This window comes from Schistocerca serialis, chromosome 10 (genome assembly GCF_023864345.2).
Source record: "Schistocerca serialis cubense isolate TAMUIC-IGC-003099 chromosome 10, iqSchSeri2.2, whole genome shotgun sequence".
Classification (NCBI taxonomy): domain Eukaryota; kingdom Metazoa; phylum Arthropoda; class Insecta; order Orthoptera; family Acrididae; genus Schistocerca; species Schistocerca serialis.
The window spans coordinates 184576305-184648393 of record NC_064647.1 but is presented as its reverse complement, the minus strand read 5'-3'; the positions used below and the strand labels follow the sequence as shown (position 1 = coordinate 184648393).

General features: G+C 42.9%; 1 protein-coding gene across 1 annotated transcript; it reads left to right on the top strand.

The window, feature by feature from the left end:
* The first annotated feature begins 19518 nt into the window (after positions 1 to 19518).
* LOC126425003 (1,5-anhydro-D-fructose reductase-like) lies at positions 19519 to 69951 on the top strand. Its single transcript, XM_050087902.1, has 7 exons — positions 19519 to 19612; positions 33997 to 34164; positions 42353 to 42556; positions 48690 to 48946; positions 61285 to 61444; positions 67821 to 67918; positions 69844 to 69951. Exons 1-7 carry the CDS (start codon positions 19538 to 19540, stop codon positions 69884 to 69886), a joined length of 1005 nt encoding a protein of 334 aa, XP_049943859.1. The 5' UTR covers positions 19519 to 19537; the 3' UTR covers positions 69887 to 69951.
* The last annotated feature ends 2138 nt before the right edge of the window (positions 69952 to 72089 follow it).

Sequence of the window (72089 nt, the reverse complement as noted above, 5' to 3'; positions counted from 1 at the left end):
CACCAACGTGAATAGTCGTTTTGTTGCCACTTCCCCCAATGATTTTAGAAATTCTGATGGAATGTTATCTACCCCTTCTGCCTTATTTGACCGTAAGTCCTCCAAAGCTCTTTTAAATTCCGATTCTAATACTGGAATGGCTCTGAGCACTATGGGACTCAACTCCTGTGATCATGTGTGTTCTAGAACTTAGAACTACTTAAACATAACTAACCTAAGGACATCACACACATCCATGCCCGAGGCAGGATTCGAACCTGCGACCGTATCGGTCGTGCGGTTCCAGACTGAAGCGCCTGTAACCGCTCGGCCACTCCGGCCGGCTCTAATACTGGATCCCCTATCTCTTCTAAATCGACTCCTGTTTCTTCTTCTATCACATCAGACCCTCATAGAGGCTTTCAATGTATTCTTTCCACCTATCTGCTCTCCTCTGCATTTAACAGTGGAATTCCCTTTGCACTCTTAATGTTAACACCATTGCTTTTAATGTCACCAAAGGTTGTTTTGACTTTCCTGTATGCTGAGTCTGTCCTTCCGACGATCATATCTTTTTCGATATCTTCACATTTTTCCTGCAGCAATTTCGTCTTGGCTTCCCTGGAATTCCTATTTATTTCATTCTTCAGCGACTTGTATTTCTGTATTCCTGATTTTCCCGAAACATGTTTGTACTTCCTCCTTCCATCAATCATCTGAAGAATTTCTTCTGTTACCCATGGATTCCTCGGAGCTACCTTCTTTGTGCCTATGTTTTCCTTCCCAACTTCTGTGACGGCCCTTTTCAGAGATGTTCATTCCTCTTCAACTGTACTGCCTACTTCGCTATTCCTTATTGCTGTATCTATAGCGTTAGAGAACTGCAAACGTATCTCGTAATTCCTTAGTACTTCCGTATCCCACTTCTTTGCGTATTGATTCTTCCTGACTAATGTCTTGAACTTCAGCCTACTCTTCATCACTATTATATTGTGATCTGAGTCTATATCTGCTCCTGGGTACGCCTTACAATCCAGTATCTGATTTCGGAATCTCTGTCTGACCATGATGTAATCTAATTGTAATCTTCCCGTAACTCCCGGCCTTTTCCAAGTATACCTCCTCCTCTTGTGATTCTTGAACAGGGTATTCGCTATTACTAGCTGAAACTTGTTACAGAACTCAATTAGTCTTTCTCCTCTTTCATTCCTTGTCCCAAGCCCATATTCTCCTGTAACCTTTTCTTCTACTCCTTCCCCTACAACTGCATTCCAGTCGCCCATGACTATTAATTTTCGTCTCCCTTTACATACTGCATTACCCTTTCAATATCCTCATACACTTTCTCTATCTGTTCATCTTCAGCTTGCGACGTCGGCATGTATACCTGAACTATCGTTGTCGGTGTTGGTCTGCTGTCGATTCTGATTAGAACAACCCGGTCACTGAACTGTTCACAGTTACACACCCTCTGCCCTATCTTCCTATTCATAACGAATCCTACACCTGTTATACCATTTTCTGCTGCTGTTGATATTACCCGATACTCATCTGACCAGAAATCCTTGTCTTCCTTCCACTTCACTTCACTGACCGATACTATATCTAGATTGAGCCTTTGCATTTCCCTTTACAGATTTTCTAGTTTCCCTACCACGTTCAAGCTTCTGACATTCCACGCCCCGACTCGTAGGACGTTATCCTTTCGTTGATTATTGAATCTTTTTCTCATGGTAACCTCCCCCTTGGCAGTCCCCTCCCGGAGATCCGAATGGGGTACTATTCCGGAATCTTTTGCCAATGGAGAGATCATCATGACACTTCTTCAATTACAGGCCACGTGTCCTGTGGATATTCGTTACGTATCTTTAATGCAGTGGTTTCCATTGCCTTTTGCATCCTCATGTCGTTGATCATTGCTGATTCTTCCGCCTTTAGGGGCAATTTCCCACCCCTAGGAAAAGAGAGTGCCCTGAACCTCTATACGCTCCTCCGCCCTCTTTGACAAGGCCGTTGGCAGAATGAGGCTGACTTCTTATGCCGGAAGTCTTCGGCCGCCAATGCTGATTATTTATAAAAAATTTAGGCAGTGGCGGGGATCGAACCCGGGATCAAAGACGCTACCCCTAGACCACGGAGCATCCCTAAAATTTCATAATGTGAATCAAAAAACTTTGCAGTCTATAATAGCTTTTTAAGTTTCTATATGTGCAACGCCCTTGCACTTCCTGTGGCTCAGTTCCACGACCATAACCTACATGTTTTTGTGTGTGAGCAACATCTTTACACCTGCTACATCTAAGATCTTTGACCACAGCCGACATGTTTGTATGTAAACACAGTGTATTCCACAATTGCACAACGTAATAGTGAAATATACAGCTAAACTTTATAAAACTGAAATATGGACTTGAAAATGATATTAAGTGTATAACTAAGTGTAATTGTCCCACTTGTATCTGTTTAGTCACCAGCAAATAATTTTTTGTATTTATACGGTGATCTCCAGCAATATAAAATATGTATGTATATGTGTAATCACTTGATGGGCGCAAGCCTGAAATCTGTCGTGTGACAATAAATAACCTTTTATTGTGACTGGTAGCAGAAATTTTTCTACAACCTATAAAGGAACAGTCACGGAGTTCAGCAGCATCCACTATGGATAAAATTAATTTAATTTATTCCTTTTAATTGAAGTTGACCAGTGGTAACTTCTGCATTGTGGCCATTGACGTTCCGGTTACCTGCCGTGGTCGCTGAGGTAATTTTCGGCAGTGTATTTTCCTCGTCGTGTTGTTGCTGTCCAGTGCGGCGTGTAATTCGACAGCTGAGGTGTTGTTGATCGCTGTGGGCGCCAATATTCTGTGTGTCATTGTATTGAAATCTTGTGGTCGCTTTGCTGATTGTGTGGAGCGGAACTAATTAGGTTGATTGGTCGGTCGGCTGTCTGTCGGTTGGGTTGCCTTCAGTGCTGCCTGTCTAACCTAAACGGGCGTTAGTGTTACAATCCCAGACCGACCCTTGGAAACTTCTGAACGCCGCTCCTTGTGTGTTACATAGTAATTTCTCTGTTCAGGTTTTCGTTGTTTGGTTGATGTGTGACCATCAGCTAAGTATTAAGACCTCTTAATTTAATGTTCTTGTCTTGCCCTTAAGGCATGAGATTGTTATTCTTTTATGTGGGGCCTCCAGCCGAGTTTTACATGATCTTTTAAGGTAAGGCCTTCTGCCTCTTAAATTGAAACTCTTTTTCTAGGCCTTACGCCGTTAAACATATTTTGTTGATATGTGGCCTTCAGCCGAGTATTAATATCTCTTAAATTAATGTTCTTGTCTTGCTCTTAAGGCATGAGATTGATATTCCTGATAGGGGCATTCAAGCGGCATTCAGCCGAATTTTATATGAAATGTTTTAAGATATGGTCTTCTGGCTTTTAAAATTGAAACTCTTCTTTCTAGGGCTTAAGTCGTTAAATTATTTGTTGATGTGCGGCCTTCAACCGAGTTTTAATATCTCTTAAATTAATGTTCTTGTCTTGCCCTTAATGTATAAGATTGTTATGCTTTTTTATGGGGCCTTCAGCCGAATTTTGCATGAAATGTTTTAAGACAAGGTCTTCTGCCTTTTGATTGAAACTCTTCTTATTGCTTAATATGTGGCTTCCAGCCAAGTTCCATTAAAATTAAATTGATAAGGCCTTTAGCCTGTTTATATCGAAGATTTAGAAAATATTCTTGGGTGAAACCTCCAGAAGAACCTTGTATTTCAGTTTCTTGCTTAGGCCTTGTATCTTGGATTTTGAGTGTGGCCTTCAGCCAAACTAAAGTTAATCAAAGGAGGTCGATTAAAGTTTTAAGTGTTTGGCATCTTTGTTGTAATATTGTGTGTTAATGTATAAAGTTTGTATGTTGAGTGCAACTGACAGCAACTTATTTTGGGGGCTTTCCACAACCTAATCCGCTCTGTACTGCTAGCCCAGGCATTTCACATCTCAAACAGCTTATAAAAAACAGAGGTATATGATAGTGCCGATGTATTGAAAGGCAAACACGAGAGCTGGTATATGCCATGACATACCTGACCTGAAAGACTAGTCACGTTTATCAATTGCAAAATAGGAAGACGTGTTGCCATTTTTCCTCAACAGCAAGGGAAGTTCTATAGTAAACTTTTCAACATCTGATCCCAATAATGGAGTGATGTAAGTAATTCACAACACCAGAAAATAATTAATTTAGATTAACGAAGTTTTGGAGGGGCACATTTGGGTAGGTAACACATTTAAGTGATGAAAACCGCGAAATCACAGTTTAATGCAAGCGCAAATATGAAATTCTGGTAGAGTAATAGCTCTGCCAGGGAGGCCGAGCAGTTCTAGGCGCTATAGTCTGGAACCGCGCGACCGCTACGGTCGCAGGTTCAAATCCTGCCTCGGGCATGGATGTGTGTGATGTCCTTAGGTTAGTTAGGTTTAAGTAGTTCTAAGTTCTAGGAGACTGATGACCTCATAAGTTAAGTCCCATAGTGCTCAGAGACATTTGAACCATTTGGTAGAGTAATAACCGGGTAACAGCCATAATATTGAATACAACCATGCAAAGGTGAGAGCATTGTGTCTTACTGGTTCCGGATGTCAGTTTGTGGCCTGAAGTTCCTTGCCTGTTGCACTTGGTACGTCGATACAGGGATGGTTAACGCTGTTTCTGGATGATGCTGGGGTTCTCGTCCGATGATTTCCGGTATGTGCTCGAATAGAGACAGATCTGGTGATGAAGCAGGCCAAGACAACATGTCGATACTCTGTAGAGCATGTTGGGGAGTGTTATCCTGTTGGAAAACACCCCTGGAATGTTGTGCATGAATGCCAGCACTAGAGATCGAATCACCAGACTGATGTACAAATTTGCAGTCCGGGTGCGTAGGATAACGACGAGAGCGCTCCGTCTGTCATACGAAATCGCACACCAGCCCATAACTCCAGGTGTTGGTCCAGTGTGTCCAGCACGCAGCCAGGATGGTTTCAGGCCCTCAACTGACATTCTTCTAATCAACACACGGCCATCACTGGCATCGAGGCAGAACCACCTTTCATCACAAAACACAACAGATTTACATCCTGCCCTCCAATGGGTTCTCGCTTGACACCACTGAAGTCGCATATATATCATTGGTTGGGGGTCAGTGGAATGAACGCTACATGGTATCAGGTTCGGAACTGTCCTTGAAGTAACCGGTTTATAACAGTTCGTTGTGTCACGTGGTACCAACTGCTGCTCAAACAGCTGCTGCAGGTGCATTACGATTCGTCAGAACCGTACGCCGAACACGATGGTCTTCCCTCTCGGTAGTGCCACGTGGCCGTCTGGAGTTCGGTTTCCTTGCGAACGTACATTCTAGTGACCGCCGTTGCCGGCAAAAACGTACAGCAGCTACATTCCTTCCAAGTGCTTCTGCGGTATCGCAGAAGGAACAGCCACCTTCCTGTAGCCCTATTACACGACGTCATTCTAACTCAGTGAAGTGTTGATAATGCAGTCTTTGTAGCTTGGAAGGTATTTTTGTCTATCTAATACGACGGTTACAGCGTGTATTTAAAGCAAACCTGATTTGCATCCACATAGCTTTCAGGTATGGGAACATGCGTACCATCTTTCGTTTATGTCAACAACTCCTACCTGGTGTTCCGATTTCTCTCCGTGATTGTAGAAGCCAGCGCTGAGACACTTTTTCCTGGGAATTAATTTTGTTGCTCTCTTAAAGAAAATTTACAGTGTATTAGTAGTATGTCCATCAACTACATGGATCACTTTGTTTACATTTGTGGCTCTCGCACACAGAGGCTACTGTCTTAGTGATACTGTAAGTAGGCTGTTTAGGTTTTTTTTATTGGTAACGCCACCTCTGTATGAAAATCACTGGCTGTGCTGTGTGCAGTCTGTGTCTAGTTTGCATTGTTGTCTACCATTGTAGCGTTGGGCAGTTGGCTGTTAACAGCGCGTAGCATTGCGCAGTTGGAGGTGAGCCGCCAGCAGTGGTGGATGTGGGGAGAGAGATGGCGGAGTTCTGAAATTTGTCATGAACTGCTATATATATTATGACTATTAAGGTAAATACATTGTTTGTTCTCTATTAAAATCTTTCATTTGCTAACTATGCCTATCAGTAGTTAGTGCCTTCCGTAGTTTTAATCTTTTATTTAGCTGGCAGTAGTGGCGCTCGCTGTATTGCAGTAGCTTGAGTAGCGAAGATTTTTGTGAGGTATGTGATTTGTGAAAGGTATAGTTTAATGTTAGTCAGGGCCATTCTTTTGTAGGGATTATTGAAAGTCAGATTGCGTTGCGCTAAAAAAACATTGTGTATCAGTTTAAGGACATTCGTGTACAATTGTTCTAAGGGGACGTTTCAACACACAGTTTTAACAGTTAAGTCATCATCCTTATTAGTGCAAAAGCACAACCCCTTTTCCACCTCCACTCCATATCTCCAGCCAACCATAAGGCAGTATAAAAAGCCAGGATCATGAAAGAAACCAACTGTGCCTTATAGCCGACGTCTCCACCTCCGCATCCCCAAGCAGTCAGAGTGCAATTTTTAAATTATTTGTGAAAATGCTGTGAAATTACATTATTTCCCACGCTCACACCCTCTTTCTCTCATCCTCTTTCCAACTAGTACTGTTCAAATGAGGTGTTTAATGGTATCATATTATGCTATTTCCGACCCAGTCAGAATTTAGTATTTAAATGATGTGAGAGATATTCAACAAAAGAAAAAAAATTACGTGACGTCCACTTGTAAGTTAAAGTTATTTCCCTTGAAACACGTTCATTACTTCCGAAAGATATTTACATACCTCTGGTGTCTTATTATTATTATGATTAATATAAAAGGGGTCAAATTAAATATTTCCTGGGAAAGTCAAACACCTTAGTGCACACACAGATACCTCTGACGTAATATTAACAATTATTCCAAGGTTCAAATGGTCCAAATGGCTCCAAGCATTATGGGACTTAACATCTGAGGTCATCAGTCCCCTAGACTTAGAACTACTTAAACCTAACTAACCTAAGGACATCACACACTTCCATGCCCGAGGCAGGATTCGAACCTGCGACCGTAGCAGCAGCGCGGTTTCGGAATGAAGCGCCTAGAACCACTCGGCCAGAGCGTCCGGCTATTCCAAGGTCAAAGGTGTGCATTATATACGTAAAATGTCGCGTCTGTGATCGTTACAAACATGTAATTATTTCCTTATTTCTTACGTCAAATGCCATACTACTGTTAAAGAACTCTTTCCGCCGAAGCTATCTATTGTGCCTGTATGTTGCATGTCAAAAGTACGATACACACTAGTTACCCCTCTCATGGAAACTAATCATTTTCTCTCTCTCTCTCTCTCTCTCTCTCTCTCTCTCTCTCTCTCTCTCTTTCTCTCTTTCTCTCTCCTTCTCTCCTTCTCTCTCCTTCTCTCTCCCCCCCCCCCCCCCTCTCTCTCTCTCTCTCTCTCTCTCTCTCTCTCTCTCTCTCTCTCTCTCTCTCTCTCTCTCTCTCTCTCTCTCTCCCCCCCCCCTCTCTCTCTCTCTCTCTCACATACACCCCCCCCCACCAACCCCCCCCCCCCACAAACACACATACATACACACATAGCTCTGCGTTTCATACGTCACATACTCTTTGCAATCATGTGATTTCTAGTAATCATTGCTTGTCTCATGCACACTCGTAAAACTGTGTCAGAATACCTTATCTTTATGATATATTACTGAGGGAATGAAAGGAGAAACAAACTATCCTATGAATTCCTGCTGCATCATAAAAATGTGGGCCGATAGAGCAAGCAAAATCTGTGAACCAAAGGTAGTACACGTAGAATCATAACCTCTCACCATCGCGTTGCTCTGGAATGGTTGATCGTTCTCCGAAGTGGAAAGAGCGTTAAGACCACCGCGTAGAGATCATAGCGATGGTCAAGCACCGGTGGAATCGGAAGTTTTTCAACGTTTCATTAACGACGTTACAGACCGCATAGTGAAGATCTTGAAAATGCGGAACGTCGCGGTAATCTACAAACCCACTCGGCAGATACAAGAACACCTAAAATCGGCCAAGGATGCCCGCCATCCGCTGGGAAAAGCAGGAATTTATAGGTTTCCGTGTCGTTGTGGGGAGGTGTACGTGGGCCCAAAAACGACCAGAAGAGCATGCGGGCAATTGCAGTCGAGGGGAGTCTGACAGATCAGCTGTTGCGGAACATCCTTTGCAATCAGAACACGACTACATTCATTTTCATAGGACTCAGTTACTTGCAGCCACAAGCGGATACCACGAAAGGCTATACAGAGAGGCCACAGAGATTGTAAAAATCCCAGAAATTTCTATAGGAAGGAGGAGGGGGCGAAATTGAATCACACCTGGATTCCGGTGCTGAAGAACACGAGTAACACTCTTCTACCGTCGGGTGACAGCAACGGCCAATTGCACCCTTGCATTCAAAATATGTGACGTCACGCCACTGCGCGGAAGCACGTGGAAGCGGAATTTTTCTGTAGTCAGTACCGAGCCAGGATGTGCATCTGACATTCGAAGAAGCTACGATCCCCCTTGAAAACGGCGTCTACGGATGTGGACGAAACGCTGGGTTTTAAGGTGAAATCCGTTCGACGGCGGCGTAACAGACCCGAACAACTTATTAACTGTGATGAGAGGCGTCTATTAGTTGACACAGATTGGTCTATATGATCCGGTGTTTTGAGCCAACTGTATGGGTCTAGATGTACAGTGTATTCCAGCCATGTCAACGTCGTGACAGCCATACTGTCTCATTCTGGTACTGTAGTATTTGTACATTATTGCATACAGCCCCCTCTCTCTCTCTCTCTCTCTCTCTCTCTCTCTCTCTCTCTCTCTCTCTCTCTCTCTCTCTCTCTCTCACACACACACACACACACACACACACACACACACACACACACACACACATATATATATATATATATATATATATAAAATACACACACACGTATGTGCTCGAAGACTGTCTCCCACGTTTATCTTTGATCCTGGTTCCACAGTTACTATGAGTACCTTGAATGATACTTGAAACTATTGTTTCTTCTATTTTCGTACTATTGCATAATTACAGCCATTGGCCATTTTCATGTACCTCAGATTTATTAGGATTTTGATCATAAAATATTTATAGTGGCAAACATTTCCAGTTCCGTTGAACAGTATTTGCGTTCATATCAGATGATATGCTTCAACTAAAACAATAAATAATTGATTAAGGTACAGGTATTTGATTTCGAGTTGTCTCCAGAAGAAATGGAGGCCATGGAGGCGTTGCAAAAGGGAAGGAAAGGCAGACTGGGAGACGAAAACTCTCTCCCTGGGTAACTACATCGAAGTATTTTATTTAAAATGCAATTTAATTCAGTTTTCCGAAAAACATTTATCGATTAACTATGATATTTTCAAACTTGATTGTTACAGATTCCAAGTTTATTTTATAGAACGAACGTCGCAATCTCCAATATAAAAAAATACTAGTGATTATTTCAGGTAGATGAAACCAAACGTTAAAGAGAAATTCAGTTTGTGATTAACAATAATGAAAATAATAACACAGGAACGTGATAACAATAGTAACGGCACAGGAACATCAGAAATTACGCCATCAAAGCAAGAGTCGAAGAATAAGAAGAAAACACAGAGGGCAGACTCTGAGGGCAAGCTGAGAAAACAATCGACCACACGTTGGGCTGTTGCAAATAAGATATCTCGGACTTAGTCCAAACAGAGACACAATGCTGTTGCATGAATCATCCACCGGAACGTATATCAAAATTGACGTCTCCCGGAGGAAAAGAACTGGTAGAACTACATGCCAGATAAACTGTCGAAAGCAAACGTGCCAAACTTCTGTGGGTGTTCCGACTCCAGAGAGGTTGAATGCTGGAACACGACATGCAGGACATCACAACTGTGAAGAAAAACGAAGTGTAGATCACTGACATTGCCATCCCAGATAACAGCGGCATCAACTGTAAAGGACTTGAAAAACTTACTGGATACGAGAATTTGAAACTCGAATTACAGCGACTCTGGCGAATGACAGTGGTTCAGGTGGTTCATGTCGTACTGATGGCATTGCCAAGCGGTACTAGTGTGCACTTTTATGTCATTGGCTTAGATAAAATAGCCATCTCCCAACTACAAAAAGCCACTTCACGCCGAGGTGACAAAAGTCATGGGGCACCTCCTAATATCGGGTCGCAGCTCCTTTCGCCCGGTGTAATGCACTAACTCGACGTGACGTGGACTCAACAGGCCTCTATAGACGTCCATAAATGTCTAAGCGTTACCGGTGCAGGATTTTGCGCACGAACTGACCTCTCGATTGAGTCCCATGTCGGGCGATGTGGATGACCACGTCATTCACTCGAACTGTTCAGAATGTTTTTCAAGCAAATCGCGAACAGTTTTGCAGCCCGTTGATATGGCCCATTGTCATCTATAAAAATTCCATCCTGGTTTGGGAATATGTAGTGCTATTTTCCAGTCGTCGAGGGTCCAACCGCTACAGTGACAAATCCAGGAGAGGCGCTGCAGTCTATGTCGTGCTGTCAGCAAAGTCACATGCGTTGGTCCTGTGACGGTACGTCACATAAATGGACATTTGGAGAAAGGGAAAAGAAGTTTTTGTCATGGGACGTGTGAACCATTATTATCTAAAGACTAAGTATGTCTGCGCGATGTATAACAAATATAGATGTAATTAACAAAGAATACTTTTTTGGTATAATCTTTGTGTAACATTGGCCATGAAGATCAGAGACAATGCTATGATTGAACTCTCCTGCTTTTGTTTCGTCTAGCGGTAGGCCGCCATTGTAGCGCTGTCTGATAGTTAACGTAAGTTTTTTTCTGTATTTTAGCAAAATATAATATAAATTATTAGAAAGTTTGTATTATAGGCTTCGTTGTCACCTCTCATGTTATCATTAACCAAGTTCTTTCGGAAGATCGAGTTGCAGGGAGCTGTTCTTCTCTAGCAGCATCTGGTCGGCCATTACGCTGACAATCTTTTATAATTAATAATCCATATTATAATATTAAATGAAAATGCGAGAGACTTCTCAATTTTGATCTTTCATTGATTTCAAAGTTAAAGAGTAGCGATAGATTTCATTTACTAAAATTCACAGCACTGAATGAGTTCAGTATGTTTCATTTTGGCCGCTTAACGGCAGATGAGATTCTGTCCAGTTTTGCCTTGCAAATAATGAATAAGAAATATTGCAAATCATTCCATTGATTAAGCTCCGCTATATCTCAGTTAATCTTTGTGAAATTTGGTACATAAATACGCAGTAGCCCCTGAGACCCATATTAATAATTACAGTTTGCGTAAGAATAGGAATACTTTCTTTTCTATATAGCAGCGCCCACAAAAACTATTTATTAGAAGGCGGTGAGTCGCCCGATGTGTTTCAAATGGTTCAAATGGCTGAGAGCACTATGGGACTAAACTTCTGGTGTCATCAGTCCCCTAGAACTTAGAACTACACTACTGGCCATTAAAATTGCTACACCACGAAGATGACGTGCCACAGACGCGATATTTAACCGACAGGAAGAAGATGCTGTGATATGCAAATGCTTAGCTTTGCAGAGAACTCACACAAGGTTGGCGCCGGTGGCGACACCTACAACGTGCTGACGTGAGGAAAGTTACCAACCGATTTCTCATACACAAACAGTAGTTGACCGACGCTGCCTGCTGAAACGTTGTTGTGATGCCTCGTGTAAGGAGGAGAAATGCGTACCATCACGTTTCCGACTTTGAAAAGGTCGGATTGCAGCCTATCGCGATCGCGGTTTTACGTATCGCGACATTGATGCTCGCGTTGGTCGAGATCCAATGACTGTTAGCAGAATACGGAATCGGTGGGTTCAGGAGGGTAATACAGAACGACGTGCTGGATCCCAACGGCCTCGTATCACTAGCAATCGAGATGACAGGTATCTTATCCGCGTGGCTAACGGATCGTGCAGCCACGTCTCGATCCCTGAGTCAACAGATGGGGACGTTTGCAAGACAACAACCATCTGCACAAACAGTTCGACGACGTTTGCAGCAGCACGTACTATCAGCTCGGAGACCATGGCTGCAGTTACCCTTGACGCTGCATCACAGACAGGAGCGCCTGCGATGGTGTACTCGACCGCGAACCTGGGTGCACGAATGGTAAAACGTAATTTTTTCGGATGAATCCAGGTTCTGTTTACAGCATCATGATGGTCCCATCAGTGTTTGGCGACATGGCGGTAAACGCACATTGGAAGGCGTGTATTCGTGATCGCCATACTGGCGTATCACCCGGCGTGATGGTATGGGGTGCCATTGGTTACACGTCTCGGTCACCTCTTGTTCGCATTGACGGCACTTTGAACAGTGGACGTTACATTTAAGATGTGTTACGACCAGTGGCTCTACCCTTCATTCGATCCCTGCGAAACCCTACATTTCAGCAGGATAATGCACGACCGCATGTCGCAGGTCCTGTACGGGCCTTTCTGGATACAGAAAATGTTCGACTGCTGCCCTGACCAGCACATTCTCCAGATCTCTCCCCAATTGAAAACGTATGCTCGATGGTGGCCGAGCAACTGGTTCGTCACAATACGCCAGTCACTACTCTTGAAGAACTGTGGTATCGTGTTGAAGCTGCATGGGCAGCTGTCTCTGTACACGCCATTCAAGCTCTGTTTGACTCAATGCCCAGGCGTATCAAGGCCGTTATTACGGCCAGAGGTGGTCGTTCTGGGTACTGATTTCCCAGGATCTATGCACCCAAATTGCGTGAAAATGTAATCATATGTCAGTTCTAGTATGATATATTTGTCCAATGAATACCCGTTTATCATCTGCATTTCTTCTTGGTGTAGCTATTTTAATGGCCAGTAGTGTACTTACATAGACATCCTAGAGCTGGTTAAGTAATTTACCTTCATCACAGGTAGTGGCGTAACCTGACGCTGCCACCTGTCCAGTGTCAAATGCCGTAGCTCTCCACTCTGCCTTCTTAAGTGAGGGCACGTGTCCCTCTTGATTATGCAGACTGTGCGCCAGATGCCGACATTAATGCTGAAGGGCACTCCATGCCGAGGGTGAGCTGTATTGCGGCTAACTCCTGTCAGAGTACAGTCACTGCCTTCGCGTACAAAAGAGCCAGCACTCACGCACGAAGCCGGGCACACCACCAACGCACAGTATTCTAAAACATGCACTGACTCGCTCACTGTTTGTCACAAAATAATAGGCAGGAAAGTGACGCTTAAATTATTGTTAAGACAATCTGTATACAAATGATATGTTTTTGGGGTTCCGTGCCTTGATCGGTAAAAACGGAACCGTTATAAGATCGTTTTCTTGACAGTGTGTCTGTCTGCCTGTCTATTTGTCCGACTGTTGAAAACCCTTTTTATCACGAATGGGTTGGTGTATCAAGTTGAAATTTATGTCGTATACTTAGACCTATGGTCCCTTGACCGTGTTCAAAATTGAAGCCTCTAAGTCAAAAAAATGGCTCTGAGCACTATGGGACTCAACATCTGAGGTCATCAGTCCCCTAGAACTTAGAACTACTTAAACCTAACTAACCTAAGGACATCACAAACATCCATGCCCGAGGCAGGATTCGAACCTGCGACCGTAGCAGTCACGCGGTTCCGGACTGAAGTGCCTACAACCGCACGGCCACCACGGCCGGCACCCTCTAAGTCAATGCAGTCAAAAATATGACCATTTATGTCACACATTTTGAGACTCGCGAACTCACTCTTCAAAACCTATATGGCACTTCCCAATAACCTAGAAACATGAAGTTTGGCAAGGAGCAGGGTTTAACATTACAACTAAGAGAAAAAGTTCAAAACTGTAAATCTGTTAGTACACTCATGCTCATAAATTAATGATAATGCTGATACATGGTGAAACAACGCTCTGGTGGGCGGTTTGCTGGTTTAATTCACCTCGGGGTATGACCATACGGTGCATTTAACCTTCGGTCGTCGCACGGTGGCGCTGGCAGCTGTCCACATACGCAGAGGTGTTTTGGCGCATGTCGGAGTACGGTGCAGGGAGTAAGTGTGCAGACTTTTTCAGACGTGCTAATGATGACTGTGTGTTGAAAATGGCTCAAACAATACTGATAACGTTATGAGGGATAGAATACTAGGGCGACTGGAGGCTGGTCAAACACAGCAGGTCAAACACAGCAGGTCGTAGCACGGGCCTTCCGTGTGCCACAAAGTGTGATCTCATGATTATGGCAACGATTCCAGCAGACAGGAAACGTGTACAGGCGCTACAGTACGGGACGTCCACAGTGTACAACATCACAAGAAGACCGATATCTTACCATCAGTGCCCGCAGACGTCCACGGAGTGCCTTGCTCGGGACCTTACCGCAACCACTGGAACAGTTGTTTCCAGACACACAGTCTACAGAGGACTGAACAGACATGCTTTATTCTCCTGGAGCACTGCAAGGTGCATTCCACTGACCCCTGGTCACAGGAGAGCCTGTAAAGCCTGATGTCAGGAACACAGTACATGGTCATTGAAACAGTGGTCCTAGGTTATGTTCATGGACAAGTCCAGGTATAGACTGAACAGTGATTCTCGCCGGGTTTTCATCTGGCGTGAACCAGGAAGCAGATACCAACCTCTTAATGCCCTTGAAAGGGACCTGTATGGGGGTCGTGGTTTGATAGTGTGGGGTGGTATTATGATTGGTGCATGTACACTGCTGCATTTACTTCTGCCCGACTGTTTGGGATCCTCACAAAAAAAAATTCAAGTAATTTACAATTCAATGGTGCGCTGTCTGTATTCTGGCATACTTTTAACTCTTCTAATTCATCAGTAAGAGAATCGTTCATGGATGCTAAAAAAATCTACATGCCAATAGTATTATTATTGGTGCACGTACACCCCGTATTCCCTCATAAATCTTATAGGGTACTTCTCATTGGCTAGAATCATGACGTTTGCCAGGAAGAAAGCGGAAGTAAAAGTGGAAAAGCTCATAGGAAAACAGGTTTTTCTCATTTATTATTCGACTTTCTCTGTCTGTCCTTCGGTTAACACACATTTTTCTCAGGAAGGGGTAGTCGTATAAAGATGAAATTTGTCACATACTAAGGCCTATTATCCCTCGGTGGTGTATAAACGTTAAGATTCTAAGTCAATGTAATCAAAAGATACGGTCATTTATGTCACATACTTCGATAATAGCAAACTTACTCGTCAAAATCTATAGGGTGCTCCCTGCTGATCAAGAATAATGAAATTCGGCAGGCAACAAGGTTCCACAGTCCAAGTAAAGGAAAAAGAAATCAGAAAATTGCTTATTGTTAATGAAACCAAACGAAAAAATTCTGTTTTGTCATTTGTTATCCTACATCAAACTGAAAATTAAAATATTCCCGCGACCGATATCCTGCCAGTGTCAATGTCAATAGTAAAAATCGTCGAGGTTTTCGACTCTCGGTATGGATGAACTGTCTGTATACGTAGTTAAGTATGTACTGAACACTGTGTGTGACCTATTCTTTTTAATGCTAGTGCGCATTGTGTCAGACTAAGTGTTGTAAAAAATAACTGCAGTCTGAAGGCCGCTAAAAACATATTTGTAGAAATGAAGCAATTATACATGCTTTGATAAGAAATTAAGGGGAAGTTTTCAGTTTTGTAGGATGTATAGACCATTTCAATTCACATTTGAAAGTGGCTGTGAGGTTTTTTTTTCTTTCTTTATTGTAATTTTAGGACCTCATACAGGCGGGCTGTCAGCAGCATAGTACGCCGCTCTTCAGCCTTAAGGGGTACAATCATATGACAAAGAGGTGACATAGACAATACAATGAAAATGGCGGGCAAAAAAAGGTAGAGACAAAAAACAATAAACATGAAGCCGTTCACGCTGGACGATAAAAACACTAACACTTGTTGACACGGCGCACAGAACACGGAGGACGAGCTGTGAGGAATTAGCCACAGTAGATACTTAATCTCTTGTCAGCTGTCAAACAGAGTAGATGTGTTTTGTTACTATCGGTGACGAAGCAGATAATTTGTATAAAATTTTGCTGTAGGAGGATCCACACCATACCTAGTACCAAAGTCACGCTGAACAGTTATTACTGACCCGCACTACGCAAAACGTAGAACAAAAAACTGTTTTTGTTTTCCGGACAGCATTTTTACTAGAACTGAAGTGGGCGCACACTGCTGCCACCTAGCGGGGACCATGTAAAACTCGAGAGTTCGCTCTTTCCAACAGTATGTTATTGACGTACATATCTCATATAACATAATAGTTACGATTTTTTTAAAAAAATGGGGTGGTTCTTTTTGATACAGCCGTTATTTTGATCACAACCAATTTACTTTTCTATTGAACTTTTAACAAGAAACGCCAAAAAATGTGTTTTCTACTCACAGTTTTGATAATCTTATTTTTGATATCGGGCAACCACAGCCAAAATTCCACATGCTGAATACAGTTTTTCACACTCGCTGTTAAAATACTTCCTTGCCGCGCCATAACTTTTTAAAAAACTGTCACCTGAAGATGCATCCCTGCTGATGCGGAAAAGGCTGTGAATTTTTATTAAAAGCGTTTTAACAGCCAGTGCGGAAGATTTTTAACAGCTTTCAGTCAGTCTTTTCTTTAAAACCCTCTCAATACAAAAGAGGGTGGCGGGGGGTACTTTGTGCCCACTTTTTGAAAATATTGTAATCTAGGTAGTTTCTTTATATTTTAAAATTAAAAAAAATATTTTTGATGAATCTTTCGACCAGATGTGTTTAGACTTTTTAGTTAAATTTAACCTAAAAGTTTAAGTTTCGGTAGTTTTCACATTTTGCGGTGAAGATCGTATTCAATATTTCCTGGATCAGGGCCTTAGTTACACATTAGAATCCCTTTAAATTTATGTTTGGGGGGGGAGAGGGGAAATCTACAATAAAAAATGAATATTGAATGTTTGAAATTTTTTTAAGTTAATGATAAAGTCGGTGATACACGTTATTGTTAGGGCATTCTTATTGCAGAGAACGTGGTAAAGGATATTTCAGACTCTGCATCCGGAATACACATTTTTAAAAATTATTTCAGGCTGCGCAGAAGGTACCCTCCCTTCCCCCACCCTTGGTAATGCTCGTTATGAAAATTGCTTTGGTGTTTCTAGCGTTAAAGTAGACTTGTTCGTCACAAGCGCAGCGGCAACCTTTCCCTTGTTTGCTCTATTTTCGATCTATTGCCTGGCCTTAGTGACAAGGGAACCTCGCCATCGCACCCCCCTCAGATTACTTATAAGTTGACACAGTGGATAGGCCTTGAAAAACTGAATACAGATCAATCGAGAAAACAGGAAGAAGTTGTGTGGAACTATGAAAAAAATAAAATATATAAACTGAGTAGTCTATGAGCGAGATAGGCAACATCAAGGACAATGTGAGCTCAGGAGCACCGTGGTTCCGTTTTTAGCATGAGCAGCTACGGAACGAGAGGTCCTAGGTTGAAGTCTTCCCTCGATTGAAAGGTTTAAATTTTTATTTGCAGACAATTATTATCTGACGTGTTTTCCTGTGGAGGAATCGGTTGACCTATGACCTTGCGATCAAATGTTTTCGCTTCCCATTGGAGAGGCACGTCTTTCCGTCTACTAATCGCATGGTTTTGCGGTGCGGTCGCAAAACACAGACACTAAACTTATTACAGTGAACAGAGACGTCAATGAACGAACGGACAGATCATAACTCTGCGAAATTAAAGAAAGTAAACTTTTCACTCGAGGGAAGACTTTAACCAAGGACCTCTCGTTCCGCAGCTGCTCACGCTAACCACGGGACCACGGCGCTCCTGAGCTCAGATTCTCCTAGATGTTGCGTATCTTGCGCATGGACTACTCAGTTTGTATATTTTGTTTATTTTTTTCATAGTTCCACACAACTTCTTCCTGTTTTTTCGATTGATCTGTGTTCAGTTTTTCAAGGCCTATCCACTGTGCCAACTTATAACTAAATCTGAGGGGGTTGCGATGGGGAGGTTCCCTCGTGAGCAACTCTTTAGTAAAGATTAGCTCCACGTCCGGTTTTCGTAATTTGAAGTCATTCTAAATCGAAACGTACCCTCGAGACACCAAAAAACACGCTATACGGTACAAATTCGCAGTTGCTCCCTATGGAGAGATGATCAGTTCAGCCAACTCCCGGGAACGGAGACTGAACTCTCTTTGGGACGGCGCAGTCTTTGGTATATTTACCCCACATCTGAAATTGTCATTATATATGCGTAATATTTACTTAGATCCATTTTTTTAAAAAAAGAAGAAAAAGTACACAAATTTCTACATAAATTGTGCTAAAATTATTATTGCGCCTGCGAAATCTCCATCGCACTGAAGCATCGAACTGTTGTCTTAAGTAGTTCGTCAGCACCAAGTCCACCTTTCGATGAACTCGTAATTTTTTCCAGTTCTTTCTGCAATGAATTTAACCTCTTTAACAACTAAAGCTTATCGACAGCAACTGATCGTACTTCTCCGTTTTCTTTTGGCGATTCCTACATTCGTTTCATTTAACACACCACTAGACTGGCAAACTTCCAAATATTTCCAATAATTCTCAAACGAAAAGCCCGTTCAGCTGTTTTCGAACCCATTCCTACTCCACAACACAGCAAATTGCGCAAAATAAACACTTTAGCGGGCGAGCCAGACGTGACCAAGATATGCGATATTAGTCAGAGACTATGAAATCCAAGGACTTTGCACACTAAAATCTAATTTCAGTTGTTGTTGTGGTCTTCAGTCCAGAGACTGGTCTGATGCAGCTCTCCATGCTACTCTATCCTGTGCGTAGGTTCGTCAAATTGCGCAACCTTCAATATTATCTACAGACGGCCAGTAATGTTGCACAATATGAAATACTACGCAATATTATTGACAGTTAGGATTCACAGGAACAAATATTTTCAGTTTTACTCAGATAAACGTTTTAGCATCTTAACTGGCCGTTGTGCGGTCACTGCTGATTTGTTTTAGACCCCTGCTGCTGGAGACAGCATCTGGACTGAAATTAATATTCTTTGAGCTTCCAGGATTGGGAAGTCTAGAAATTAGACGGACGGTACAATACATCATTCAGTAATCGTCCCCCGATGCGCCGACCACCACAATATGTGTTTCGTATTGTTGTGCCTAGTTGTGCAAGCTCCTAATGTGCAAGATGTGCGTTTCCTGGTAGACCTACCACGGTTGTATCACGTGAATGTTCACTGGCGTCTCAGTTACCTTAGCACAGATTTTACTTCACTGTTATCTAATCTCATGCCTCGTATAATAATGATAACAGCAATAGACTACAGATTCCGGTGCTGCGACAGATATAAATACTGGATCCGAAGTACAGACAACACAGCCCAAGTGCATTCTCCTTTAGTCACTGGCCTAGCACGAACTCAAGGCAAGGAAGTCATGGCCAGTAAACTGCAGTACATCACTTTCTACAATGGTCAGAAGATGCCCATTGTAGGCCTGGGTACTTGGCAGGTATGTTAATCTACAGCGTCACGCACACAGGGTAGCAAAGTGTCTGAGGGGTATTCTAACGGATTACGGGAATCTATCGGTTAAAAAAAATTATCCCGTATCGAACAAATACGGGACGCCAAAAACAGTATTTAGTATTTTTCCGATACTTTCTCTTTTCCGTGTGTCGAAATTATATCAATGTTAGGCCCATATATCCGAACTCAACACAGTAAAATATGAATTTTTCTTACAACACTTATGTCACACTAAAGATGCAATACATCACGTTACTTATTTGTTATTAGATCATACATTTGCCTTATTTAACTGTAGCCTAATTTAATTAATTCAGTCTATTTATTCCTGGAAAACATGCTCTAAGAAGAAGCAAGAAAAACGACGCAACACGATTTATACGAATGGGACGGAAATCAATAGACGTGATTTACATGTACACATAAAACAAATTATAATTTCAGAAAAAAATTGGATGGTTTATACAACAGAAAGGGCTTCACAAATTGAGAAAGTCGATAACGCACTAGTTATGGAAGCCGTTTTCCGGCTTGGTATTGATTGATGGAGTTTTTGCATGTCATCCTGAGCGATATCGTGCCAAATTCTGTCCAACTGGTACGTCAGATTGTCAGATCCAAACTGGTTGCAGGACACGGCCCATAATGCTCAAAACGTTGTCACCTGGGCAGAGACCCGGTGACCTTGCTGACCAAGGTACGGTTTGGCAAGCAATAGAAACTCTTGCCGTGTGCGTACGTGCGTTATCTTGCTGAAATGTAAGCGCAGGATGGACTGCCACAAAGGGTAACAGAACGGCGCGAAGAACATCGTCGACGTAACGCTGTAGTGTCAAGCAAAACGGAGTAACTGCTTACACAAGGTCCAGATGTGGACGAACGCATTATTGACTTACTCAATTTGTAGAAAAGTTTTTCTTGAATAGATCATGCAGTTTTTCTGAAGTTTTAACCTTTTGTTTGTCTGTACATGTAAATCACTTCTATCGCTTTTGTCCGGTTCAGATAATTCCTTTATAGTGCGTCGTTGTTTTTGTCATACAGTGTACGCCGGAAATCTGATACATTGCTTCATTTATACAAGCGAATGATGCGGACCCGAATGGATGCCAACCACATGCAGACCAAAGACGTCAGTCATCGACCGTCTAAGCTTGAATGTCTAGCGAATACGATTAACATCGAATAATAATGTCTAATTTACCTCCGAAGCGGGTTATGTGACTACATAGTTATTTGAAAGATGGAGAAATTAATACTGTTTTTTAGACTACGTTGATTAGCATTGACGTTTGAAATGAAGTTACTTTTTCATTTCGTCGCTTATTAGTTAATTTCATTCGCTTGTGAAATATCAAGCCGTCTGGTAGCAAGAATAACAACAAACGTTTTTTGCAGCTTCGTGCAGAAAAGAAATAGTACTGGAAAGAGCTTATATTCTTGCTAAATATTTCCCCAATTATTTACTTTTGCGATCTGGGTTTAGGGTTCTTTGACCCATTGCTTAGTATTTCGTCAAGCAAATATAAAAAAGTGTTCTTTCTTTCTCGAAATAATGTTCCGCCAGCTACTGTCAGTAAAATCAACAGAAAAAGTAAATATAAAAATGCATAGAATTTAGTTAAACATTCTTTAAAGTGGCACTTTTATGTGATCTAACAAACTGAGCCATGTAATTTTCTAAGTTTTTATTGTTTCTTGTGCAGCTGAAATTGTGCATAACTTTCTCTGTTATATTATGCAGAACATTAAGAAGTGTTTCCTATTTAATATTATTTTTATCATTATTCATCCCACTAGGCCTCTTTCATTATTTAAGAACGGGGCGTGACTTGCTTGTAGCAAAAACAAGATATAAATATTGTATTTAAAAAGAAAAACAATATCACGCAGGAAATTGGCTTGTTTCAAAGTCTCCCCAATTTCCTCCACCAACAAAATATGCAGACCACAAGACGACACCGATGTGATCTGCACTGCTCCAGGTGTAAATAAGTGTTCTATAAAACATTTTATGTGAGAAAACTAAATACATTAGATTTCAAAAATTTCCACCTCATGTAACATGTATCTAGTTATCGTTTCCTATTGTTGAGCAAAGCTGATTATTAGACGGCCCTGTGTTGCACAAGTTAACAGTGCCGTGATTTATAACTTTAAACATAATGAAAAACAAAGGCATCAGATTAACATTGGTCATGTAACTTATTAGTTGTCTTCAGTTAATGGCTTTGAAAAGCAAACATTTCATTCTTGTGTCTGTCTTCATTAACTTTAAAATTCCTTAAAAATCTTCCCCGTCGATATGAAAAACGAGTCAGTTTTTTAAATGAGTTTTCATCTTCATGATTAGGTGCTCCGGATATTTTCTCCCAAGCCGGCCGGAGTGACAGAGCGGTTCTAGGCGCAACAGTCCGGAACCGCTCTGTTGCTACGGTCGGAGGTTCGAATCCTGCCTCGGGCATGGATGTGTGAGATGTCCTTAGGTTAGTTAGCTTGAAGTAGTTCTAAGTTCTAGGGGACTGATGACATCAGATGTTAAGTCCCATAGTGCTTAGAGCCATTTGAACCATTTGAAAGAAATATTTCACTGAAATATCAGCACCAACTAGTTACTAATGACATTCTTCCAGATAAAATTCTAAGCCCGAAACTGAAAGTGTAGGGGAGGGGAAGGCTCAAGTTTTTCCTACAATCATTAGTATTTGCTGCCACTCAGTTATGAGGTTACAGTGATGGATTTTAATAGGAAACTGATCATCCAAAATAATACTTAAATGATTAAATTCATATATAGAAGACCGACTGCTCCAGGAGCTAACAGAACAATCTTTTATTTTACTACACAAGAATAATTTCGCTATATCTACACTATGTGATTTAAAGTATCCAGACAGCCCCAGAAACATACGTTTTTCATATTAGGTGCATTGTGCTGCCACCTACTGCCAGGTACTCCATATCAGCGACCTCAGTAGTCATTAGACATCGTGAGAGAGCAGAATGGGGCGCTCTGCGGAACTCAAGGACTTCAAATGTGGTCAGGTGATTGGGTGTCACTTGTGTCATACGTCAGTACGCTCGATATCGACACTCGTAAACATCCCTAGGTCCACTGTTTCCGATGTGATAGTGAGGTGGAAACGTGACGGGACACGTACAGTACAAAAGCGTACAGGCCGACCTCGTCTGTTGACTGACAGAGACCGCCGACAGTTGAAGAGGGTCGTAATGTGTAATAGGCAGACATACATCCAGACCATCACACAGGAATTCCAAACTGCATCAGGATCCACTGCAAGTACTAAGACAGATAGGTGGGAGGTGAGAAAACGTGGATTTCATGGTTGAGCGGCTGCTCATAAGCCGCACATCATGCCGGTTAATGCCAAACGACGCCTCTCTTGGTGTAAGGAGCGTAAACATTGGACGATTGACCAGTGGAAAAATGTTGTGCGGAGTGACGAATCACGGTACACAAAGTGGCGATCCGATGGCAGGGTGTGGGTATGGCGAATGCCCGGTGAACGTCATCTGCCAGCGTGTGTAGTGCCAATAGTAAAATTCGGAGGCGGTGGTGTTGTGGTGTGGTCGTGTTTTTCGTGGAGAGGCTTTGCATCCCTTGTTGTTTTGCGTGGCGCTATCACAGCACATGCCTACATAGATGTTTTAAGCACCTTCTTGCTTTCTGTTGTTGAAGAGCAACTCGGGGATGGCGATTGCATCTTTCAACACGATCGAGAACCTGTTCATAATGCCCGGCTTGTGGCGGAGTGGTTACTCGATAATATCACTGTAATAGACTGGCCTGCACAGAGTCCTGACTTGAATCCTATAGGACACCTTTGGGATGTTTTGGAACGCCGAGTTCGTGCCAGGCCTCACCGACCGACATGGACACCTCTCCTCAGTGCAGCACTCCGTGAAGAATGGGCTGCCATTCCCAAGAAACCTTCCAGCACGTTATTGAACGTATGCCTGCGAGAGTGGAAGCTGTAGTGAAGCGTTAAGTGTAGGCCAACACCAGACTGAATACCAGTATTACCGATGGAAGGCGCCACCAACTTGGTAAGTCATTTTCAGCCAGGTGTCCGGATACTTTTGCTCACATGGTGTATTTTCTCTTATAATGATTGTGTTACAGAATTCATAACTTGTATACAGGGTCTCCAGAAACAGTCTGGAAAGCGTTTCACAGGGGGTTATGCTGAGAAACAATTGTTAATAAAAAAATTCGATACGTTGCACCGTTTCCGAACTAATTAGCCTAGAAGTTAGCCAGTCAGGCGTGCGAATTCAATCGATTTTTACATTTTTGTCAGCTTTCTTGTTTGATTTTAGGCGAGACCGTCTCTGACGGGCTGCTTGAATTTGCGAACATTACTGTCTGACAGTCTCACTTCAGTGCTAATTAACTCTGAAACTGTTCGAAGTATGAAGTTTTTTCTTAACAATTTTTTCTCATCACACAATACACTACAATACCTTCACAGCCTTTTCAGACCGGCTCTGACCACCCCGTATACCACTCAAATAATCAGGCAGAAACAATAAAGAGACTTCAGTGCTAATTAACTCTGAAACGGTTCGAAGTATAAAGTTTTTTCTTAACAATTTTTTCTCATCACACAATACACTGCAATACCTTCACAGCCTTTTCAGACCGGCTCTGACCACCCCATATACCACTCAAATAATCAGGCAGAAACAATAAAGAGACCTGGGTTCGAATCCCCAACTTGACACAAATTTCCATTTGTCTCTTCAGACTGCATATACAGAGTGTTTCCGCAAGAGCGTGTAAAAATTTAATATGGTATAGGTGAAGCTCCACTGAAAAATTTGAGGTAGGGAACCTGGAGAAGCCAGCTTAAGGAGATAATAGGAATAAAATCACATTACTTTGTACTTTTTTGTTTTCGTTAGTTAACTGCTGATACCATCATTGACCATTTCTACGGTATCTTACAAAATGTGCTGAAACTGATGACTGTCAGCCTCAATGTAAGCATGACATCGACGAACAGGATTCTGACGCACCCTGAAAAACATCCCTGGCGTGTTTCGAATCACATCACAGACAGCTACATTTCTGGCAACTAATTACATTTCGGTATCCACTGAAATAAATAGGAAGTGCAGGGAAGCTAAGACGAAATGGCTGCAGGAAAAATGTGAAGACATCGAAAAAGATATGATTGTCGGTTCAAATGGCTCTGAGCACTATGGGACTCAACTGCTGTGGTCATAAGTCCCCTAGAACTTAGAACTACTTAAACCTAACTAACCTAAGGACATCACACACATCCATGCCCGAGGCAGGATTCGAACCTGCGACCGTAACGGCCGTGCGGTTCCACACTGTAGCGCCTTTAACCGCTCGGCCACTCCGGCCGGCTTATGATTGTCGGAAGGACAGACTCAGCATACAGGAAAGTCAAAACAACCTTTGGTGACATTAAAAGCAACGGTGGTAACATTAAGAGTGCAACGGGAATTCCACTGTTAAATGCAGAGGAGATAGCAGACAGGTGGAAAGAATACATTGAAAGCCTCTATGAGGGTGAAGATTTGTCTGATGTGATAGAAGAAGAAACAGGAGTCGATTTAGAAGAGATAGGGGATCCAGTATTAGAATCGGAATTTAAAAGAGCTTTGGAGGACTTACGGTCAAATAAGGCAGAAGGGATGGATAACATTCCATCGGAATTTCTAAAATCATTGGGGGAAGTGGCAACAAAACGACTATTCACGTTCGTGTGTAGAATATATGAGTCTGGCGACATACCATCTGACTTTCGGAAAAGCATCATCCACACAATTCCGAAGACGACAAGAGCTGACAAGTGCGAGAATTATCGCACAATCAGCTTAAAAGCTCACGCATCGAAGCTGCTTACAAGAATAATATACAGAAGAATGGAAAAGAAAATTCAGAATGCGCTAGGTGACGATCAGTTTGGCTTTAGGAAAAGTAAAGGGACGAGAGAGGCAATTCTGACGTTACGGCTAATAATGGAAGCAAGGCTACAGAAAAATCAAGACACTTTCATAGGATTTGTCGACCTGGAAAAAGCGTTCGACAATATAAAATGGTGCAAGCTGTTCGAGATTCTGAAAAAAGTAGGGGTAAGCTATAGGGAGAGACGGGTCATATACAATATGTACAACAACCAAGAGGGAATAATAATAGTGGACGATCAAGAACGAAGAGCCCGTATTAAGAAGGGTGTAAGACAAGGCTGTAGCCTTTCGCCCCTACTCTTCAATCTGTACATCGAGGAAGCAATGATGGAAATAAAAGAAAGGTTCAGGAGTGGAATTAAAATACAAGGTGAAAGGATATCAATGATACGATTCGCTGATGACATTGATATCCTGAATGAAAGCGAAGAAGAATTAAATGATCTGCTGAACGGAATGAACAGAATAATGAGTATACAGTATGGTTTGAGAGTAAATCGGAGAAAGACGAAGGTAATGAGAAGTAGTAGAAATGAGAACAGCGTGAAACTTAACATCAGGATTGATGGTCACGAAGTCAATGAAGTTAAGGAATTCTGCTACCTAGGCAGTAAAATAACCAATGACGGACGGAGCAAGGAGGACATCAAAAGCAGACTCGCTATGGCAAAAAAGGCATTTCTGGCCAAATGAAGCCTACTAATATCAAATACCGGCCTTGATTTGAGAAGGAAATTTCTGAGGATGTACGTCTGGAGTACAGCATTGTATGGTAGTGAAACATGGACTGTGGGAAAACCGGAACAGAAGAGAATCGAAGCATTTGAGATGTGGTGCTATAGACGAATGTTGAAAATTAGGTGGACTGATAAGGTAAGGATTGAGGTTCTACGTAGAATCGGAGAGGAAAGGAATATGTGGAAAACACTGATAAGGAGAAGGGACAGAATGATAAGACATCTGCTAAGATATGAGGGAATGACTTCCATGGTACTAGAGGGAGCTGTAGAGGGCAAAAACTGCAGAGGAAGACAGAGATTGGAATACTTCAAGCAAATAATTGAGGACGTAGGTTGCAAGTGCTACTCTGAGATGAAGAGGTTAGCACAGGAAAGGAATTCGTGGCGGGCCTCATCAAACCAGTCAGTAGACTGATGACCAAAAAAAAAAAAATCCACTGGGATACACAAGTGAGACCGGTGCCGCACGGCTCCTCTGAGCTTGCATAGTCATTGCCACTCGCTTCGTTTAAAAAAAGACGGTATATTGGACGTGAATGGTGGGTGGTGGCTAAAGCGCAATGCTCAACGTTACCATGTTATAAGTATCATATATTGCCTGAGGACGGACCGATAAGTGGTGCGAAACCGGTCGCAGATTTAATAAAAATCATTGATACAGCCAGTGCGGAATTTTCTTTGAAGTAATAAACATTCCTGTATTGACCGACCACGTGTGGCAGGCATGCAACACCATAGCACAAACGAACATCCAGCACCTGTACATCACGATACAGCTATGTTTGCATGCTTTCTTTCAACATTCTGGAGGTAGCACCGGTTATTAATGTACCAGCGTTTCACGTTTGCAATGCCCTCTCTCTTGCTTATATTTTTCTACCAATGTATATATTAATTATATCATACATTTCACGAATTTTATATTTAAATGACCTAAGTATTGAAAAAAGAAACGAAAAAATTAGCTACCGAAAGGAGACTCTCATCTATCTGATTTTGCTGATTGATATGTAAGTTCTGAACTTCACGTACCATGAACATAAAAAAATTACAGTGTTCCGATTGGCCTTGTAGCTTCCTTCGAAGCGACTATCTTGCGGCGTGGAAACAATTACATATTGCAGGAGGCATTGCAGGGCCAACAAAAAATGATTTTCAGTCTATATATCTATCGCTTGAGCCCTGTCCCGCAGTTACGCAGGGTCAGCCATCGTTAACCAGATTTGGCATGTTAATGTTTAAGGGGTGGCCAGATGCTCTTTCTGCCGCCGCCCCGTACCCCGCGCGACGGAATTAGTGTACTCCAACTGTCTGCGTCGAGTGTAATCCATGGGATAGTACGAAAGTGTTCAGATGTCGTCAAGACGTGTAACTGAGGCGAAACAGGGGGAACCATCCCGGTATTCACCTAGCGGGATGTGGAAAACCGCCTAAAAACCACATCCAGGCTGGCCAGCACATCGGCCCTCGTCGTTAATCTGCAGGGCGGATTCGATCCGGAGCCAGCGCACCTACCCGAGTCCAGGAAGCAGCGCATTAGTGCTCTCGGCTACCCTGGCGGGCAAACAAAAATAATTTTCAATATTTCATATAAATATTGACTGAATTTAAAAATTGAAAATGCTGTCATAAACCACTGACTACGTAGCACAATGTTATGTAAAAGACTTAAGACTGTCAGGCATTTATTATAGATCACAATTGTTTATATGTGTTGAGGTGCAAGTTCATAGACTATATTCGTCCAGAATTTGAGAGTGGCCATATTAGTTAGCTGCAACAAACTTTACACTTAATTTCAAAACTTTTATGAAACATGTTCTCACTGACTACTACCCTTTCCAACAAAATAATAAAACGAAAAAAGTTTATCGCTTACGACATTTTCGTTGTTCGTGTAATAAAACTTCACCAGCAGGAAAGACGTTTTAATTTGTTACTTCTTCGTTACCAAATCTTGTTGCGACGGATTCTGCAGACACTAGCAACATATGCCACCGAAAATACCTGCAAAATTATTTCATTCTACGCCACACGTACAGCCGTGACAAAAGTCGTGGGACGCACTTATACAGATGGCAGTAGTATCGCGTACACAAGGTATAAAAGGGCAGTAGATTGGCGGAGCTGCCACTTGTAGTTAGGTGAGTCATGTGAAAAGCTTTCCGGCGTGATTATGACTGCACGCCAGTAATTAACAGACTTTGAACGCGAAATGGTAGTTCGATCTAGACACATGGGACATTTCGTTTCGGAAATCACTAGGTAATGCAGTGTCCCGAGATCCACAGTATCTAGAGAACACCAGATTTCAGGCATTACCTCTCACCTCGAACAACACAGTGGCCGGCGGCCGTTGCCAAGCGACCGACGGCAGCGGCGTTGGCACAAAAGTTGTAAATGCTAACAGAAAATCAAAACCGCGTGAAATAACCGCAGAAATCAATGTGGGACGTACGACGAACCTATCTGTGAGGAGCATGCGGCGAAATTTGGCGTTAATGGGCTATGGCAGCAGACGACATCGCCTGCAGTGCTTCTCCTAGGCTCGTGACCATATCGGTTGGACCCTAGACGACTGGAAAACCGTGGCCTGGTCAGGTGAGTCCCAGTTTCAGTTGGTAAGAGATGATGCTAGGGTTAGAGTGTGGGACAGACCCTACGAAGACCTGGACGCAATTTGTCAACGAGACGTTGTGCAGGCTGGTTGTGGCTCAGTAATGGTGTAATCTGTGCATACATGGAATGGACTGGGTCCTGTGATCTAACCCAACTGATAACATTGATTGAAAATGATTATGTTCGGCTACTTGGAGAGCATTTTTATGGATGACAATGCGCCATGTCACCGTGACTCAGTTGTTCACGATTGACTTAAAGAACTTTCTCAACAACTCGTGCGAACGTTTTGGCCATCCAGACCGGCCAACTTGAATCACATCAAACATATATGACATATAATCGAAAGCTCAATTTGTGCACGAAATCCTGCACCAGGAACACTTCAGCAATTATGGACAGCAATAGAGGCAGCGTGGCTCAATACTTCTGCAGGGGACGAGTTGTAGAGTCCATGCAACATCGCCTTGCACCACCACTCCAGGCAAAACCAGGTCCGACGCGACAGTAGGAGGTATCGCATGAATTTCCACTACTGGCCATTAAAATTGCTACACCACGAAGAAATACAGATGATAATCGGGTATTAATTGGACAAATATGTTATACTACAACTGACATGTGATTACATTTTCATGCAATTTGGGTGCATAGATCCTGAGAAATCAGTACCCAGAACAACCACCTCTGGCCCTAATAAAGGCCTTGATACGCCTTGGCATTGAGTCAAACAGAGCTTCGATGGCGTGTACAGGTAGAGCTGCCCACGCAGCTTCAACATGATACCACAGTTCATCAAGAGTAGTGACTGGCGAATTGTGACGAGCCGTTGCTCGGCCACCACCGACCAGACGTTTTCAATTGGTGAGAGATCTGGAGAATGTGCTGGCCATGGCAGCAGTCGAACATTTTCTGTATCCAGAAAGGCCCGTACAGGACCTGCAACATGCGGTCGTGCATTATCCTGCTGAAATCTAGGGTTTCGCAGGGATCGAATGAAGGGTAGAGACACGGGTCGTAAAACATCTGAAATATAACGTCCACTGTTCAAAGTGCCGTCAGTGCGAACAAGAGGTGACTGAGACGTGTAACTAATGGCACCCCATAGCATCACGCCGGGTGATACGCCAGTATGGCGATGACGAATACACGCTTCCAATGTGCGTTCACCGCGATGTCGCCAAACACTGATGCGAACATCATGATGCTGTAAACAGAACCTGGATTCATCCGAAAAAATGACGTTTTGCCTTTCGTGAACCCAGCTTCGTCGTCGAGTACACCATCGCGGGCGCTCCTGTCTGTGATGCAGCGTCAAGGATAACCGCAGCCATGGTCTCCGATCTGATAGTCCATGCTGCTGTAAACGTCGTGGAACTGTTCGTGCAGATAGTAGTTGTCTTGCAAACGTCCCCACCTGTTGACTCAGTTATCGAGATGAGGCTGCACGATCTGTTACAGTCATGTGCAAAAGATGCCTGTCATCTCGACTGCTAGTGATACGAGGCCGTTGGGATCCAGCACGGCGTTCCGTATTGCCCTCCTGAACCCACAGATTCCATATTCTGCTAACAGTCATTGGATCTCGACCAACGCGAGCACCAATGTCGCGACACGATAAACCGCAATCGCAATAGGCTACAATCCGACCTTTATCAAAGTGGGAAACGTGATGGTACGCATTTCTCTTCCCTACACAAGGCATCACAACAACGTTTCAACAGTCAACGCCGGTCAACTGTTGTTTGTGTATGAGAAATCGGTTGGAAACGTTCCTCATGTGAGCACGTTGTAGGTGTCGCCACCGGCGCCAACCTTGTGTGAATGCTCTGAAAAGCTAATCATTTGCATATCACAGCATCTTCTTCCTGTCGGTTAAATTTCGCGTCTGTAGCACGTGATCTTCGTAGTGTAGCAGTGTACATCCGTGTATCTTAAGGACGTGGCCTCATAAACACTGAGATACGTGGAGAACGAACTTTTACAGCTACAAATTCTGTTCACTTGTCTGTCTTGAGTGAAATACTGGGACTATATTCTTCTAGTATTTGACGATGAGAACACTTTTGAACTGCTAAAAACTTTATGTATAATTTCAAAACTTTACGAATTTTTTTTCTCTCTGAAACCACCCAGAAAACCTTGAAAGGGAAAAAAAGTTTATCACGCCCTGTGACTTCGCAGGCAGTAAAACCATCGCATCAGAGAAGATGTTTTAATTTATTTCTTCTTTATTACTAACTATATTCGCTATATATTTTGCGAACAGTATCCACATACAACAGTGAACATACCTGCAAAATTGTATCATTATACGAAACATGAGTTCACGAGATTTCTACGTCTCCGTCTACATGATTACTGTGCTATTCACAATAAAGTGCCTGGTAGAGCGGTCAATGAATCACCTTCAAGCTGTCTCTCTACAGTTCTACTCTCGAACGGCACGCGGGAAAAACGAGCACTTAAGTTTTTCTGTGCGAGCCCTGATTTATTTTATCGTGATGATCATATCTCCCTATGTAGGTGGGTGCCAACAGAATGTTTTCGCAATTGGAGGGGAAAACTGGTGATTGAAATTTCATGAGAAGATCCCGTCGCAACGAAAAACGCCTTAGTTTTAATGATTGCCACTCCAATTCACGTATCATGTCTGTGGCACTTTCTCCCTTATTTCGCGATAATACAAAACGAGCTGCCCTTCTTTGTACTTTTTCGATGTCATCCGTCAATCCCACCTGATTGGAATCCCACACCGCATAGCAATACTCCAGAATAGAGCGGACAAGCGTAGTGTAAGCAGTCTCTTTGGTAGACCTGTTGCACCTTCTAAGTGCTCTGCCAACGAATCGCAGTCTTTGGTGTGCTCTACCCACAATATTATCTATGTGATCCTTCCAATTTAGGTTATTTGTAATTGTAATCCCTAAGTATTTTGTTGAATTTGACGCCATTTGGACTGAGATACGTCAAAAAAATAGCCTTTGCTTATAAAGGAGCACAAATTTCCCATAATATTCTTAGTGTGTAATGTTATGTGTGCCTCACTGCTTTTTTTAAACTAATTTGTGTGTGATTTTATTCTGAGAAGCTCAGTAATGTATGTAAATACCGTAAATGTAAATGTGACTCAAAAAGTACTTGAAGTGAAGTGAAGCACAGCTGGGCAACAAGAAACCCTTAGCGCGCAATCCCCGCAACGATAGTAGTTGTGAATCCTTTGAGTATGGACTCTAAAAAAAGACAGTTGATTTATTTTCAAAAATTAAAGAGGACTGTCGATCTGTATCTTGTGGAAAGAGGGCGTGTTGCTAGGCCGTCGCTCAGAACGTATTGTTACATGTAATGAAAATCGCTGTTTCAGTGATAAAACCGAGTAAAGTATGTGTAATAGTTGCAAAACATTTATGTATACAAATTTTCTGGCAGGGAAGAATAGAAATATCTTGTTTTTTGGAAAAGGAGGTGAACTTAATTGTCGTCGCCAGCTATCAGTCGCCAGAACTGTAAGTGTACAAAGTTCACTAACATATAGGAAATGCGTAACAACCTCTCATAATTTCTTAGTTACAGTAATTGTATTATGTTCTTGTATAATAGTATGGTGCAGAACTCCACTGACCAATATTGGTGTAGCAGGACGTGTAGTTTGAAGGAAGTTTGTGTGCCAAGTAATCTCCTTTTCTCACGAAAAGCAGATTGCTGTTTGATCTTATTTACTTACAACAGTGGTCCCTTAGGTATGAAAAGCTACAAAAACGTAGGCTCAAAGCTATCCGCAATACGGCCAAGTAACCAACAGACTCATATTTCAAACCTTAAAGAACAATAACTTCCCCCAAATTATAATACACTGCTGGCCATTAAAATTGCTACAGCAAGAAGAAATGCAGATGATAAACGGGTATTCATTGGACAAATATATTATACTAGAAGTGACATGTGATTACATTTTCACGCAATTTGGGTGCATAGATCCTGAGAAATTAGTACCCAGAACAACCACTTCTGGCCGTAATAACAGCCTTGATACGCCTGGGCATTGAGTCAAACAGAGCTTGGATGGCGTGTACAGGTACAGCTGCCCACGCAGCTTCAACACGATACCACAGTTCATCAAGAGTAGTGACTGGCGTATTGTGACGAGCCAGTTGCTCGGCCACCATTGACCAGACGATTTCAATTGGCGAGAGATCTGGAGAATGTGCTACCCAGGGCAGCAGTCGAACATTTTCTGCATCCAGAAAGGCCCGTACTGAACCTCGTGCATTATCCCGCTGAAATGTAGGGTTCCGCAGGGATCGAATGAAGGGTAGAGCCACTGGTCGTAACACATCTGAAATGTAACGTCCACTGTTCAAATGCCGTCAATGAGAACAAGAGGTGACCGAGACGTGTAACCAATGGCACCCCACACCACCATGCCGGGTGATACACATGTCCAATACACGCTTCTAATGTGCGTTCTTCGTGATGTCGCCAAACACTCCTAACACGAGGCGTCACAACAATGTTTCACCAGGCAACGCCGGTCAACTGCTGTTTGTGTATGAGAAATCGGTTGGAAACGTTCCTCATGTCAGCACGTTGTAGGTGTCGCCACCGGCGCCAACCTTGTGTGAATGCTCTGAAAAGCTAATCATTTGCATATCACAGCATCTTCTTCCTGTCGGTTAAATTTCGCGTCTGTAGCACGTCATCTTCGTGGTGTAGCAATTTTAATGGCCAGTAGTGTACGTCAGCTACTGGTGCAGAAACTGATCATTCAGGTACGAGTTACGACTTAAAAAAAATCTCAATCAAAAATCATTCTCTCTCTCTCTCTCCAAGCACATATATAAATATTCATATTATTAAGACAAAAGTCATTTTATAAGTGACTTCCGAAAATTAGCATAATTTCAAACATTTTCTAGAGTGTTTCTTAACTGAAATTATGTAACAAATTAACTCATTTGTAAAGTAAGGAGAGATTTTGAGCTGTTAAATGGAAGAGAGTTCCAGTCTTTAAGGACTCGGGACTTACTGGTTGTCACAATTTCAGGCCAAGGTGGGAGAAGTGGGGAAAGCTGTGGACGCGGCCCTGGCGGCAGGCTACAGGCACATCGACACCGCCTTCTCCTACCGCAACGAGAAGGAAATAGGCGAAGTGCTGAAGGAGTGGTTCGACTCTGGGAAGCTGAAGAGAGAAGACATCTTCATCGTCACCAAGGTAGGAAGCTAACTAACGTATACCCGCTAACTAATGCGGCTCGCATTTTACCGTCATGGTTCACCTGGCCATCCTGTGCAAATAAATCATTGCACTGCTATGTGCCTTGGCCCGTAGTGACGTTACACTTCGTTGTAGTCTGAAGACTGGTTTGGCGCAGCTCTCCACGATACTCTGTCCTGTGCAAGACCCTCCATCTCTGCGTACCTATCGCAACCTGCATCCATTTAATCCACCACAGTGCGGCCCCGGGAGTAGACAACATTCCATTAGAACTACTGACAGCCTTGGGAGAGCCAGTCCTGACAAAACTCTACCATCTGGTGAGCAACATGTATGAGACAGGCGAAATACCCTCAGACTTCAAGAAGAATATAATTCCAATCGCAAAGAGAGCAGGTCTTGACAGATGTGAAAACTGCCGAACTATCAGTTTAACAAGCCACGGCTACAAAATATTAACGCGAATTCTATATAGACGAATGGAAAAACTGGTAGAAGCCGACCTCGGGGAAAATTAGTTTGGATTCCGTATAAATATTGGAACACGTGAGTCAACACTGACCCTACGACTTATGTTAGATTAAGGAAAGGCAAACCTACGTTCCTAACATTTGTAGACTTAGAGAAAGCTTTTGACAATGTTGACTGGAATACTCTCCTTCAAATTCTGAAGGTGGAAGGGGTAAAATACAGGGAGCGAAAGGCTATTTACAATTTGTACGGGAACCAGATGGCATTTATAAAAGTCGAGAGACATGAAAACGAAGCAGTGGTTGGAAAGGAAGTGAGACAGGGTTGTAGCCTCTCCCCGATGTTATTTAATCTGTATATTGAGCAAGCAGTAAAGGAAACAAAAGAAAAATTCGGAGTAGGTATTAAAATCCACGGAGAAGAAATAAAAACTTTGAGGTTCGTCGATGGCATTGTAATTCTGTCAGAGACAGCAAAGGACTTGGAAGAGCAGTTGAAGGGAATGGACAGTGTCTTGAAAGGAGGATGTAAGATGAACTTCAACAAAAGCAAAACGAGGATAATGGAATGTAGTCGAATTAAGTCAGGTGATGCTGAGGGTATTAGATTAGGAAATGAGACACTTAACGTAGTAAAGGAGCTTCTGCTATTTGGGGAGCAAAATAACTGATGATGATCGAAGTAGAGAGGATATAAAATGTAGACTGGCAATGGCAAGGAAAGCTTTTCTGAAGAAGAGAAGTTTTTTAACATCGAGTATAGATTTAAGCGTCAGGAAGTCGTTTCTGAAAGTATTTGTATGGAGTGTAGTCATGTATGGAAGTGAAACATGGACGATAAATAGTTTGGACAAGAAGAGAATAGAAGCTTTCTAAATGTGGTGCTACAGAAGAATGCTGAAGATCAGATGGGAAGATCACATAGCTAATGAAGAGGTATTGAATACAATTGGCGAGAAGAGGAGTTTGTGGCACAACTTGACTAGAAGAAGGGATCGGTTGGTAGGACATGTTCTAAGGCACCAAGAGATCACAAATTTAGTTCAAATGATTCAAATATCTGTGAGCACTATGGGACTTGACGTGAGCAGAAGGGTACAAAACTGTATCACTTTTCAACATAATCTCGCCCACGTTCAATGCAAGTCCTCCAGTGCTTACAAAGTGCATAAATTCCTTTAGAAAAAATTCTTTTGGTAGTCCGCGCAGCCACTCATGCACCACATGGCGTACCTCTTCATGAGAACGCAACTTCTTTCCTACCATTGCGTCCTTGAGTGGTCCAAACATATGCAAATCACTTGGAGCAAGGTCTGGTGAGTATGGTGGATGAGAAAGACACTCAAAATGCAGATCTGCGATTGTTTGAACTGTTGTACGGGCAGTGTGAGGCCTTGCATTCTCATGCTGCAAAAGGACACCTGCTGACAGCACTCCACGTCGCTTTGATTTCATTGCAGGCCGCAGATGACTTTTTAGGAGATCTGTGTATGCCGCACTGGTGACAGGGGTCCCTCTAGGCATGTAATGCTCCAAAATGACGCCTTTTTCGTCCCAAAAGAGAGACCTTCCCTGCTGATGGTTCTGTTCGAAACTTCTTCTGTTTTGGTGGTGAGGAATGGCGCCATTCCTTGCTCGCTCTCTTCGTTTCCGATTGGTGGAAGTCAACCCAGGTTCCGTCCCCAGTAACTATTCTTGCAAGGAAGCCATCACCTTCTCGTTCAAAGCACCGAAGAAGTTATTCACAAGCATCAACACGTCGTTCTCTCATTTCAGGAGTCAGCTGCCGTGGCACCCATCTTGCAGACACTTTGTGAAACAAGAGCCCATCTGGCACAATGTGGTGTGCTGACCCATGCCTAATCTGTAAACATGCTGCAGTGTCATACAGTGTCACTCGGCGATTTTCCTTCACTATGGATTCAACTGCTTTAATGTTCTGTGGAGTCACAACTAGCTGTGACTGACCTGGACGAGGAACATCTTCCACTGAAGTCACACCATTTGCGAACTTCCTACCCCATTTTTACACTTGCTGCTGTGACGAACATGCATCACCGTACTGAACCTTCATTCGTCGACGAATTTCAATAGGTTTCACACCTTCACAACGCAAAAAACCGAGTAATAGAACGCTGTTCTTCCCTGGTGCAAGTCGCAAGTGGGGCGGCCATCTATATACTGATATTGCGACGGTATGTGTGCATCTGCTCTATGCTGCTACCTACAGGCCATTCTGCACACTGTTGTAGCACGCTTACCAACTTACAGGATAACGGCGCGAAATTTCGATCAGTTATTACAAATTTAAGGTTTTCATTTGACTCACCCTCGTAGGGATCAAGAAGATAAGAGAGAGAAATTTGAACTCATACGGAGGCATATAGACAGTCGCTTTTCCCTCTCTCTACCTGCGAGTGGAACAGGAAAAAATACGACTAGTTGTGGTAGATGGTACCCTCTGCCACGCACCGTAAGGTAGCTTGCGGAGATGCAGAATGAAAGGAAGGAACAAAAACCAGCAGATTACTCTCACGGTGAGACATCTTCACAAGCGAAAATAGACTCCGGTACGATGGGGAACACGTAAATTAACTCTAACAAAAATAAAGCGACTCGGTTGTTTTCCATGATGTCACAACGTGATGCAATAATTACGAAATTTTGGACCACTCGGAGATAAAGTGCGCAACTTTCTGGACACAAACCACGTTCACCTATCTCTATATGTGTCTGGTAGGTTGTAAAACCAGGACGCCTCTATGAAAGTGAATTTAAAAAATGCTGACTAAATCGCATAAGTAAAACAGACAATGTTGCTATTGACTCCTTCATTGTGCCCATGATGCGTTTGGGGCATGGGCCATAGTCAGATGATTTGGTAATAAGTGCTAAGACGAGTGCAAATAATGATATGATACAATATCGCTTTACCTATGAAATGAGGTTACGTATAAATCTCAAATGAAATTAATTGTGCAGACTTTTGAAGAACGTAAGTACATACCGCCATTATATGCTTTGTCAAGACAAAAATGTGCTGTCGTATGCAAGAAGAAGACCTAACCAGTAGCCGGTCACACTTACTGTGTCAAGGCATGGGTTATGGAGCCATGACGTAAACTCGTACCACTGGAGGGCAGCACTTCTGATGACGTGTAAAACAGAGATGTTAATATAAAGTACACTACTGGCCATTAAAATTGCTACACCACGAAGATGACGTGGTACAGACGCGAAATTTAACCGATAGGTAGAAGATGCTGTGATATGCAAATGATTAGCTTTTCGGAACATTCACACAAGGTTGGCGCCGGTGGCGACACCTACAACGTGCTCACATGAGGAAAATTTTCCAACCGATTTCTCATACACAAACAGCAGCTGACCGGCGTTGCCTGGTGAAACATTGTTGTGATGTCTCGTGTCAGGAGGAGAAATGCGTACCATCACGTTTCCGACTTTGATAAAGGTCGGATTGTAGCCTTTCGCGATTGCGATTTATCGTATCGCGACATTGGTGCTCGCGTTGGTCGAGATCCAATGACTGTTTGCAGAATATTGAATCGGTGGGTTCAGGAGGGTAATACGGAACGCCGTGCTGGATTCCAACGGCCTCGTATCACTAGCAGTCGAGATGACAGGCATCTTATCTGCATGGCTGTAACAGATCGTGCAGCTCCCTCTCGATCCCTGAGTCAATAGATGGGGACGTTTGCAAGACAACAACCCTCTGCACGAACAGTTCGACAACGTTTGCAGCAGCATGGACTATCAGCTCGGAGACCATTTGTGTAGTTACTCTTGACGCTGCATCACAGACAGGAGCGCCTGCGATGGTGTACTCAACGACGAACGTGGCTGCACGAATGGCAAAACGTCATTTATTCGGATGAATCCAGCCAGGTTCCGTTTACAGCATCATGATGGTCGCATCCGTGTTTGGCGACATCGCGGTGAACGCACATTGGAAGTGTGTATTCGTCATCGCCATACTGGCGTATCACCCGGCGTGATGGTATGGGGTGCCACTGGTTACACGTCTCGGTCACCTCTTGTTCGCATTGATGGCACTTTGAACAGTGGATGTTACATTTCAGACGTGTTACGACCCGTGGCTCTACCCTTGATTCGATCCCTGCGAAACTCTACATTTCAGCAGGATAATGCACGACCGCACATGCCTTTCTGGATACAGAAAATGTTCGACTGCTGCCCTGGCCAGCACATTCTCCAGATGTATCATCAATTGAAAACGTCTGGTCAGTGGTGGCCGAGCAACTGGCTCGTCACAATACGCCAGTCACTACTCTTGATGAACTGTGGTATCGTGTTGAAGCTGCATATGGGCAGCTGTACCTGTACACGCCATCCAAGCTCTGTCAGACTCAATGCCCAGGTGTATCAAGGCCGTTATTACGGCCAGAGGTGGTTGTTCTGGGTACTGATTTCTGAGGATCTATGCACCCAAATTGCATGAAAATGTAATCGCATGTCAGTTCTAGTGTAATATATTTGTCCAATGAATACCCGTTTATCATCTGCATACCTTATTGGTGTACCAATTTTAATGGCCAGTAGTGTATTTTCGTTGTGGCTGTCGTTTTTTTTAATGTTATTCGTAATCATTTCTAAAATTGTGAACCTCAGATTCGAACTGATGCACCATACATTCGCCGGTAGAAGCAGGGTACGTGATGGTGCGGTGTTGGTTCAGTAAGCAAATTTCTGCCTCATGACTTTGCATAAGATCTTTACGTCTTTGTCTGTAATGAGTCACTAAACACTGAGCACAAACTTTAACATAGAAGACTAAGAGATGCGCCGGCCGGTGTGGCCGTGCGGTTAAAGGCGCTTCAGTCTGGAACCGCGTGACCGCTACGGTCGCAGGTTCGAATCCTGCCTCGGGCATGGATGTGTGTGATGTCCTTAGGTTAGTTAGGTTTAAGTAGTTCTAATTTCTAGGCGACTGATGATCTCAGAAGTTAAGTCGCATAGTGCTCAGAGCCATTTGAACCACTAAGAGATGAAATGGATTTTGATTTGCCATCCTTTTGCGGAGCGGAGCTATTCTTAGACCCACGATGGGTTTTATCCGTCCTGCTGATACTTGTGACTGAACGATTCATTGTTACTGTGAAAATCTGTCGGAAAAACTACGATTCCTCTGCGTTAGAGAGATTTCTCCATTTGTGTACTCTGTTCAGTGGACTGAACATCCAATAAAACTCCGCCAGTGTGGGACTATTCGCATTCTGCACCTGAAGCATGAACGATGAGCATATTCCTAACCGCTGTACCGGCAAAAGAAAAATTGCAGTCGTGGTTTTTGCACTTGAATTTACAATCCCGAGTGAAATGTTGCAACTCGGCAGTCCATTCTTTGACTTGAATTTTATCCATATTTTGCACCTGCAAACGTCACTGTATTTAATAAAGTATGAATTAAAGAAAAACCTTCGGTAGAAAATTTTCGTGTTTTTTTTTTTTTTTTTTAAATACACGATTCATTTCTGTCTCTGTGGGTCTATCATCAGATTAACTTGTCAATATATGATTTATTTTTGATCTTGAATGAGGTGAAATGAATGCCCCTGTCATGAAAAGGTTCGATATACGTTATGAGTTTTGTAAACCAAATGCGAAAAATATATGGGAAACAGTGGTAAAAATGAAGAGTTCAAACTTACCATATAATCGAAGAAAATCGTTTTTAATTTTTTAATAAGTTACACAGCTGGAGCATTCTCGCTGTTATCCCACGCATCTTGGCTGCAAATTTCGTTAATCTGGGAATTCGGTCTGTTGTGCTGCTGTTCCTCAATTGCCTTCCAATGGGTGCTTTCAAACAGGATAACGCCCGCCCACATACCGCGTTTTCAACCCATCATGGTCTACAGAGCGTCGACATGTTTCTCTGGCCAGCTCGATCTCTAAGTCTGTCTCCAGTCGAGCACATTGGGACACCACTGGACGAGGACTCCAGCGCCATCCATAACCAGCATTAACCGTCCCTGTGTTGACCGTCGAAGTCCAGTTGGCATGGAAGTCCATCCCATCAGCTGACATACGGCATCTGTACAACACAATGTATGCGCTTTCGCATGCTTGCGTTCAATACTCCGTTAGTTACACTGGTTATGAATGTAGCAGCATTTGACATTTTCTGCGTATTATCTCTAGTTTACATTAACCTGTCAATTTGCAATGCTAATCACTTACTCATGTTATCTATACTGTTGTATTGCCGAAATTTCATTACTGCATGTTAATTACGAGGGTCACGCCAAAAGAAATGCACACTATTTTTTTAAAATCCACCTCTTATTCTAAACGTTTGAAAGTCTTACAGTGTGTAGATACATCCTTTAGGAACAATATTTTCATTTCTCCACATAATTTCCATTCCTCTCAACTGCCTTACGCCATCTTGGAACCAGAGCCTGTATACCCGCAAGGTAAAATTTTGGACCAACCTGCTGGAGCCACAGTTTGGAACAAGGGAGTCATCATCTTCAAATCTTGTTCGACGAAGAGAGTCTTTCAGTTTCCCAACGAGATGAGAGTCACATGAAGCCCGGTCAGGACTGTAAGGCGGGTGTTTCAGTGTTGTCCAGCCGAGTTTTGTGATCGCTTCCATGATTTTCTGACTGACATGCGGCTGTGCATTGTCGTGCAAAGCAAAACATCCTGCTTTTGCCGATGTGGTCGAACACGACTCAGTCGAGCTTGAAGTTTCTTCAGTGTCGTCACAGATGCATCAGAATTTATGGAGGTTCCACTTGGCATGATGTCCACAAGCCAGAGTCCTTCGGAATCGAAAAAGCACCGTAGCCATAACTTTTCCAGCAGAAGGTGTGGTTTTGATTTTTTTTTCTTGGGTGAATTTGCATGATGCCACTCCATTGATTGCCTCTTCGTCTCTGGTGAAAAATGATGGAGCCATGTTTCATCACCTGTCACAATTCTTCCAAGAAATTCATCTCCACCATTCTCGTACTGTTCCAAAAGTTCGCTACATACCGTTTTTCTTGTTTCTTTGTGAGCCACTGTCAACATCCTGGGGACCCACCTGGCACAAACCTTTTTTGACGCCAACACGTTCAGTACTCTCCAAACACTTCCTTCCCCTATCCCATGGTAGAGTGACAATTCGTTCACTGTGATGCGTCTGTCAGCAGTCACCAATTCGTTAACTCTCTCCATATTGTCTGGAGTGTGTGCAGTACGAGGCCTGCCGCTGCGAGGACAACCCTCAATACTGCCGTGCCCGCTTTCATCACGTAACCTGTTTGCCCAACGACTAACTGTACTGCGATCGACAGCAGCACATCCATACACCTTTTTCAACCTCTTGTGGATGTTTCCCACTGTGTAGTTTTCACAGTACAGGAATTCTATGACAGCACGTTGCTTCTGACGAACGTCAAGTGTAGCAGCCAATCTTGAAGACATGCTGTGGCGGCGCCACTCACGGGAACAGGTTGAACTGAGTTTGAAAACAAGCGGGAAGGATGTATCTACACATTGCAAAACTTTCACACATGCAGAATGAAAACTGGATTTTTACAAAAATAGTGTGTATTTCTTTTGGAGTGACCCTCGTACTTTCTGGTGTTCCGATTTTTTGTCGTGCCAGTGTATTTATAGTGTAATAACTCCTTTGTTGTTGACATTCTTTAGCGAAGATACTGAGTGGGCAACTTCTTTTCCAGCTGCCCATGATGGGTATGCGACAGTCGTCGGTCGAGAAGTACCTCAAGAAGTCCCTGGCTGATCTCCAGTTGGACTACGTAGACCTCTACCTGGTGCACAACCCTGTCGGCATGCAGGACGTCGACGACGGGACCTTTCCCCCCAAGGGCAAGGACGGGAATGTGCTCCTGGACCTAAACACAGACCACGTCAGCATATGGAAGGTAATGCATTTATTGCAGGTAACTGCAGCATAACTGGGCACGAGCAGGGAGTAAAAGTACCGGCCTTCTGACACCCAGAGGAATATTTTTTGGACAAACGTGGCAGCACTGCGCTCAAGGACACTGTACTGGCAGTGGAGGGCTCGGTCGTTCGTCTCTGTTGCGAATCCCCCAAGCTGCGAGGTGAGGCGAGTAATCTGTTTTCCTCTTCGCAATGAAAAACGCACCGTTCCCTAGTGTTAACAGGGATCGTCGGACGAATGATATTAATGCTTAAAAGTGATGTAAATTTAAAGCTGGCAGAATGAGTGTGCATGGTGAACAATGTAGTGGCCGTCCCTCAACCGTGACTGTTGCTGTGGTGAAAAAATCGCAGAAATTATTGACACGGGACTAGATAAAAACAACGTTTCCAAATGTATCGCCGAGCGGAGTGGCCGCGCGGTTTGAGGCGCCACGTCACGGACTGGGCAGCTCCTCCCACCGGAGGTTCGAGTCCTCCTTCGGGCATGGATGTGTGTGTCTGAGCATAAGTTACTTTAAGTAGTGTATAAGTCTAGGGACCGATAACCTCAGCAGTTTGGTCCCTTAAGAATTCACACACATTTGAACATTTTCCAAATGTATCGAGATCTCATCTGTTATAAAATCATTACTAACACACTTTATATATGAAAATTGTTTGCCAGGTGGGTACTAGAACTTCACAGACTAACACAAAGACAGCAAAATCACGACTTCAATGGAATTTCTCGAACACTTCCAAATGGAATGTTAGTTCCTTGAATTTGCACCCCCGAGACGAAAAGACAATCTGTGCTCTGGCGGCATCCCTGTTCATCATCAGCTAAACAATTTAAAACAGTCGTTTTGCCCCGAAAAATGATGGCCACTGTCTTTTGCGCTAGTGAAAGGCGTCTCCTCATTCAATTTTTGCCCTATGAGGAAACAGCGCTGCGTGGTACTGAAATTTTCTAAAAAGAAAATCTTACGGCGGGAAATGGTAGGACGAAACAAGGGGGATGTTATCGAAAGCAGTCTACTTGTTCTATGACAAAGCACGTCCCTCAATAGTAAATCCCACAAAGTAGTTTTTGGATTCATTCGGTTAGGAGTTCATCAACAACCCTGCTCGCAACACTTCACATTTTCATCTTTTGAACTCTCTGACGTTGTTTATGAGTGCTAACAGGTTTTCTGCAGATGGTTTAGGTCTAGATTTCTGTCGACAGTTGGCCGAAAAAGCATTGGATAACTTTTTTGATGAACACACTGGAGAGCTCTCCCATTAGCTCAGAAAGTTCAGTAAGGATGATGACCAAGTCGAAATATAAGCCGGCCGCTCGTGGCCGAGCGGTTCTAGGCGCTTCAGTCTGGAACCGCGCGACCACTACGGTCGCAGGTTCAAATCCTGCCTCGGGCATGGATGTGTGTGATGTCCTTAGGTTAGTTAGGTTTAAGTAGTTCTACGTTCTAGGGGACTGATGACCTGAGATGTTAATTCCCATAGTGTTCAGAGCCATTTGAACCATTTGAACATTTCGAAATATAATCGTTGATAAATATAGCTGTGACTTTCAAATTTTTCGTACATATTCCTTTTGTTTATTAAACAATTCAAATGTTCAAATTTGTGTGAGTTCTTAAGGGACCAAACTGCAGAGGTCATCGGTCCCTAGACTTACACATTACTTAAACTAATTTAAAGTAACCTGTGCTACGAACAACACACACATCCATGCCCGAGGGAGGACTCGAACCTCTGGCGGGAGGGGCCTATTAAACAATTCAGTACACTTAATTCCTGAATATGATACAGCCATAAAGACCTTCCTGAAGAATTTGATGGTTAGACCGGTCTCTGCAAGCGTTTCCCTGAAATGTATTCAGAATTCCAAGCTTTAGATTGTAGTCGTCATTTGCGAAGCAGCTGAATGTGACGGAATTTCGCAGATCTTAATGTGAGATCAGAGATGATATCCGATTTTATTGAAAAATTGGAGGAGAAAAAAATGTGTTGCATATTCGTAAAGTATAGTTGTGGTACACGCAACCGTAGAGAACAGTAATAAGACTTCGCCGACCATTCTGGAGGAACTATGACGTCAAAGATATTTATCTAAGAAAATTTAGTGCGAGTATAACACCCAAGTTTGCCCCACGTCTGGCATCTTTAACCAAGAACATGTGATGAAAGTTTGATCACTTTCCTTTGTCAAAAAACATTTGATAGTGTAACACCGGCCATAGCCAAGAATCAGTAACCTAATTTTGTGCTCAGTATGAGTAATGCCAAATGCCAAACACATGCAGGAACGTCTGGAACTGTCGAAATATCATTTGAAGTGGTTAGAAGAGAAAGGAGGTTCAAAACTGGTTCAAATGGCTCTAAGCACTGTGGGAGGTCATCAGTCCCCTAGAACTATTTGAACATAACTGACGTAAGGACATCACACACATCCATGCCCGAGGGAGGATTCGAACCTGCGACCGTAGCAGCAGCGCGGATCCGGACTGAAGCGCCTAGAACCACTCCGCCACAGCAGCTGGCGAGAAAGGAGGATACTTTGTCAGTCACAAAGCAACTGTTGATGAGACATGGATATACGACCACGAACTACAGAGAAACTGGCACAGCATAGAGTCATAACATCGGTCCTTATCTGCAGCAAGGAATTTCAAAGCCAAGCTTCTGCAGGAAAGTGGACAATGACAGTATTTTGAGATGTGAAACGTTAATAGTTGATTAATTACACTCCAAAGGCCCAAAGGTGAACAGTAGCAGCAGTTGTGAGTTATTGCGAAATTTCAAATACTAAATAAAAACGAAAGTAAGATTTAGCTTGAGGGTAGTGACTCCCTTTTACTGATGGTGAAAAAGTCCACTGGATTCCAAATCGTGGTTCTGACCTGATGGACCTCCCACCGTATAGTCCTGATAGAGTTTCAGGTGATTTTCCGGTTTCTGATCCAATGAAGGGTCACCTCCATGAATCCGAGGTTAGTTGGATGACGAAGTTGTGGAGACAGTGCAAGTGTGCAAGTGCATAAAGCCACAGAGCTTCCTCAAGGGTGGAATTAGGAACATTGGTAAGGGTTGGGCCAGGAGAATGGGAGTTGAAGGACATTATGTACGACTTGTAGTGACATACATTGCATAGTGTACTTAAAATTGTACTCATTTGTATCAGTGACTCCTTTCCCATCTGTGCTGAATTTTTGTCCATTCTTAAGGAGACCACACCCTGCCTCTCCAATCCATGTTAATTTAGGCAAGTATTTGACCCATTTACGAAGAAAACTATTTGATGCAGGACCTCAATATTTTTACTGTATGTTACATGATGCTACTAGAGTCAACTGTACTAAAAATCTACTTTATCCATTTTATAGTTTGTAAGAAATACTTTTTTAAATTTATTAGCAAAGAATATAAAGTTTTTCTGCAGAAAATATTTTTTATCAACTTCCTAATGGGGGAATATTAATGAATGTAGTACCAGAGGTGGCTTTTTATGTTATACAAAGTCTCTGAATATTTTATTCGTTTATCTGTGATAGTTTCTGATATAATGGGGCATATATAGGGAAAATTTTAGTTTGCAGGAAATTGACTTTGAAGAAAGAACATTTGAAATTTGTTTCTTACAGTTAATTAAAACTGTCCTGCTGCATATGATGGCCCTTCTTTGGCCTCCAGCAGGTCTTCCAGCTTCTTTTTCACCTTCCTGGATGTTTGTCTTGCTTTATTGGCCATATTAGATGCATCGGCTATCCTTATTTTATGGCAATGTTGCAGCCTAGTGATCATATTTTCACCAGGATTAAATCCCATCTTTTTCAGTACCCAACACTTTCCAATATTACCACAACTCAATGTAATAACAGCATCATCAACTCCAAGTTTCATTGTATGCATGCCTACAAATATAGTTTTAGGAAGGCAGTTCTAAATTATGCTGTTGAAAAATTCATTTGGGTTCTGTGTCTGCCCATGCAGACATTTCCTTAGATGGTCAAGATGAGCCAAGTCTCTGAAAATAGGTATAATTGCTGTAATAACAGCAGCAGGAAGAGAATGCTGGTGAGAATAAGATTCTCCAGTTACCTGAGCCCTATTCTATTTGCACCACGAATTTTCTCCTGACGGACGCAATCCATGACGTGGCTTATCATCAGAGGACTTACGGAAGAATATGGCCCAAACATGTTCATTGATTCCAAATTTTCTTTATTTTTCCTAATTGCCTGCCCATAGTATACCTGCAAGTTTTCAGTCACACTTGAACAAAACTAAACGCGTGTTTGAAAGCGTTTTCTTTACAAACAGCACAAACAAAAGAATACCGACCGCTGCATTCCAAGGATAGCCAACACACTCAGGAGTAAGAATGAAATCCCTAACGTGCAATGTAAGGGGATATAAAGATCTAAAATACACTAATGGCCATTAAAATTGCTACACTAAGAAGAAATGCAGATGATAAACGGGTATTCATTGGACAAATATATCATACTAGAACTGACATGTGATTACATTTTCACGCAATTTTGGTGCATAGATCTTGAGAAATCAGTACCAGAACAACCACCTGTGGCCGTAATAACGGCCTTGATACGCCTGGGCATTGAGTCAAACAGCTTCGATGGCGTGCACAGGTACAGCTGCCCATATGCAGCTTCAACACGATACCACAGTTCATCAAGAGTAGTGACTGGCGTATTGTGACGAGCCAGTTGCTCGGCCACCATTGCAAAGACGTTTTCAATTGGTGAGAGATCTGGAGAATGTGCTGGCCAGGGCAGCAGTCGAACATTTTCTGTATCGAGAGAGGCCCGTACAGGACCTGCAACATGCGGTCCTGCATTATCCTGCTGAAATGTAGGGTTTCGCATGGATGGAATGAAGGGCAGAGCCACGGGTCGTAACACATCTGAAATGTAACGTCCACTGTTCAAAGTGCCGTCAATGAGAACAAGAGGTGACCGAGACGTGTAACCAATGGCACCCCATACCATCACGCCGGGTGATGCGCCAGTAAGACGATGACGAATACACACTTCCAATATACGTTCCCCGCAATGTCGCCAAACACGGATGCGACCATCATGATGCTGTAAACAGAACCTGGATTCATCCGAAAAAATGACGTTTTGCCTTTCGTGCACCCAGGTTCGTCGTTGAGTACACCATCGCAGGCGCTCCTGGCTGTGGTGCAGCGTCAAGGGTAACCGCAGCCACAGCCTCAGAGCTGATAGTCCATGCTGCTGCAAACGTCGTCAAACTGTTCGTGCAGATGGTTGATGTCTTGCAAACGTTCCCATCTGTTGACTCAGGGTTAGAGACGTGGCTGCACGATCCGTTACAGCCATGCGTATAAGATGCCTGTCATCTCGACTGCTAGTGATACGAGGCCGTTGTAATCCAGCACGGCGTTCCGTATTACCCTCGTGAACGCACCGATTCCATATTCTGCTAACAGTCATTGGATCTCGACCAACGCGTGCAGCAATGTCGCGATACGATAAACCGCAATCGCGATAGGCTAGAATCCCACCTTTATCAAAGTCGGAAACGTGATGGTACGCATTTCTCCCCCTTACACGAGGCATCACAACAACGTTTCACCAGGCAACGCCGATCAACTGCTGTTTGTGTATGAGAAATCGTTTCGAAACTTTCCTCATGTCAGAACATTGTAGGTGTCACCACCGGCGCCAACCTAGTGTGAATGCTCTGAAAAGCTAATCATTTGCATATCACAGCATCTTCTTCCTGCTGGTTAAATTTCGCGTCTGTAGCATGTCATCTTCGTGGTGTAGTAATTTTTATGTCCAGTAGTGTAGATGCAGAAAAGTTGGTGACAGAAAAGTGGGCGTGGCACGTAAACACAAGTGGTAGGAAAATGCTCTTTAAATGCTCGAAACAAGAATTTTTTTCAGACAAATACTTTTCAAAGTATTTTAATAAAACCTTAATCTATCGAAATGTGATGAAAACCGGAAATCGATTTTTTTCGACGTGAACCACGGTGTGGTCCCCTTAACGCCACACTTGGGTACAGCGTGCTGTTAATGTAACGGTGTGGTGTAGTCGGTGCGCCGATCTGCACGTTGGGCTTGCTCTGTGTAGGGGATGGAGGCCCAGGTGGACGCTGGACGGGCGCGCTCCATAGGGCTGTCCAACTTCACCGCGCGCCAGATCAAGCGCGTGTGGCAGTCTGCGCGCATCAAACCCGCGAACCTGCAGGTGGAGATGCACGCCTACTTCCAGCAGCGCGAGCTCAGGGCCTTCTGCCGGGCCCTGGACATCACACTCTGCGCCTGGGGTCCCCTGGGCACCCCTGGCATCTACACCTTCGTCGAGAGGCAAGGCGGCGATGTCAACAAGTACGTACTTCCTAATCTCCCATTAACAGGCGACTTACGCACAGTGTGGACGAAAGTCATGTGAAGGCACGAGGGCACGACTCGATCCTTGTCTGCTGAGTCATCTGCGGTGCATTTTTCTCCGCGCAGTTCTGATGAAAATTGATTTCTAACGCCCAAAATGCAAATCTGCAACTATACGACTCGCGGTAGACCGTCAATTGTCACTTGTGATTACGCAGAGGCGACGAGATGTCCATTGTGATGTTTAAAGCTTTCCCGGCGTACTGATTGTTCCATAAAAACACGGGAGAACTGCCGGATATCAGTAACGTCCTGACACAGGCAGGCACACGTTACTGATGTCCGGCAGTTCTCCCGTGTTTTTATGGAACGCGATGTCCATTCAGCTGGAAGAGTAGAAGGAATGATGTAACTCTCTGTTGATCTATTGTGGAATTGGGACAGCGGCTGGACAAATATTTAACAAAAAAATTCGCTGAACAGGCATTCATGTCCGGAGTCGCCGAGCGGTTCTAGGCGCTACAGTCTACAACAACGTGGCCGTTACAGTCTGCAACCGCGCGACCGCTACGGTCGCAGATCCGAATCCTGCCTCGGGCATGGTTGTGTGTGATGTCTTTAGGTTAGTTAGGTTTAAGTGGTTCTAAGTTCTAGGGGACTGATGACCTCAAAAGTTAAGTCCCATAGTGATCAGAGCCATTTGAACCATTTGTCCATTCATCGAACACTTGTGTTCATCCAAGACCCAGCTGACTTTGGAAACCTGATTTCACGTCTGATCTCTGACACACTATGACCCGTACATCTTGCACCGATTTTCAACCCCACATTCACAAACTTGCGACATGCTGCCCTGTTCAGTTCACTCATTTCTATTATAGGCTACTGAAGTATCGTTTCGACAGTAGCAGCGAAGTAATAACTACACTGAAAACTCATTACAGGCTAAAAATATGTACCAGGCTGTGATTGGTAAAAAAAATTTCTCATTCTTCGTAGTGAAGCTCCAATCATTAACACACAAGCTGAACTTTGGTACAGCCCTCTGTGGGCTCAGCTTGAAGACAACTCCCATAAAAATGCTCACGTCTGTATGAATAATATTCTCTGCTGCTAGTGTAAAAATTCGTGGTCTGCTTTGCTATGAAATTCATCTCAACTGACAATCAATTCTTCAGCATTCTTTGCACTACTAAATGAATAATTTACACTATTTCTCATAAGTCAAAGAAAATTTTCAGACCAAAAGAAATAACAAAAGTATTTTTTTGTCCAATGCAGCTGGAAGTGTAGAAGGAATGACGTAACTCTCTATTGATCTATTGTGGCATTGGGACAGCGGCTGGTCAAATATTTAACAAAAAAATTCGCTGAACAGGCATGCAGATTGAGAATTTGTTTTATTTTATTTTCGTTACCAGTTACGGCATTTCATTATGCCATCTTCAGGCCCCATACCACTTCACAAAAGTAATCGGTAATGGCATATTGGGGCCATATGTCTCTGGATGTCGTGAATTCTCAAGTGCATCCTTCAAACACTTCACTGCAATTGCGTAGTCAAATCTTCAAAGGAAGCACTTGAGAAATCACGACATGCAATGTGCCGACATGCCAATACCGATTATTTTTGAGAGATGCATATGGGGCCTGAAGATGGCATAATGAATTCATGAATTTGGTAGCGAAAATGAAATAAAAGAACTACTCAATTTCTACCGCTGTTGGCGAACTTCTTTGTTAAATAAAGGATTAATGCAATGTGGATAAAACAGTTCCAAACATATGTTATATTTGAACTCAGAATGCGGTACAAACCATTAATTCCCTTATCCCCAAATCTCTAAGAACCTAACCGGCCAAAAGCTTGTTTTACACGTATTAAATGTTTGTGACGTCATATCACCTGGGCTACGTATTTTACAGTGGTATAATTTTGCTGGTAAATTCAGTGGTATATGTGGATACCACCTGCAAAATGTGTTACGTATAAAATTCATAGTGAATAAGTAATAAATTGTAACATCATTCCTGATACTAAAGTTTCACTGCATCAACAGTGTAAATATGGTGACTGATTTGTTTTTTAATTGTTTTTTGGCAGGTGTCACTAGGGGAGCAGTGTAGGTCATGGACAATTGGAGAATTGTTATCAGTATGCAAACAAACTGGCCAGATGGCCTAGCAGCCTTAGGTAAACAAACAGGTGTAATTATGACCATTATGTAATCACTCTCTTCACTTGTGCTCTTAATAAACATTATTTAGGATCAAATTAATGACCAAATACTTTTACATTATTGATTCTAAACCGTTCACTTGGCTGTGATCTTTTATATAAACAAAATGGCCCCCAAATGTTTTTGGTCTATCGTCCACAAATTGATCACTTGTGCACTTAGTTATGTTTATGGAACATTAATTTATGCCGGCCGCTGTGGCCGATCGATTCTAGGCGCTTCAGTCAAGAACGGCGCTGCTGCTACGACCACAGGTTCGAATCCTGCCTTGGGCGTGGATGTGTGTGATGTCCTTAGGTTAGTTAGGTTTAAGTAATGCTAAGTCTAGAGGACTGATGACCTCAGATATTAAGTCCCATAATGCTTAGAGCCATTTTTAATTAATTTATGACCAAATGCTTTTAACGTGATGCAACCGATGACATATAATTTATGACGCAAGAAAGACCACCCCAATCTAATCTTAGTTACCACGATTTACGATCGAGAATGGCCACATAATACGATCTCTCCACCACAAAAGTCAAGTAGACTCCTGTTCTGGTACCCAGTATTCAACTCATGACGGACTAATGTCTGAACAGTCGCTCGAATGAAAATGGAGTAGCTTGACAACTTTGTCAAGGTTGTTTATCCTGTTGCACCACTTAGGAGAGAATAGGGGCATAGATGTCTCAGATTCTGGAGTGGTTGCCACGGTAAATACCAGTGACCACTTACTCTGCACTAACAGCGGCAACAGTGAACAGTGATGAGATTTGTTGTCAGAGAGCTACTGCTCCTGGGCAAACTACAAAAGTTATTCCCCAAATTTATTGATTATTTTAAATAAAGGGCATAGCCCTCTTATCCCACTGTGGCGAATTACGTACAGTGTAATTTAGCAAGTGTGTTGACATGTTCCCACCTTCATGTACTATAATCTTATAGTATCAGACTCGTCCAAGGCAACCAGTGTTTTTAACACAGGGATACCTTCCTGACGGTGAAAAAGTAGCAATGGCATACTCGTTCCACTGTGATAATTGTTAAAAATTTAACTATCGGAGTCTCAGTATAAACTGTTGAAATATGCGTCTTGTAGGAAAGTGGGTAAACTGACAAAACTGTAATTAACTGCCATAAAACGGTAAATATCACTTGAATTCGCTACTGGTCCTGACAGTTCATATCGTTGATCGATGAATGCTGTCCACCTGAGAGCTACTGTGCCTGAGAGTTGTGGGGGAGGGAGGGTGGGCTGTTAGTGTCTGTCAGGTCCCACCAATGCAATATCTTCTTGCCATTTGTACACCAGCCAATCGAAACGGAGAAGAGGAAGCTCACTTTTATGGGTCATAAATTATGTTAATTGAGGTTAGGTTCAAGGTATTTGGTCAAAATTTAGACTTGGATTAGTATAGCTAAAAGTGCAAGTGTGCATTTTGTTTACATTCAGCTAAATGCATCTGCTTCCACTTTGTATAAGGACCACAGCCAAGTGAGAAGTTTGCTTACGTTATGGTTATTAAGCTAAAAGCATTTGGCCACGAATTTGAGCCTAAATAAACACTACTAATCGCAGAAGTGAACAGTTTGTTTCTATTAGGGTCATATTTGACATCAGCTTGTTTACATAAAGGTGCTAGGCCAACTAATTAATTTGTTTACGTTAAGGGAATAATGGCCCTATTGTTCCAGGGACACACTGCCCCTTTACTTGTCAGCGAGACAATAATTCGAAAGAGCTAGAAATTATGTGTAAAGTGTTGAAATTGACAAAGCTCTTCATTTTCAAATACTGGATGAACGTAGTCTTGGTAATCTTTGCATTGTGAGACATAATCATAGCTTCTAACTTTAATAATTTAGCCTCATTGTACTAAACCTTTAACGCAAGATTGTCCCTCTTAATGAACAGATTACGAAAGCATTTAAAGTTTTTAAACTGAATCGATAGTGAAATGAAACACTGAAGTTTTTTGTTGTCCCTGGAAACCATTACATGGACAACGCGCAAGTGGAAACAGGTGACCAGGTTGACAAAATTTTACTTTCAAAGTCAATGAACGCTTTTCTCATTGTTCCCCTTAAGCTCATTTTGATTTTAATACTGTAGCACTTCTCCATAAAACTGTACGACATGTTTAAAAGTAGAGCAGGAGAATATATGGTGGGACTGATAGAAGAGATAGGGAAAATCCAATGAAAAGCGGTGCGTTTCGTCACGGGCCGTTTAGTTGTGGCGACAGCGTTAGCAAGATACTCAACAAACTCTATTGGCAGACGATGAACAGTTCGCTGCGAAACGTTTGAATCTGTGCCAGCACTGTACTGTAACGTCGGATCTGAGACTTTGTGTATCACGGAGAAGTTTACTATTGAAATTTCCAATGAGCACTATCGAGGAAGAGCCTAACAACGTATTACTTCCGCGCTCTAATGTCGCGAAAAATGACTACAATGAAAAAATTCGAGAAATTAGAATCAATACAGAAGCTTTTCGACAATCATTGTTCCCATGCGTCTTTGTCGAGCAGGATGGGTTCTTTCAGACAGTGGGACTGTACGTACCCCTCGCGGAGTGCTGATGTAGATGTAGAAATCATCCTTCTTGCTGATTGTCTTCTACTTCGGGTAACTGGCGCTGTATCACTATTTTCCCCCTAATTTGCGGGGCGATGGTACATCAACCAAGTCGCAGTACTTATTCACAATATGTGCTCGCATTTGGAAGAACGTCATTTTGACGGAGGTGAATGAGCGCAATGACATAGCAGACCTCCTACCAGCTTGGTGCATGTTTCGAGGAACCGTTCGCTTAGGTAACAGCCTGCTATTTGGTTTAACAAAGAAACGTGAGGTAACCAGATGAGGCGACACGGTTACACTGGTGCGCGGTCCAATTTCGTCGGTCCAGTGATCACTGCTGTCGTAACTGTCGATGTCTTTGGATCAAGAACAGATAGAAGTCGTCTACTGTGGATGCCCCACGTTGAGCAATGTGCGCTGAACGGTTCGCTGCGAAACATTTGAACCTGTGCCAGCACTGTACTGTGACGTCAGATCTGCCACAGGTCGCCGCGGGCCGGGGGGGGGGGGGGGGGAGGAGTTGTTTTGGGGAGGAGACCAGACAGCGAGGTCATCAGTCTTACTGGATTAGTGAAGGATGGGGAAGTAAGTCGGCCGTGCCCTTTGAAAGGAACCATTCCGACATTTGTCAGGAGCGATTTAGGGAAATCACGGGAAACCTAAATCAGGATGGCCGGACGTGGGTTTGATCCGTCGTCCTCCCGAATGCGAGTCCAGTGTGCTAACCACTAGCCCACCTCGCTCGGTTGCTGGCTCCCTATCCTACTTTACAGGGCGGGCAAAGTCCTACAAGTTCTATGATGAGGCGTGGACGTCCCACGGCTTGTCATCTATTCACAGTGTCACCATCACTGAACCGTTTTATATGGATACGTTGGGACCCCAGACAATTTAACTACACTCATGCTCATAAATTCAGTATAATTGCAGTATGTGGTGCCACACAACGTGTAACTACACTAAAGTGGTGCTAATAGCATAGCCACATAGGGAACACACACGACACAGATCGGGGGGTCCACGGTGTTGGTGATAAGTTGAGAAAACCGTCCCGATGCGCATATACTTAGACATCAATATCAGATATGATCACCATGCACACGTACACAGGCCGCACAACGGATTGGCATACTCTGTATAAGTTGGTCGAACAGCTGCTGGGGTACAGCATCCCATTCTTGCACCAGTGCCTGTCGGAGCTCCTGAAGTGTCCTAGGGGTATGAAGCCATGCAGCGATACGCCTATCGAAAGCATCCCAGACGTGCTCGATGGGGTTTAGGTCTGGAGAACAGTCAGGCTACTCCATTCGTCTGATATCTTCTGTTTCAAGGTACTCCTCCACGATGACAGCTCGGTGGGGCCGTGCGTTATCTTTCATCAGGAGAAAGGTGGGACCCACTGCACCCCTGAAAAGGCAAATGACGTCCCGATACGCCTGACCTGATGCAGTTCCTCTGTCAAAGACATGCAGGGGTGTACGTGCACCAATCATAATCCCACCCCACACCATCAAACCACGACATCCATACAAGTCCCTTTCAAGGACATTAAGGGGTTGGTATCTGGTTACTGGTTTACGCCAGATGAAAACCCGGCGACAATCACTGTTCAGATTATACCTGGACTCGTCTGTGAACATAACCTGGGACCACTGTTCCAATGATCATGTACTGTGTTCTTGACACCACGCTTTACGGGCTCTCCTGTGACCAGGGGTCAGTGGAATACATCTTGAACGTCTACGGGCGAATAAACCATGTGTGTTCAGTCGTCTGTAGATGTGCGTCTGGAGACAACTGTTCCAGTGGCTGCAGTAAGGTCCCGAGCAAGGCAACCTGCAGTACTCCGTGGTCGTCTGAGGGCACTGATGGTGTTGAACACTGTGGATGTCCCGTACTGCAGCTCCTGGACACGTTTCCTGTCTGCTGGAATCGTTGCCATAATCTTGAGATCACACTTCGTGGCACACAGAGGGCCCCTGCTACGAAATGGTGTGTTTGACCACCCTCCAATCGCTCTAGTATTCTACCCCTTATAAATACATTAATATGTGTTCTTTGAGCCATTTTCAACACACAGTCACCATTAGCACGTCTGAAAACGTCTGCACACTTACTCGCTGCACCGCACTCTGACATGCACCAACACACCGATGTGTATGTGGACTGCTGCTAGCGCCGTGCGACGACCGCAGGTCAAAGGCACCGCACGGTCATACCTCGAGGTGATTTAAACCCGCAAACCGCTCACCAGAGGGTTGTTTCACCATGTATCATCATTATCCTTAATTTATGAGCATGAGTGTATCACAAAGATATAATAAAATAGACTTTAAATGTTCATTCCGTAATTTTTTGGCAGGCTTCGCAGCCGAGAAGCGCGCAGCAAGGGAAACTGGGCCAGTGGTAAATAGCACGAACGGGTTAATACCAGGGAGACTACGAGCAGTGAAACTCCCGTACCTTGTACGGCGAGTAGGAACATTCCACCCTGGATCTTTACACGAGAGAGGAAACCAATGTAGGCACAGAACGATGAAATATTCTGGAAGACAGAAAAGAAAACTGGAGGACAGCAGATGCAAGGTACTGCGTCCGAGAGCAGGGCAGGCCTTCAAAGTGCGTATATAAAGGACATACAGGAGCAGCGAAAATGAGAGTCGGCGCAGAAGTTGAAGAGAGCGCAAGTGGATGTAACACTGAGCAGCTTCTAGAGGGTAGCAGCCACTGCTGATGGGACCATAAAGACTTCAACCACGAGAAGATGGTGGTACTCGGGTGGACGCAACTGCAGGTGTTAGATATGTAGCAACTTTATCTTGAAACTTCCTGGCAGATTAAAACTATGCCTTTCCCGGGCAACTGCACTACCAACTGAGCTACCCAAGCACGACTCACGCCCCGTTCTCACAGTTTTACTTCTGCCAGTACCTCGTCGGGGTACAAAGAAGGAGCCTCCTAGAAGATTGTGAGCCTAAAGTCTGAAGACAGGCACAATCGGGCGTACCCTGGAAACGGTGAAAGATTTCACCGGCTATTCCTTCTAACACCAGATAAAGTTAAAGTCCAAAACCAAATTAACATCAAGATGCAACGGCCTTTATCAAGACTACCCCTTGTGACGATCTCGATAAATATTGAGGGATTCTCTAGTCATGTTTTATTAGCAGACATGTGCTATAAGCATAAATGCAACGTATTGTTGGTGCAGGAAACACACCGGGGAGCCACCAGCCACAGACCTAAAATAGCAGGAATGGATTGGCCATTGAAAGACCTCACGACAAGTGTGGGAGTGCGATTTTCATCAGACCCGGGCTCAACGTAACATCAGCCGCAATGACAGAAGTAAATAACGTTGAAGTACTTACCATTCGCGCCCAGAAGTTCTCTGTGACGTCTGTGTACAAACCACCCGATGTGGACTTTGTTTTCCATGAACCAAACAATTTTACAAATGACCATATTAATTTTGTCATGGGCGATTTCAAATGCAATGGTGAAGCATGGGGGTATAATGAGACTGATGAGAATGGTGTACAGCTTGAATCCTGGGCTGACACTAACGACCTACAACTCATTCATGACCCAAAACAGCCAGCATCGTTCAACAGCAGAAGATGGAGAAGGGGATATAATCCTGACAACATCTTTGTGAGTAGGAAGTTGGCAGCACAGTGTATGAAGCTTGTTGAAGAACCTATCCCAAGTACACAACGCAGACCCGTCGTTTGTGTTGTGAATGCCATGGTTAAGCCAGAGGAGGTGCCTTTCCGAAGACGGTTTAATTTGAAAAAGGCAGACTGGCAGAAATTTAAAGAGCAATTGGACGAAGAGATTGAGAAAATCCCTCCTCGACCAGATGAGTATGGTAGATTTATCGATCTTGTGAAAGGGATCTCAAGGAAAAACATCCCAAGGGGTTGCCGTACCCAGTACATCCAGGGTCTGACCGGCAGCAGCAAGCTTTTACTTGACAGGTACCAAAACCTGTTCACTCAGGACCCCTTCAGCGAAGATGCGATGGAGGCTATTGCTGAAGATAAGAGATCACGGTAGTGCAAACTAGTCGAGAATCTTGACATGAAACAAAACAGCAGACGTGCATGGAAATTACTGAAAAACTTAAGTGGGGACCCAACTGACCACCAGCAGAAGAACAACGGGGTAACAGCAAATCAGATTGCTAGCCAACTTCTGAAGAATGGGAAAATCAAAGGGAAAAGAGGAAGGGAAAGAATTATACCCCAATAACAAAAAGCTTGTGGACTCCTCAATGCTTCATTCACAGCAACCGAACTGGAAGACGCCATTTAGAGTATGAAACTGAATAAGGCCGCTGGAACTGATGACCTTAGATCGAAGCAGATAAAACAGTTTGGGCTCAAAGCTCGAAACTGGTTTCTACAAATGATGAACACCTGTATTAAAGAGCTGAATATTCCAAAACTAAGGCAGCAGGTGAGAGTGGTGGCTTTTCTTAAAACCTGGCAAGGAGATAAAGGACCCCGAAAGTTACAGACCAGTGTCACTTCTATGCCATCTCTATAAGATACTGGAGCGGATGATTCTCAACCGGGTGGCAGAAACTATAGATCGAAGGTCATAAAGGAAGAATCCGGTTTCAGACCAGGAAGATCTTGTTGTAAGCAAATACTTAATCTGACGCAACATACAGAAGACGGGTTTGAAAAAAAAAAAATTAATAACTGGAGAAAGCTATTGCGCAAATTATACCACCTCACAGGGGACTGTCGGTTGACTATGGTTATTGGTAGTCTCCTGCAGAATCGAAGATTTTATGTCTCCCTAAATGGTAAGAACAGTAGATGGCGACTGCAGAAGAATGGCTTACCACAAGGAAGTACACTTTCTCCCATCCATTATAATGTGTACACTAATGACCAACCTATAACTCAAGATTCAAGACTGTTCGTATATGCTTATGACACAGCTGTGGTGGTCCAGGGGTCCAATTTTGATGCAAACATCTGGAAATCTCTCTAGAGCGCTTGAAGAACTGGCTCAATACTATGACACAAATCACCTCAAGCCAAACCCTGACAAAACCCAAGTATGTGCTTTCCACCTGCGCAGTAGAGATGCTGGAGTTGAGATCGACGTTACATGGCAAGGTAAGAAGCTAAAGCACTGTCCAACACCTAAATACCTTGGGGTTGTACTTGACAGAACGCTTTCCTTCAAGCAGCATTGCCAAAACACCAAGGCTAAAGTCTGCTACAGGAATAACACCATCCGCAGGCTGAGAAACTATGAATGGGGAGATCAACCATCAGTACTGAGAACATCAGCACTTGCTCTGTGTGTTTCTGCAGCAGACTATGCAGCGCCAGTATGGGAAGCATCTGCACATGCTAAACTGGTTGATGTAAGTGTAAATGAGACAATGCGAATTGTTACAGGCTGTCGCAGACCCACACCAACGGGTAATTTGTACCTACTTGCTGGAATTGCCCCATCCAAGATCAGATGGCAGGTGGCAGCAGACGCTGAGAGAACAAGAAAGAAACAGATTCTCGGCACCCACTGAATGGGCACGTCACTCAGGCTCGGAGGCTTAAGTCTAGAAATAGCTTTGTTGCAAGAACCAAGATCCTTGACGGTTCACAGGAAGATAATAGTCCGTAAATGGGAGAATGAACAAACCGCACTGTAGATAATACCAAAAGAGCAAATGGCACCTGGAAACAAACTACCTTATACAGTGTGGAGAACACTAAATAGGCTGAGGGCTGCTGTGCCCAGATGCAAAACTAATCTGTGCAAGTGGGGACTGCTGACTAACGACGACGACGTTCTTTGCGGATGCGGGGAGGTACAAGGCGAGGCACATCTGCTCATGTGCCGACTACTGCCGGAGCCCCGCAGTTTTAGTGACCCTCCACAGGCCAACGACAAAGCCGCACTGGTGGCTAACTATTGGAAAAATAAAATTTGGTCTGTACACGGAAAAGTAAAGTACCTCGTCTCCTACCTTCCAAACATTACAGAAGCTCTCCTGCGAAACATCCCCGAGTTCGAGTCTCGGTCCGGCACACAGTTTTAATCTGCCAGGAAGTTTCATATCAGCGCACACTCCTCTGCAGAGTGAAAATCTCATTCTGGAAACATCGCCCAGGCTGTGGCTAAGCCATGTCTCCGCAATATCCTTTCTTTCAGGAGTGCTAGTTCTGCAAGGTTCGCAGGAGAGCTTCTGTAAAGTTTGGAAGGTAGGAGACGAGATACTGGCAGAAGTAAAGCTGTGAGGACGGGGTGTGTGAGTCGTGCTTGGGTAGCTCAGTGGGTAGAGCACTTGCCCGCGAAAGGCAAAGGTCCCGAGTTCGAGTCTCAGTCCGGCACACAGTTTTACTCTGCCAGGAAGTTTCATATCAGCGCACACTCCGTTGCAGAGTGAAAATTTCATTCTTTTCTTCCGAATAATATTGAATATCTCATTGGTATTGGATATCTCTCTCCCTCAAGTAGTTGTCGTATACAGTTTCATTTGTTAGTAGGAACAAGTCACTGTTTAGTGCCTGTCTTCTAGTTAGTACGAATTATGTCACGGCGGCAGTGATTGATTAGTTAGGCCAAGGGGCCAGTGATTCAGCAGTGAGCGGAACGAGTTGTAGCAAAGACACTTGTCTGTGTCAGTAGTGATAAAATACGAGAATCACACTGTGAAGTTTTTGGCTCAGCCCGTAGGGACTTGTAGGAAACTGTATGCAGAAGAAAGGGTAAAGGGTTGTACCTTTTATGTTAACAGTCAAATAAACTGGTTTAAGGGAGAAGTTGTACCTTACTACTTCGGCAGAGCAGCGGAGTCTAAATCCCGTCTTACCCCCCTTGGTAAAAGACCTTGTCAGTTGTTCCCACGCTGACTACACCACCTTACGTAGCACAGGACGTTCTATTCCCTCTCATGGCTCTGAGCACTATGGGACTTAACATCTGACGTCATCAGTCCCCTATAACTTAGAACTACTTAAACCTAACGAACCGAAGGACATCACACACATCCATGCCCGAGGCAGGATTCGAACCTGCGACTGTAGCGGTCGCGCTGTTCCAGACTGTAGCGCCTAGAACCGCTCGGCCGGCCGGCTATTCCCTCTCATCTTCGTTGCAAAGGCCACTAGGGTAATTACAGACTCACAGTGTCGTTAACATCCTGATTGCGCCACGCAGGTCATACCGACACTTTATTGGTAACCTGGTCGAGTGCCGGGATGCGACTCATGCTCACAAGAGCAGCACACGAAATGACGGCCACTTCCACGTTTCCGAGATGCTCGTCCCCAAAGCCAATTCACAACAATCCACCTTGCGTCAAAACCTCTTCTGTCAACAGAGTTCCCCATTTGTGTCGCTTACCATCGCTAGAATGATTACCCACTCGCCTATCCTCTGCTTACATGTATTGTTTGACACGTTACGTGACTGCATCTTCATCAGTCGGCAATCGTTGTCCCGGTGGACAGCGGTCACAACATTTTGCTTATCAGTGCACGCTTGCAATTCCAGTCTGCCGAGATACGACCTGCTGGGAGATGAAGTCGTGAAGCGCATCGCGCAGAAACACGGCAAGACCACCGCCCACGTCCTGTTGCGCTTCCTCATGCAGCTGGAGGTCGTCGTCATTCCCAAGAGCTCCAACCCCGCTCGCGTTAAAGAGAACTTCAAGGTGAGTGTGCACTACTAACATATTGTCCAGACTACACCCCCTAGGCCTAGGCTTAGTGTTTTGTCACTGTAGGCACTTGAGATGAATCTCGTAATGTTATCTTTCATCTGTTATAAATTTTTATATTACATTGATAGACTTAGGTGCTGTAAAATTTCTGTTTCTGTGTCTTGTTTTGAAACAAAGGAGTTCTTGCACTTCACTATTTAGGTTCAATGCTCACCAAAGACATTTCTCCTGCAATTACTACAAACAATTTTCTGCGTCCTTTCGTCTTTAGAGTCACACATATAACAACGCTTCTTCATCGCTGGAGCTTTTTCTTTCACTACTGCACTTTCCATGCAATGAATAACAGGTTCCTGAAGTACTAATTTCGGTCTTCTTTTGATATGGGGTGGAGCCAAATCTTTAGCGAATTTGGCAAGAAGTGTCTGATCCCTGGTTTTCACATTTTTGACGTGATATGTCTGGTTTTTATTTAAAAAATAGCACATTTGCTGAAACTCCACACACATCAACTGAGTTCGTGAATAGTGCCAGGTGTCATCTTACTTTCCTTTTGCAGGAGTAAGTAAGCAACATCTGATCTAATGATTCTACCCCGCCTTTCGTCTCATTATAGTATGTTATTACGTCAGCGTTGAAAGCATCTTCATTAAATACAGTTAATTTACAATGCATTATGGAGAATAATACTACATTTTTACACTTTTTTGGAATGTATAACAGTAGAGTACGAACGCTTTCCTTTGGCAAAGATTCTCTATGGAAGAAAATTTTATTTTGTCGAACTGTTCCTACAAGGGTCAACCTGTCTTGTAGTAGGAAAACTGCCATATCCGTGGATGTGAAGAAATTATCCATTGTGATATTTCGGCAACTGCCGAAATAGTCTGTTGCAAGATGCCTGACAACATGGAAATTAACATTTTCATCTCTACCGTTTTCATCTTTTCCGAGATATGGTAACCGTTTCGGTGTACAGAAATTTTTAGAGTCACACATACACAAAATTTTCATTTCCTACTTATCAGGATTTCAACTCGTACTTGGAGCAAATTGTTCATCGATAGCCAATTCCGTTTGGTAGATAATATTTCCCAAGATTATGATTTACGTCCTCATACATATCTCTAAATGTAGAAAATTTATCTTTCTCTCCTCCAACATTTCTTGTAGCTTCATCATCGAACCGCAGAAACAATAACATGTCTTCGAAACTCTGACGACCAATTGTGGCTCTAAATACTGGTGGACCGTCATTTTTGCGGCACAGTACTCCTATATCGGACAAACTGTTTTTTAGATGACCATCTGCTATCAAAAGACTAATCAGTGTTCTTGTTTCTACACTACCATGTTTCCTCCAACTCTTCTCGAGATTCTTTTCCTTACATATCCTTTCAGACTTATCGCTAGTAAACTGTACAATTTATAGTGTAACATCTGAAGAAACGTGTAGTTCAAATCCGCCTGTCGGAATTACAATAGTTTTCAAAGGATTTTATTATGTTACGATTCCTTAGCTTTGTTTCCTTGTGTGCAATTTTATTCGATACTTTCAATACTTCCAGCACTATTGGTATTATCTTCATCTTCTAGGTCTGAAATATTTGGTAAGTCATGCTCATCTGCGTTTGAAATATTTGCTAATTCATGTACATCACTTAGTTCACTGACAATACTTACATTGTAATCTTCGTGGTCTTTATCTTCATCATTTAGTATGTAGTCCGAATCTTTATCAATAAAATCGCTTAGATCATCATATTCTACCCATATTTTAAGAATTACTTCATCTCTCAATTTTCTGTTAGGTATGTTTAAAAACAATAGTAAATATGTTTCGTAGCTACCATATACCATTCAGCAATGGAGAATTACATTGCAGAAGTGTGCAAAGCAATAGGAAGACATGAAATGAGTCTGAGAGACTCGGCTCAGGTGCTAATGCATGAATGTTTTACAAATCAATTTAAGTATATATAAAAAACGACATTAAATCTTGGTGCTTATCGTTTATAGGAGGAAAACATGAAGTTAGTACAATAGCTAAATGGTGAAATTGCAGTACAAATACTTATGACTGATAAGAGACAATATGCAATAATGAATCACAGTGAATGATCTTAGGTGTTCTAGGGGTTGATAAGGATGACTGTAGATTGTGACTTTTCTATGGCAGTTATAACGGGAAGCAACAAATTTAATTTGCTCTAAATGGAGCATATCTCCTGGATGCTTGGTGCATCTACAAAAGGTAGCGTCAAAACCCGTATTGGTGTTGGTGTTCCACATTACTCCAAAATAATAATGTATTGTTTAATGCAGAAGTACAGGGTACCGTGGATAACACAATAGGATGAGGGAAACTTTGGGTGATCAGAAGGTATTAGAGCGGCTAAAACAATAACGTGAACTAATGAGAAGAGTGTGGAGAGGATCATTATGGAGTAATGTGGTAATATTAGGAAACCCGTCCTAACAAGCACATCCTCTGATTAAAGGAGGAGTGCCGTAGTGTAGCAATATGACTATTACTTTCGATTATATGTTGGTACTAGGGCGAGTAACAGTAATATTTCAATAAAGGAAAGAACGTAAGGGGCTTATGACAGTACAGTGTGGTAACAATGGGATACGAGGCGTTTTGAAATTAAAAAAAGACTTGATAAGATATCTCAATAATTTTATTTTTACATGAAAGCGTGTACCTTAATCTACTTTTCTACATAATTTCCGTCAATATTGAGGGCCTTGTCATAACGTTGTACCAGTTTTTGAAAACCCTCCTCATAGAAGTCTGCCGCCTGACTTGTTAACCACTGCATCACCACTGTTTTGACTCGTCTTGAAGGCGCTGACCGCCCAGGTGTTTCTTCAAGTGCAGGAACAGATGGTAATCACTGGGCGCAAGATCGGGGCTGTACGGAGGATGATCTACTGTTTCCAATCGAAAAGATGTAATGAGATATTTTGTCTGATTCGCCACATGCAGACGGGCATTGTCTTGCAGCAAAACGATGCCCTTGCTCAACTTACCACTCTTTTGTTCTGAATTGAACGGCGCAGACTGTGCAATGTCTTACAGCATTGATTGCCTCATTACGAGGCAGTTAATTCCGCAAGCAATACTCCTTTTCTGTCCCAAAAAACGGTGCACATGCTTTTCCGGGCAGAAATTGTTTACTTGAACTTCACTTTTCTGGGTGAATCTGAATGCTGCAATTCCATGGACTGTTGCTTTGATTCTGGTGTGACGTAGGCTACCCATGTTTCATCGCCCGTAACAATTTGGCTTAAGAAATCACCACCGTCGTTGTGGTACCGCTCAAGGAAAGTCAATGCACTGTCTAAACGTTTGGTTTTGTACACATCCGTCAACATTTTTGGTGCCCAACGTGTGCGTAGTTTTCGATAATTCAAGTGCTCGGTCACAATGCCATACAAAACACTACGATAAACATTAGGAAAGTCATCCTGCAAGGAGGAAATCGTAAAGCGTCTGTTTTCTCTCACCTTATTGTCCACTTCCTGCACCAAACTTTCATTAACGACCGAAGGACGCGCACTCCGTTGTTCATCATGCACATTTGTGCAGCCATCTTTAGATGCTCTCACCCAATTTCTTACCATTCCATCACTCATATCATTTTCTCCGTAAACTGCACAGATCTCACGAAGAATATTGATCGCTTTTAGGCCTTTAGCACTAAGAAATCTTATAACAGCCCGTACTTCACAGTCGGCGGGACGATTATCGGAGGCATCTTACTCAGTACACAACGTAAACAAGGAATAATCATACTGTAATGGCGTCAGTGCGTAGATTAAGGTACAGGCTTTCATGTAAAAATAAAATTATTGAGATATCTTAGCACGTCTTATTTTTAATTTGAAAACGGTACTTACTTAAAAGCAAGCCTCGCAATTGAGGGCAACAAGCAATTCTAGTGATTAAATGAGGCATGCGGTAATATAATAATGTGACTGTCAGATTAAAACTGTGTGCCGGACCGACACTTGAACTCGGGACCTTTGCCTTTCGCGGGCAAGTTTTCTACCAACTGAGCTACCCAATCACGAGTCACGACTGGTAGAGCACTTGCCCGCGAAAGGCAAAGATCCTGAGTTCGAGTCTCGGTCCGGCACATAGTTTTAATCTGCCAGGAAGTTTCATATTAGCGCTCACTCTGCTGCACAGTGAAAATCTCATTCTTATAGTGTGACTATTTTTACGGGTGATGGAGATGTAACACGCGATGTAACGCAGTAGGATGTGAGTACAGGACCGAATATTAGGGCATCATGGTAGGCTAATGTCATAACGTTAGTATTACTAGTGGAAACAACTGGATTATGACGTTATAGAGTGGGTAAGACGATAAGACATGGTAACTGGACATAACAGGAGGTTAATCCTGTAACACAGGACAAAGGTCATTGAGTAGAGGACACAGACTGCTCTATACCAGCGCTGTGCGTTGAGCGAACTCTGTGAACTAAGCCGTACAGTCTGTTTCACCCATATGGGGAACACAACAGCCATGCTAAAAGTATACTTTACTACCTGAACGTTGTAGCGTACAGTCCTAGTGCCACACGCAAGTGAGCGCGCGCACACACACACACACACACACACACACACACACACACACACACACACACACACAGACGCATGCCACGTGGAATGTTCACCATCTCCTATGATTTTCTTTCATGCAGGTTCCACAGTCGCTATGAATTTTTTGAATGACCCCTGCAACTATTACTTTCTTTTCAATTTTCGTATTATTGCACAAGGCCATTTTCAGTTACCTACATATACACTACTGGCCATTACAATTGCTATACCACGAACATGACGTGCTACAGACGCGAAATTTAACCGACAGGAAGAAGATGCTGTGATATGGAAATGATTAGCTTTTCAAAGCATTCACACAAGGTTGGCGCCGGTGGCGACACCTACAACGTACTGACATGAGGAAAGTTTCCAACCGATTTCTCATACACAAACAGTAGTTGACCGGCGTTGCCTGGTGAAACGTTGTTGTGATGCCTCGTGTAAGGAGTAGAAATGAGTACCATCACGTTTCCGACTTTGATAAAGGTCGGATTGTAGCCTATCGCGATTGCGGTTTATCGTATCGCGACATTGCTGCTCCCGTTGGTCGAGATACAATGACTGTTAGCAGAATATGGAACCGGTTGGTTCAGGAGGATAACAAGGAACGCCGTGCGGGATCCCTACGGCCTCGTATCACTAGCAGTCGAGATAACAGGCACCTTATTCGCATGGCTGTAAAGGATCGTGCAGCCACGTCTCGATCCCTGAGTAAACAGATGGGGACGTCTGCAAGACAACAACCAACTGCACGAACAGTTCGACGACGTTTGCAGCAGCATGGACTATCAGCTCGGAGACCATGGCTGCGGTTACCCTTGACGCTGCATCACAGACAGGAGCGCCTGCGATGGTGTACTCAACGAAGAACCTGGGTGCACGAATGGCAAAACGTCATTTTTTCGGATGAATCCAGGTTCTGTTTACAGCATCACGATGGTCGCATCCGTATTTGGCGACATCTCGGTGAACGCACGTTGTAAGCGTATATTCGTCATCGCCAAACTGGCGTATCACCCGGCCTGATGGTATGGGGTGCCATTGGTTACACGTCTCGGTCACCTCTTCTTCTCATTGACGGCACTTTGAACAGTGGTCGTTACATTTCAGATGTGTTACGACCCGTGGCTCTACCCTCCATTCGATCCCTGCAAAACCCTACATCTCTGCAAGATAATTCACGACCGCATGTTGCAGGTCCTGTACGGGCCTTTCTGGATGCAGAAACAGTTCGATTGCTGCCCTGGTCAGCACATTCTCCAGATCTCTCCCCAACTGAAAACGTTTGGTCAATGGTGGCCGAGCAACTGGCTCGTCACAATACGCCAGTGACTACTCTTGATGAACTGTGGTATCGTGTTGAAGCTGTACCTGTACACGCCATCCAAGCTCTGACTCAATGCCCAGGCGTATCGAGGCCGTTATTACGGCCAGAGGTGGTTGTTCTGGGTACTGATTTCTCAGGATCTATGCACCCAAACTGCGTGATAATGTAATCACATGTTAGTACTAGTATAATATATTTGTCAATGAATACCTGTTTATCATCCACATTTCTTCTTGGTGTATCAATTTTAATGGCCTGTAGTGTATCTGTTAGCCGTTTGATCATAAAATATATGCGATGACAAATATTGCCTTTTTTGCTGCATTGTATCTGCATTATCATTTGTCTTGCGAAACGGTATGCTTATCCTGTGAAACAGATATTACAACTGATGTAATAAATAATTTACGAACTTGCAGGTGTTTGACTTCGAGCTCTCCGCAGAAGACATGGAAGCCCTGGAAGGGTTAGACAAGGGACGGAAAGGCAGACTGGGGACCGGAAACCTCCTTCCTGGGTAACTATACCGTAGTACTCGTATTTATTTCATCTTGGCAATAAGATATTTTTTCGCTCAATTTCTCTCTTTTCGAACATCATTGTTACATCTTTCAAACATATCTCCCAAGAACGAACATTACAATACTCACTAGTTACTGATTCAGATAGTTCAGCTAAATCTCAGACATGTCCAGTAAAAAGGAATTGAGTGCGTAATCAGTAATGATAATAGTAATATAAATAGTAACAGGAACACAATAAAAATAGTAGTAGCAACAGATGGGCATCAGAACTGACTGAGTTATAATACATCTATCAGGAGGAGATCCGAAGTGCAGTATCTGCAAAGAAGCTGAGAAAACAATCGGCCACATGTTGAGCCGTTGCAAATAACATCGCTTAGGCTGCTTACAGGTAGAGGCACAGTGCTGTAGCTGAAGTGATCCACTGGAGCTTGTGTCAAAATTACCGTCGGCCAGTGGCAAGCAACTGGTGGGACCACAAGTCAGAAAAAGATGTTGGAAACTGTAACAATACCACCACTAAATAGTAGATTAGAAATCAGATTAATAATGTTGCTCTCGCAGCATATGTTCGCTTAATCGGGCAACAACTAAGTTATTCAGTTATTCACTGTGGATGGTATCGTCAGAGTAGAAATAATGAAGTCACTGAAAATAAGTCATTAATTTGGCACTTATCTTGAATGGATTCCCACGTAGATTTCGTCGATGTCGTTATGGCTCATCTTGTTTACTCTAGGGTGATTCCACTTTGGCTGCTAGAAGGTCCGTATCTGTATTTTAGCAATATTTGAAGACCTAACAAATGCGTTTTTCAGGAAATTCTTAATTATCAAACAATTCCAGATTGAAACAATGGCATGGTAGAAATAATTTTTGACTTGGTGTTCACGATCCACATTTTTAATAAATTTCTTGTAAATTCACATATACTTCTTCTTAATTGTCACATCATCAAGAAAACAGTTTTATATCAATCTTCCACATATTTAATTTCCACTTTAACCAAACACAAGACTTGACTGTTCTTTTACAAAGCGAAATAACAACATAACTTCTGCAAAGTCAAACAAAGACTGCTCTGTGCGCATTCACGCCAAAACGATTACAAGTAGGTCAATGATTATGACAGTCTCCCAGAAATGAATACACACAAGAACCATGTCTGTAATATATCGATACATCGGAGTACCTATACATTAATAAAACCAAATGTGAACATTGTCACAAAAATATGTCTGTTACTTCGCAGAAAAGTAGTTCGATATTACTGGTATCGAGAACTGGGGTTGGAGTGCCGTAATGGTCACGTAAATAAAGAACCATTACAAAGCGAACATGCCAGTCTACTGTGGGAGACCTCAACTTCAGACAGATCTAATGCTTTAACACAGTTCGTCAGCCATCACAATAATTTGTAGAGAAAAAGGAAATCTTGATTACTGACATTGTCAACCCAAGTACTGGGAGTATGGACGATAAACAAGTGAAAAATTTGCCAGTTAAGACGACCTGAAAATCGAACTGAGCGACTCTGCCATAAACTAGCGAAAGTGATCCCGTTGGGAGCAGTGCGAAATGACCTCTCTAACCGTTTGAAAACGATTGGACGTGACTACATAGCCATCTGGTAAGTACAAAAAGCCAAGTTTACTGAGATCTGCACGAACTATCCGCCGATACATCAATCATTCCTAGACGCTTAGGAAGTGTCCGATTTGTGATAACCTACGAAATCCAGAATACTGATCTCAACTGCTGTGTTTACTGAAAAAATAATAGTAATAATAATAAAATAAATATCCAAGAATTTCTAGTCTATTATTTATAAAACTTTCCATATTATTTGTCAAGTATGAATGTACCATACGCTTTAGTAGTTACTGGCGTTTCACCAACTGTCGTATCTCTGTTCCAGGATTGATAAACATCCCGAATTCCCATGGTACGAACGCTACTAGTTCAGAGGAGAGGAAGAGTGATAATTAGCAATGGTGTGGCTGGCTTCGACTGAAATGTACCCTTGTCAAAAAATGCTCTACTTTAATTAGCGAGTATCTTTTTTACATTAAAACTCTACCAATAAAGTGTGTTATAAAAACAAATTTGCTAAGAAACTGCATCGAGCATTTTTTTCTGGAATTGCCACACAACATCCAAACTGGGATGAAATTTATAAGGAACAAAACGTAACTATAAAATTTAATCTATTCCATGATAAATTCATATCAATATTTGAAAATACCTCTCCGCAGAAGCTAATCAGAATGGACACAAAATAGTCATGTAAAAAAACCATGGATCACTAAGGGGAGTAAATTATCTTTTGAACGGAAAAGGGAAATGGCAAGAACAAGTAGAGACGCTGCAGTAGTTGCGCGCTACAAAAACTACTCAAAATTACTAGGAAAGGTTACTAAAAAATCAAGAAACCTGCACATAATGTCAGAAATCAGTACGACTGACAACAAAGTTATGACAGTATGGAATATAGTGAAGCGAGAGATAGGAACAACCAACCACAGAACGGGATAACATTACTGTTGAATTGAATGAAATGGTTATAAATGGCAAGTCACAGGTAGCAAAAGTACTTAATAATCATTTCGTAAACATAGTAGAATGGATAGGCACTAGCAGTTCAAGAGAAAGATCATAGCAATATGTTGAAGAAGTAACTCTCGTAAAATGACGTTATATGAATCCATCACCAGCCTCTTCTTCTGAAATTAAGAGACTCATACATTCTCTCAAGAATAAAAGCTCTTCTGGTTTTGATGGTGTTTCAAATAGAGTACTAAAGATTTGTTCCATATAATAAGTCCAATATTGTCCGAAATATGTCATGCATCAGAAACTCAAGGCATGTTTCCAGAGTGACTAAAATATGCCATTGTTAAACTCCTCTTTAAGAAAGGTGTTAAGAGAGACGTCAGTAACTATCGACCTATTTCACTGCTGACATAATTTTCCAAAGTATTTGAGATGGTGATGTGTTCTAGAATAGTATCCCACCTTGGCAACAATAATATCCTCAACAAATCACAGTTTGGGTTTCAGAAGGGTTGCTCTACCGAGAATGCCATTTAAATGTTCCCACACCGGATATTACAAGCAACAAATAACAAAATAGCACCGGTAGGTATTTTCTGTGACCTATCCCAAGGCATTTGATTGTGTGAATCATAGTATACTCCCAGAAAAATTGACGTTTTATGGGATTGATGGTATAGCCAACCAATGGTTCGTGTCATACCTAAGCAAAAGAATACCGAAAGTTATACTTAGTGGTAATTCAACCAACAGAATCCAGGGACATAATTCTGACTGGAAAGCAATCACGTACAAGATTCCCCAAGGCTCAATCTTAAGTCCACTACCGTTTCTCATATATGTGGAGGATCTACCCTCTAATGTACAATAAGCAGAATTATATCTTTCTGTGGGTGACACCAGTATTGTAATCACTCCCATTCTACACACACAAATGGAAGAAATGGTGAACAAAGTTCTCAAAAGTGTCATAGACTGGATTTCTGCGAATGGTCTCACCCTGAATTTCAAAAAGGCACATCATATTCAGTTCTGCACCTCTAGAGGTACTGCACCAGTGATAAGTGTAACACATAGTGATGAAATAATACGTAGGGTGGAAACTTCAGAACTCTTAAATGTCCATATGATGAGAATTTAAATTGGTAAAACACAAACTCCTAAAACAGCTTAGTTCAGCCACGTTTGCACTTAGAATCAAAGCAAATTTTGGGGAGAGAGAAATCCGTAAATTGACATATTTTGCTTATTTTCACTCAGTAACGTCATATGGAATGATGTTCTGGGGTATCTCATCTTTAAGAAAGGAGGTCCTCACTGCCCAAAAACGTGCTACAAGAATAATATGTGGTGCTCACCCGTGATCATCTTGTAGGCATTTTTTTTTTTTTGGAGTTTTAAGGAGTTGGGCATTCTGACTAGTGCTTCACAGTATACTTATCCCCTCATGAAGTAAATCTTGTGAATAATCCACTACAGTTCAAAAGGAACAGTGAGGTACATAATTACACTACTAGAAGAAAAAAATTAGATTCATTGATAACGTTAAGGATGTCTTTAGCACTTAAAATGTCTGACAGCAAGGTAAAATTTGAAAAAAATCGAAAAAGT

Bases quoted from the DNA above. Each gene is read 5' to 3' on its own strand.
- LOC126425003 (XM_050087902.1), top strand. From the start codon at position 19,538: ATGGCCAGTAAACTGCAGTACATCACTTTCTACAATGGTCAGAAGATG. The intron at 34,165-42,352 runs GTAGGAAGCTAA...CTTCTTTTCCAG, and splicing joins ACATCTTCATCGTCACCAAG to CTGCCCATGATGGGTATGCG. The intron at 67,919-69,843 runs GTAACTATACCG...TCTCTGTTCCAG, and splicing joins ACCGGAAACCTCCTTCCTGG to GATTGATAAACATCCCGAAT.